General features: G+C 38.5%; 1 pseudogene; it reads left to right on the top strand.

The window, feature by feature from the left end:
• The first annotated feature begins 28459 nt into the window (after positions 1 to 28459).
• On the top strand, positions 28460 to 59588 carry LOC103351938 (microtubule-associated protein tau pseudogene; annotated as a pseudogene).
• The last annotated feature ends 12501 nt before the right edge of the window (positions 59589 to 72089 follow it).

The raw sequence follows: 72089 nt of genomic DNA, 5'->3' as shown, positions 1-72089 counted from the left end.
GATCCAAAGCCAGGAGCCAAGAGCTTCTTCCAGGTCTCCCACACAGGTGCAGGGGCCCAAGGACTTGGACCATCTTCTATTGCTTTTCCAGGCCACAGCAGTACCCATGTGGAATGCCGGCACTGAAGGTGGCAGCTTTACTGGCCACACCACAATGCTGGCCCTTGTGTTTCTTTTTTTAACTTTGTTTAAGTTAGACAAATTTCATATATTTCATATATACAGAATTAGAAACATACTGACACTCCCCCCCCAACTCCCGTCCATGCTCCATCTCACATTTTTCCTAAAGTTCATCCCCATAACATAGATTGTTATTGCGTAAACAATTAGGAAATAATGGGGACTATTGTCGCTCCCCTTCTTCGTGGAGGAATGACACTAAACCCTGACTAGGCTTCATATCCGAGTCACGGCACCATTATGTCGCTCCCCCTCTTCATGGAGGAACGACACAGGACCCTGCGCTGTTCTCTCATCTGCTCGGCCCTCCCCGGGTTTGCTGCTGGTTCTTCCCAGGTTGGCTACTGTCCCTTCCACCTCCGTGGAAGGGCGGTTCCCCCTGGCCACTTTCCCCACTTCCGCAGGGGAGCGGCACACCGCCAGCCAGCTCTCTCGGGGGCTGCACAGGTGTTCCTCAGGTGTTCCCCCTAGATGTTCCTGGTGCATGTTGTCTCTCTCCTCCTTTATAGTCCTCCTCCGCCAATCCCAACTCGGCTGCCCACACGCCGAGTACGCTGCTCTCCTCCAATCAGGAGCAGGATCAGCTCCTGGAGGTCATCACTCAAGTTGGCAAGAGGCAGCTGCGTAGAAGCTGTTTCCTCCTCTCCCAGCACCACATTGTGGGAGAGCAGATGCATAGAATAAGTCTTAATTCCAGTAACTCAGTCTAGTCCGAGTTGCTCCCCACAGACTATATTACTGTTCATTGGCAGGGACATTCTAAAGGAGAAATTATTGAAGAGTTAGTATATACAGAATAGCATGAGATTATTTTCAGTGGAACCTAAAACTATATGTTCATCTTATGTTTGGATTTATATAATAAATCAAGTTAGCTGAAAATAAATAAATAATAAATAAAGTAAAAAAATAAAAAATAAATAAAATAAATAAATAAAGCAAGTTAGCTGAAAAGTTCAGACATGAATAAAAGGATTTGCCTTTGTGAAATTTCAACCTAATATCTCTTTAAAATTTTCTCACCATAATATTTAGGACACAAATTGTTTTAAATACAAACTATTATTGCTATTATTTTTGCTATTAATAATAAACACAAGAAGGTATTTATATCCCCTAAAGTCTAGAAAAATGAAATTACTGGTTATAGGATTCTAAGAGGTATTGCTGAGTTGGAGTCAAGAACTAATGTTCATATTAGTTTAGCCCTCTTTTCCCTTGTTACAAAGTGACATCAAATCCACTACAGTCACAGATAAGCAGAGACAAGTGTACAAATCACCATGCTTAAAGAAAAATAAGGAATAAAAATTTAGTTAAATATAGCAAAGATCATTATTAAAATGTGAAGGATAGGAATAATGAATGACTTTAACCAACAGGAACTATGCAAACAAGAGAAGAGATGACATCAAACAAAAAGTTTCAACAGATTTTTAGAAAATGAAAAGTGGAAAAAAGTAGAAAATAAGAGAGATATGGAAATTATAACCCAAGTGCCTGATGAATTGGGGGGAGAGCATTAAAAGTGACTGCAGTATCCCCACAGAATCTGAAGCTCAGTTCATGGAGACTTCAGGTACTACAGAAAATAAGGAAATGGTATAGAACTAAAAAGATGAAGAACAATGTACAGAGTTGGTGGCCTCCCAAGTCCCTTGTCCAATCCGTGCAAGTGGTAACTACATGCCCTTTCCCCACAGGAGAAGAGAATTTTGGTCTCTGGCAAAACTGAACTAGGGAAGCTCAGACGCAAGGACTGTAGTTCAGGACAGGGATAAAACTTGGGGCTGAGAAGATGAAACAAAATTCTCATATTCAGCAGTGGGACTTCCACCCCTCTCCTTGCTCTGTTCCTAGACACAGCAAGGTAGATATTACTACTACGGGTGCTCAAGACCATGCAGTGGATAATCATACTTGGAGAAAGTAGGAACCTGGAGAAAAAGACATGTGACATTTGAGGTGCTGCTATGAAGAGATCAGCTCTTGTCTGATAACCATTCATGCAAACCCACCAATCAGCCAGCTTCCACATGTCATCTCTCTCACACAAAAAGTTGTTAATTAAGTTTATAATGTATTACTCTTATATTTCAAGTACTGTCAAGCAGTTCTCCAACTTGAGAGAAATTCTTCCAAAAAGAAGATACACTGTCCATGTATCTTTTGTTTTGCAAATTAAAGATAGGAATTTGTTTAAAACATACAGAGATGTATAAGAATTTGATACAAAAAGCATACATGCATTCTCAAAGGTTACCAAAGTTCAATATCCGATAAAACTTTTTCTCCACAAAATAACACTGGAAATGGTTAATGAAAAGACAGAATTAAAATTATCTTTCATTAGGGTCTGTTCATAAATATAACATGCTTTTTCAGAGTGAAAGAGGTAAACGTGGAAAGATAATAGGAAATATGAAATAGGTGCTCTAACATGGAACAATGGAAGGAGGTTATAGGACAATTGTGTGCCAGATCTAGAAGACAGAGCAGCCATCATGAATCTACCAAGAGGACCAATTTTATTCTCAAATTATTTGATTTTCAAGCCATCTGCTTCTACAAACCTTTTACCTACATTATTTACAGATTTATTTTTATAATGCCATCAAGAATTCAAGCCCTTGTTACCTATCTGTTGCTGATTAATTACTCTGGTAAGGGTACCATATCTCTCCAATGGACTATAGAAATGTTGCAGATAAAAGTAACTCAGTGATAACTACATTATATTTCCTTTTCAAAAATATTTACTTATTTGTTTGAAAGGCACATTTACAGATAGAAAAGGAGTGACAGAGAGAAAGGTCTTCTATCCAATGGCTCACTCCCCTGATAGGTGCAATGGTCAGGGCTGGGCCACAAGGAAGCCAGGAGCCAGGAGTTTCTTGCAGGTCACCCACATGGATAGCTGGGCCCAAGCACCTGGGCCATGTTTCACTGCCTTTCCCAGGCCATTAGGAGGGAATCAGCAGTGTAGAAACTAGTACACAACTAGTGCCCATATGGGATGCCACATTGCAGGCAGCAACTTTACCTGTTAAGCCACAAAGCTGGCTTTACATTATGTTTCTGATTCAATTTCATTCTGACACATGGAATTCTACCCCACTCCGAGAATGGCATCTGAAGAGTTATTTATACTCTGATTCGTGGTTTTTTTTCTAATTTCTTCTTCTATCATGGGAAAATAAGACAAATTTTTCATATGGTTATTACATTGAAATTACCATCAGAAAAGTAATATATTTAATAACTGTCAAAAGTAGTGAAAAATATGTCTAAAACATGGAGACAAGTCTATTTATGAATCCTTTCAACCTCCTAGAATCATCAAATAACAGTATAAATGTCATTATGGTTTTCATCCAGGGCACTCTGTCATTTAAAATTTTGGTAAAAAAAGAAAGCTTTATTCAGCTAGAGCTGAGAGCATCATAATGAATAAAGGTCATTTACTTTATGTTGCTTTTAATTTGTTCAGAATTGAATATCTTTGCATTTTAAGCATCAGCAAGAAAATGTGTTTCTTATCCGGGGCAAATTAAAAACAATGTGCTATTATGAAGAAATTAAATAATCACATTTTAAAATACAGAAATGGCTTCTGAATGCAAGGAAGTCATTCAGTCATTGATAAAAGATTATCCCCTTTGACCTTTTGTTCTCCCATCCTGTATTTTACAGGCAGCAGAGTTTCTATTCTTGTTGCTACTGGAAACAGAAAGGACCCACTCATCCTTTTCATCATCTTCAGCACAATTTTTGAGTCAGAGAAGTTTGCCTCATGCTCCACACAATATACACTCAAGACATCTTGAGTGTGTACTTGACAATAGCAGGAATAGAAGAGAGATTCTGCCTTAGGTACTCAGTGTACCTTTTCTTTCTCTTTGACCCTGAGAAATATCCAGAATATCTCCTCCCTCAGGCATCTAAATTCTTACAGGAACTACATGCAGCAAGCAGCCTGTCCAAGAATCTTGGATTCATCCTTTCTGAGGCAGGGCTAAGGGAACTGGTTTTAGTACCTAATTCACCACCAGTGTTTGAAAAGTTCATAGCACTTCACTGTTGGCCTAAAATGCTCCTGGGCCTGGGTAATAAGCCTTTTCAGAATAATATCATTCATGAATGTGTGTGTATGTGTACAAACATGCATGTGTGTGTGCTTTAGTCTACTTTACCAATACCTGGAGTGTCTGTTTTTTAATACTGCCTCACAGTCCTCCTTTGCAATTTAAAAATCTGGTTTTACAAGTTAGTAAAACTGAAAAAGAGTTCCTATAACACACATTATACTTTTTGATCTATCTACAGGTTTCCCCCTCATTGTTCATTTATAGATTTCTATGTATCCCCTTCCCCTTTTTTTCTTTTCTTTCTTTTCTTTTCTTTTTTTTTTTTTTTTTTTTGACAGGCAGAGTGGACAGTCAGAGAGAGAGACAGAGAGAAAGGTCTTCCTTTGCCCTTGGTTCACTCTCCAATGGCCGCTGCAGCCGGCGTACTATGGCCGGCTCACCACGCTGATCCGAAGGCAGGAGCCAGGTGCTTCTCCTGGTCTCCCATGGGCTGCAGGGCCCAAGCACTTGGGCCATCCTCCACTGCACTCCCTGGCCACAGCAGAGAGCTGGCCTGGAAGAGGGGCAACCCAGAAAGAATCTGGTGCCCCTAGCGGGATTAGAACCTGGTGTGTTGGTGCCGCAGGCGGAGGATTAGCCTATTGAGCCGTGGCGCCGTCCCCCCTTTTTTCTAAATCTAGTTTGTCCTGCTTCAACCCCTGTCCTTCTACCATGCCTCCATGCCCCACTACAAAAGTTACACTGACACCTCTTGGGATTTGGAGATTTGTCAAGCCTGAGCCCCTGCCCCATGCACATATCCAATGCAAATGAAAAGGAATTCCATGAAATACAATCCCAAGCTTCTGAAAAAAATATTTTTTTCTGATTCTTTGAGTTCCAATTCAACTACAGCCATCTCTCTCTTTTTTTGAACGATTTATTTATTTTACATTTGTCTTTCTAAATTCTTAAATTCATACTTTCTCAACTTCTTAATTCATCTTTTCATAATTTACAGGACTTCTGGTTGGAAAAATTCACAAATACCAAGTATGGGATTTCTCTTTATGTGGTTCGTAAATCCTTCTTAATTTTGATTTGCAAACTCGAGTTTTCATCTATAGCTGCTATTGTTTCCAGTTTTCCTTCCTTTCTCACCATGTAGAGGCCAAGAGGCTGTATATCTTGGATGATCTTTTCAGACTACACTGTATTGCACATTCCTCTTTCTGTCTGCTTCTCTCTCTGTGCTTCTCTTTTTTTCCCTCCCTCCCTCTCTTTCTCCTCCCTCTCCAAACAAAATGAATGAATGATTTTTTTCTCATTCTTAAACCTGTATTATTTTATCTTGGAAATTTAGCAATTAAAATCATCAAAAAAATAAGACAAACCTTGTTTTTTTTTCCCTAATATTTCATTTATGCTGTATCCCTATAAATACTGTTTGTCTTAAATTACCAGGCTAGCTATAAAGAATTTGTTTATTTGGGTATGTACGCAATAATTATAGGGCAGGGAGGAGGAGAAGAGTGTGTGTGCATCTGCCAAGCTTTGGTTTCAACTGGAACGAAAATTCCTTCTTCATACTCTTCCCTGTGTAGAAGACTTCAAGGCCAGAAAGTAAGTCAAAAAAGTCAAATTGTGACAATGCTAACCCTGGGAATAATCTGCTTTGAGAGTATTTTGGAAGATCTATAAACACAGACAAGGGCAAATCTACAATAAAATCCCCTCTTAGAGGAGTCATGGCTTAAGAAATTCAACTTTTCATAGTCAAAGAAACCAGTCTTTCCATGAGTAAAGTCAGCCTGTACTTACTCTTCTGAACAGGTTAGGCTAATAGCACAACCTATCCTCTCCCCAACCCCCTGCAAAACATGCCCCAAAGGCTGTTGTCATGTGGACAGAGCTTTAACTTACTTCAGTGTGGTCCTGGAGTGAATCACTGGGGCCCAAATGAGAAAAGAACAGGGAGAAAGATCTCAGCTCAACATAAGGAGTGAGATTTAAACCATTAAAGTTGCCCCGAAATTAAGCATGCTTCCCCAGGAGGTAGTGCTTGAACAGGAATTATGTGACCGCTTGCCACGAATGTCATCAAAATGACTTAAGGATAAACGTGGTAGGGAAGAGTCTAATATTTTTTCTGACCCCTAAAAGTTCATGATTTTGTTATTTTGTAAATGATCTCCAGCAAGTAATTTTTTATCTAAATATCTTCTTTCCTGCTATTACCAATCCACTGAGTCATTCCTATTTAACCCACTTCTCCACACAGATCTTTAGCTACTTAAGTAATGGGGTTGGTACCTGCATTAATAGGAAATACACTTGAAATTTCATGGTTAGGTCAGGTGTTCACATAGAAGGCAAATTTCCTTTTTCTACCCCCCATGAGGATTTTCCAATTTGTTTTGCCTTGCTTTGCTCCTTCATTGCTTTAGGATCTTTTTTTAAAGTTTTATTTGAAAGGCAGAGTTACAGGGAGGGAAGAAGAGACACAGAGAGATCTTCCATCCATTAATTCACTCCCGGAAATCATCTCAGCAGCCAAGGCTGGGTCACATGGAAGCCACGAGCCAGGAGCTCCAGGGTCTCCCACGTGGGTGAAGGGGCATAACCACTTGAGTCATCTGCTGCTGCTTTCCCAGACACGTTAGCAGGGAGCTGGACGGGAACTGGAACAGTACAGACATGAACTAGCATCCATTTGGAATGTCGGCATTGAAGACAGCAGCTTTACCTGATGCTCCACAATGCCAGTCCTAAGGTTTTTCTGACCTTGGTCTTTTGTTCAGCTGCTGGCTTTGCCTGGGACTGGAGTTTCTTTTTTCTTTTTCCTCCCGATTGCTGACTCATTGCTCTGACCTTTGATATACATGAGCTTTTGGACTCCAGATTTCCTATATCATTTTTAACATTTAAACAATGTGGGATCCAAAAATGAAATGCCTGAGTTTAAATCCAGGCTGCTCTGATACTTATCTATTTGAACAAAGTACTTGTCTTCTCAACATGTCAGTTCCTTCTTCTGATGGGTGGAGAAAATGAACACCCTCCTAATCAGGTTGTTATAAGGATTATATGGAGTATTTTTAGAAAGCACATATATCATTTGGGTTTGAAGGCATCAGAAGCACTCTAAGAAATGACAAATAACAAAGAACCGAGATCCCTTTGGTTTGGTACCTTACTGCTTCAACCTTACTTGCTTGCACATCATTGCTGTGCACAATGGATGTGACTCTGGCATTACTAGGGTACCCAGGATTACTATTATATTATCTGTACCTTTAACTTCTCCACAATAGATTTGAAGTGGCTTATATTAAGACAGTAATGAGAGAGAAGCCCTACACATATCTTTTCTCTTTCCCTGTGTCACTGTCATGATTAGGATTAGTGTTCTTACAAAAGATTTCACTCTATAGCTCCCTCATCCCTACTGCCTTGTGAGGAAATATGAGCAAGAAAATAGTAGTCCACAGGCAACAGAAGCAAAACTGGATGAATTGTATTTTATCAAACTAAGAAGCTCCTGCACAGCAAAGGAACAACTAACAGAGTTAAGAGACAACCTATAAAATGGGAGAAAATATTTGCTTACTATTCATCTGACAAGTGGTTAATATCCAGAAAGAAAAAGAAACTCAAACAACTCACCAGCAAAGGACATAAAATCTGATTTTAAATTGAGTAAAGTTTCTGAATACACATTTCTCAAAAGAAGTCATACAAAAGGCCAACAAGTTTAAGGAGAAAATAATGCAAATCTAAACCACAATGAGATATCAGTTAGAATGGCCACTATGAAAAGATAAAAAAATAGCAAATGCTGGAAAATATGCAGAGAAAGAGGAATTCTGATACACAGTTGGTAGTAATGTAATTAGTACAGCCTTGTGAACTAGCATGGTGTTTCATCAAAAAACTGAAAATAGAATTGAAAATGAACCTTGATGTGAATGGAATGGGAGAGGGAGCGAGAGATGGGAGGGGTGTGGGTGGGAGGGAAGTTACGGGGGAGGAAATCCATTCTAATCCATAAACTAAAAAAGAAAATAGAATTGCCATATGATCCAGGACTGTTACTACCAGAAAGATATCGAAACAAAATGGAATCATTATATCAAAGAGATAACTTCATGTCCATGTTTATTGCAAAGCTATACATAATAGACAAGATATGGAATCAGCCTTTGTGCCCAGAGATAAATGGATAGAAAAAAAGTATATGTTTCCATTTGTGAATACTTCAGTCATGTACTGGTTATACCCTAAAAGTACAACTTTGAAATTAAAATATTTTACATATGTTTACATACTATGACTTTCAGATTCCATTTGATTAACCACTGTCCTAAGTAAACTCTGATCTGCCCACAAAGTACAGTGGGACAAAATCAACTACAAAGAATAAGCAAACATGGCATCCCAATAAGGTATCTGTACAAAAGAAATGCCAATAAGGATGTACACTTCTATTTCCATATCAATTTATCTCTTCAAAACCCTGGAGAATTTTTTTCATAGAGCTCTGTGCCATTGTTAAGTCCTTTAAGCCTAACAGAACTCATGTTATAGGTACTATCCATATTCAGGAATCATGACACTCTTATGTTGGCCCATAACCACTAAGATAGACTCTGCTCTCCTCCTACCATGTCTACAAGTAATCCCCTTTGAAACACCAAATTGCTTGAAAAAATATGAAGTACATATTCTTCTCAACTTACAGTGGGGTTACATCTCAATAAATCCATCATAAGTTGAAAACACATTTAATACCCCTAACCTAGCAAGTATCTGATAGCTCAACAATACAACACACTATAGAGTATGATTAGTTCCCTTCATGGTCATGGGGATGAGTGGGATCTATGGTTGCTGCCCAGTGAACCACATGAGATATCATACCACCTGTTGCTAGCCTAGGAGTAGATCAAATCTCAGGTATACTTTCTTCTCAATATATATCACTTTTGGGCCGGTGCTGTGGTGCAGTGGGTTAACGCCCTGACCTGAAGTGCCGGCATCTCATACGGGCACCAGTTCAAGAACCAGCAGCTTGCTCCACTTCTGATCCAGCTCTCTGCTATGGCCTTGGATAGCCGTAGAAGATGGCCCAAGTTCTTGGGCCCCTGCACCCGCATGGAAGACCCGGAGGAAGCTCTTGGCTCCTGGCTACAGATTTGCACAGCTCTTACAGTTGCAGCCAATTGGGGAGTGAACCACTGGATGGAAGACCTCTCTCTCTCTCTCTCTCTCTCTCTCTGCCTCTCCTCTCTCTGTGTAATTCTGACTTTCAAATAAATAAATCTTTTAAATATATATATATGTGTATATATATATATATATATAGCACTTTTACAACAATGTAAAGTTAAAAAAAAGTCAAACTATCATGAGTTGGGGACCATCTGAACAGATTGCCTAGACCTGCAATCCTGCATAATTATAGCAAAGAGCCTAGTATACTGGGAAGAATATGGAGCAAAGCACTTTGTATCCAAGAATTTGGCATTCGCTGCTATGCTTTACCTGGTGTCCTTCAATCTGCTTCACTAAAATCAAAGCCATTACTAGCAGGATCTTTGGAATTTTTCAAAACTAAATGCAATTCATATCAGCAGTGTAACTTCTCAACAGTGGTACTTTCTTGCTAATTCTGTTTCCTGAACACAACTTGGTGCACTGGCAGCTTATCTGAAAGGTCTTTAGGCATCTTTCTTCCTGTCCTTTCTAACTTGGTTGAGATGTCTACTGATATTCTACCCTATTCGGTGCTCTGGCTCCTTCTCTACTGAATCTACCTCCCTTTTTCCTCCTCTTGGGGCCTCTCAGCAGTGGTCCTTGCCCAATTTCTCATGTTTTTGTCTTTCACCTGCCAACTCCACCCTTCCTGTTGTATCTTGAGCAATCTACCTCTGAAATAATCATGTCTGCCTCAACATCTGCCTCAGTTCACATCATTTTTTGGTTGAAAACAAACAAGCTATTCCAATTCTGCTTCATAGTCATCTGGAAAGATGAAAACAAACCCATCTTTTATGAAAATTGTAATGTAAAAATGTGGTACAGATACTTTTTGAAACAGTAATTCAGACTGCCTGGTATCTTGATCCTGTAAATACATACCAAGGAAACTGGAGAAAACAGAAATAAAATAAAATAATATAGTTAACAATTCAACTAAATCCCTCTGAACCTGAGGCCCTGCAAACATATATTATTTTACCATCAGTTTGCACAGCCAGGTGCCCCCATTCTCTGCTTCCTGTTAACTGCATTTTGCTTGTTTTTGTGAATTACCAATTTCTTTCCTTACCTGACTTATATTTCTAAAAGGCTGATTATCATTTAAATTGCATCTAAAAGCAACTGACTGTGTTCCATCAGAAGCACAGATGAAATAGGGGAGTGGGCAGGTGCTGGGACAAATCCCACTGAGTGCCTCCCTGCCTTTCTCCCATTCAGATATAATTATCAAAATGAAATCACATTAAGGCGAACATCAAAGGGACAAAGCAGACAAAAACTTGAAGTCTAAAGGTTTTTATGAAACAGGAAGGGAGTGCTTTGGCAGGGGGTAGTGGTTTAGGGGAGAAGGTTTCTGGTACAGATGTTCTATCCTTGTGTATAATCCTCACTTAAAGGGTTCTCATTATTTTCCCCATCAGCCTACATCCCACTTCTTTGTCCATGTGCTAGCTACTGCCCAGTTCCCTTATCAGAAAAGTATTCTATAATTGGGGAAACTGTTGTGAAGTAAAAGCACCCCCAAAATTATGGTGCATCCATGTAATGGAAAACCACATTAAGATCAAAAGGATAAGGTAGATCCATACACACTGTTATAAAAATATTTCCAGAAAAGGCTGCAAAAAGTAAAGAGGTCTATTCATATATATATATTTGCTTTAAAACTCCTGAGAATATATACAGTATGTGAAGGTAAAGACATTAAAAACGAAGTGAAGTTAAAGCCAGCAGGATACATGCTACTAACATTGACTACCTTTACAAAAGGAAGTTGATGGCTGTGGAGGGGAACTTTGATGTTTCATTTTGTAACTTTGAAAAATTTTAACAAAGTGTGAGGATTATTTTTGTAACATACACTAAAATTTTCAAAGGCAGTGATTTTAGGATTACAGTGAGACCTGTGTGATCCTGATAAGCCTTACCCTCTAATTCTATACTCATCTACCAACACAAAGTCAAGGTAGCTCAAGCTACAGAGAGCCAGTTAAGTTCCTCAAAGGGTCTGTTCTCCTTCACATTATCACACATGCTTTTCCTTACAGCATAGAATACCCTCTTTCCCTCACTTCCACATGATTATATTTTCTTGTCCTGCTGTTCCTGCTTAGATGTCACTTCCTTCAGAAAGATGGCCCTACGCTCCACCTTGTCCCATCTTTCTCCATTTCCCCATTCATTTTATGTGCGAGGCAGGGCTGAATCAAAGATCAGAGCAAACAAATCATCAGGTGGCCCATATAAATGCCCAATGTAAAAGGGAAATGACAAGTCCAAGGAAATATCAGAGAATAATAATTACACTTTTAGTTAGTTTTCTCCCAACTACTTTGTCTTAAGTGATACATACTGCACTCCCACAGATTTCTGTCATCACAGCACCTACCATTCAGCATTGTATAGTCTGCTTTCTTGTCAGTGTCCCTTGCTAAAATGCAAATGCTATAGAAGCATTAGAGAAGTATGTCTTCTATCTTACTCTCACTATAAATCATAACTGGCAGAGTACATTCTATATATGAGGGTGCTTCAAAAAGCGTAAGGAAAATGGAATTCAAAGATTAATTTATGGGGAGGTGTTTGGCCTAGCAGTTAAGATATCCACATCCCACATCACTGAGTTTGATATGTGGCTCTGACTCCTGACTCGTTTTCTGTAAATGTGGTCCATGAGAAGTAGCGGTGATGATTCAAGTAAATGTGTTTTTGCCACTCATGTGTGAGATCTTGATTGTGTCCCTGGGTCCTGGCTTTGGCCCTGCACCAGTCCTTGGTGTTGTATTCATTTGGCAAGTGAATCAGCAGATGAGTGTGCTCTGTCTCTTTCCCCCTCTCTATCTGTTTGTCAAATAATTTTTTTAAAAGATGAGTTTATTTTGATGCATTTTTGAAATCCATAAATATTTGTTCATAATATGCATTTCCCATGAACGTCTAGAAAATGGGATAGGCACAGATTTTAAAATATTTTGCATCCAAACAAAATTTTCTTTTAATTCCATTTTTTATGAACGTTTGGAAGTATTCTTGTATGTATGCTTGAGATAGATGTATAAATCACAAAGATCAGTGACTTACTCAAGAGAAGTAATATTGTAGCTAGCAAAAATGTTTTGCATCATTTAGTATTGTTGTTTATCCTAACCATAGGACTGAGAACAAAGAGAAGCCAAGAACTGGGAACCAACTACAGCTTTTAGTGGGTGTAAAATATTAAGGTTCCATAGAGAAGCAAAACCAAAATGGTGAATTGACGCATGGGATTTTGGAGACTAGAAGGTCCCATGATATGCTGTTTGCGAGGGGGAGAATCAGGACAGCTTGCGGTGTGGTTTAAAGGCCTGAGACACAAAGATCCAATAGTATATATCCCAGTCTAGGTGTGAAGGCCTGAAAACTAGAAGAACTGGGGCAGGAGAAGATCGATTTCTAATCTAAATAGTCAGGCAGTGTTAACCTTCTTCTGCCTTTAGGTTCTATGCAGCCCCTCAATAGATTGAATGGCATTCACATTGGGAAGGACCATCTGCTTTACTCATTCTCTTAATTTAAATGCTAATCTCTTCCATAAGCACTCTCACAAACACACATAGAAATAATGTTTAACCAGCTATCTGGGAATTCCATGGCTCAGTCTAGTTGACACACAAAATTAATTACAGTGAGGAAAATTTAAAGTGACCTTTCCCTGGTTCAATGTATCACTTGACATAGGGAAGGGTTTCTCATCCTTGACTGTATTAACATTTTGAGCTAGATAATTATTTGTTTTAAGCATTTGAAGCTGTTTTAAGCATTACAGAATATTTAGCAGTATTCTTATACTCTATTCATGTGATGCCAGCAATGCAACTTCCCATATTGTGGCACCCAAAAATGTCTCCAGACTTTGCCAAATGTTACCTAGGAGACAAGATCACCGATATAGGGGTTTTAAGGATATACTAGAATAGTGCCATGTGAAAGATGCAACACTGTCATGCTTATATGCATTACTTTTTTGAAACACATGATTTGTTCTCAATAACCAAGCTGAATTGTGTAATTATGATGACTGGATAGGTAGGGGCTTGGACTAGTAGTCTTACCTTAATGGGGTGACACAGGGGTAATGTATAGGGAGCCTTTATTAAGTATTCACAGGTTTTAAATTCAGTTCCAATTATTCTCAAGTGACTCTGAAGGTGTATGACACGTAATCATTTGTCAGTGTGCTGAAGCATGAAATTGTACCAGGTGCTCCCTGTAGCTGATATGGGGAGTGAGTTACTTAGCTAGTGAGTGAATGTAGCTGATCACCCACCACAGACATCGTCTTCTTTTTCTCTAAGTGCCTGAATCTTAACGTGGCTTTCTTGTTCTCCATTGGAAATGTGTGACATAGTAATTTCTATGAATTGACATGGGGGAGGAGTAGGTAACTTTCTTGTAAAAAGGGCTTACAAAGAATGTCAATCTGAAAGTAATGGTGATGAAGGTGAAACAGCCTTAGAGTGGGTTGTATTACTGATAGAATTTATTTTATGGGCTTCATTAAAAATTTTAGATCTGTATTTACTGGATTCTTAAAGATCCAAAGGGTCCCCTTAAAATGTTTCAGTCATACTTAAGTACAGTCTGTGGAGAAATTATATGTTATAGTGGTATTTGTGAACTTGGGGATCTGCAAAGATCTAAAGATATAACCCTCAAGACTGTCAAGAAGCTACTAAAATTTAGGGTTCTCAGATGTACTTCCTCCTCTCTATCCCCCAAATCACAGACTTAAACAAAATTGTAACCAACTGGATGACTCCTGAATGCCAAAAAGCCCTTTTCTCCTAGGTCATGATGAACTCTGTTTCCTATGTGATGTTCAGATTACATAATTCCCTTACTCTCAAGCCTGTAGTATATAACCCCTACATGATGTTGAAACTAAACAATACTCTTTAATATCTTTTATTTATTTATTTGAGAGGTAGACTTACAGTGAGAGGGAGAGACAGAGAGAAAGGTCTATCCTCGGCTGATACACTCTCCAAATGGCTGCAATGGCCGGAGCTGCACCAATCCAAAGCCAGGAGCCAGGAGCTTCTTCAGAATCTTCCATGCGGGTGCAGGGGCCCAAGCACCTGGGCTATCTTCTACTGCTTTACCAGGCCACAGCAGACAGCTGGATTGGAAGAGGAGCAGCCTGGATGAGAACCAGCACCCATATGGGATGGCGGCACTGCAGGCAGAGGATTAACCTACTGTGACACAGCGCCAGTCCCCTAACAATACTCTCAATTATCAGTGAATCTGCAGTTCTGAACGAAATGACTGTACTCTATGTCTTACAATATCTCATTTATCTGAACTTACTATTTAGTTCTTAACTTATGGCCTCCTTCCCCTAAGTGTAGGTTATTTCCCAGTACTTCCACCTGTCCTTCAGGATAGAAGAAATGAATTTTTAGATTTTTAGAAATGAACGAAATAACAATCAGTCTCACACATCTAGTGAGTAGCAGATATGGATTTAAACCCAGGTCTCTTTCATTCCACCAGCTGTCTGAGTGGTCAGAACAGTATATTCCAATCTTAAACAACTATGTTTGTCAAGGTGAAGTGGCAATTATTTTGACAGAGTGCTGGTAGGAAATGCTGAAATAAAATGGCTGCCCACTAGAACATTATCTATAGGTAGTAGGGGAGATATGTAAAAGAGGTTAAAAGAAGAAGCTTATCATGACAAACAAAAGCGGCAGTTGTCATAAGTAGATACACCAAGTGACAGCAGCTGTTATTTAAACCCAGGGATATCCAGTTCAGCTCTCATACTCCTAACCCCTTATGGGAATGGTTCTCAAACTTCATTAAGTACCACAACCACATGGAAGGCTTTTTAAAAAACATATTCTCAGGATTCACCCTCAGGGCTTCTGATTAACTGCACCGGGGCAGGGCCTAAGACTGAATTTTTAGTAAGTTTTCAGGTTTTTTGTCAATGCTCCTGGCCCGGGGATCACTGCTTTACAGGCTTCATGCTTTTGCTCATAGTTTTACTTTTTCTGGTTCATCAATGACAGTGGATCCTAACAATCTTTTAAGGTACAGATCAAATATAGCTTTCTGTATGAAGCTCTCTCTGATCTCATATCTGCTGCTCATAAGAGTGTCTTCTTGAGTCAGCAATTATGAAATATAAAAGAGAAAAGATATTTTAGTTTGCAGAGATTTTTGCCAATGAATTCTGTTCATTGCATTTGTGGTTTAATTGAAAGCACTGCTAAGTTTGGTCAGAACAATGAATATAACCCGTACTGCAAACATGATGCAGTAGGACAATTAGCAAACATTTACAGACAGGAGACTAGAAGTAAGAATAAATAAAGCGGCCGGCGCCGTGGCTCACTAGGCTAACCCTCCGCCTTGCGGCACCAGCACACCGGGTTCTAGTCCAGCTCGGGGCACCGGATTCTGTCCCTGTTGCCCCTCTTCCAGGTCATCTCTCTGCTGTGGCCAGGGAGTGCAGTGGAGGATGGCCCAAGTGCTTGGGCCCTGCACCCCATGGGAGACCAGGATAAGTACCTGTCTCCTGCCATTGGATCAGCGTGGTGCGCCAGCCACGGCGGACATTGGAGGGTGAACCAACAGCAAAAAGGAAGACCTTTCTCTCTGTTTCTCTCTCTCACTGTCCACTCTGCCTGTCAAAAAAAAAAGGAATAAATAAAGCAACTGGAAAATGGACATCAACAGTAAGATCAAAATGAGAATATGGTCACCTATTGTGCCCAAGTTCAGAAAAGAATGCATTGAGTATGAAGAGAAGAGGGAAGAATGGTGAGGAGGGAATATTTGGGAGATCTGATACCTGGTTAGGGTCGAAGCATAAATAGTAAGCAACCAAGCTGAGATTTAGACTTAATTCTATATGCCTACAAATAACATGCTTTTAATCTCTATATCACTGTTTGTCAAATGGTGTTCCACGACCCATTGTCATCAGAATCACTTAAGGAACTTATGAAAATAGTAGAATCCTACATTTTGCCATCAGATATTCTAATGCAATAGGATTAGAGAAAGGGCCTGAATGTTTCATTTTTCAAAATTCCCCTACATGAATATGATGTATATAGCGGGTGAAACACACATTCACAAATAATACCAATTTTAAGTTCACATTACACAGAGGGGAAGGCTGGAGGTGTGCACTGGAAAAATGGCTCTGGAGGAAATAAAAAAAACCAAAGCCTCAACAGGGTGAAGTCTCTAGGAAATAGATTTTAAGAATTTTAAAACCAGAACTTGGCCAGTGCCACGGCTCAATAGGCTAATCCTCCGCCTTGCGGCGCTGGCACACCGAGTTCTAGTCCCGGTCGGGGTGCCAGATTCTGTCCCGGTTGCTCCTCTTCCAGTCCAGCTTTCTGTTGTGGCCCGGGAATGCAGTGGAGGATGGCCCAAGTGCTTGGGCCCTGCACCTGCATGGGAGACCAGGAGAAGTACCTGGCTCCTGGCTTTGGATCATCGCGGTGCACCGGCCGCAGCACGCTGGCCATGGCGGCCATTGGAGGGTGAACCAACGGCAAAGGACGACCTTTCTCACTCTCCCTCACTGTCCACTCTGCCTGTCCAAAAAAAAAAAAAAAACAGAACTCTTCAAAAGAAAATTGGTTATCTAAGGGCTTAGGAGTTTATCATTACTGGAGGTATTAAAGTAGAGGCAGTAGCAGTATTTTCTGGACTGTCGAAGTTAAGTATTCTCAGAATAGATCATAATCTATTTGGATCATAATTAGTTAAAGGTGTCTTTTATCAATATAGATTAGGCTCCCCCTCAAACCTACTAAGTTAACATCCCTGAGAATGGAGCTGTGGAGTGTGCATTTTTTGAGAAGCTACCCAAGAAATTCTGATGTTTTGCGTCATGGTTCACACTTAGAGAATAGTTGACAAAGAGGTCAAATGCATATGCTTTTCACAAAATGGAATTCTCATGCAGACTTTTATTTAATTCAACAGAGATAGTGAATTCAATTAGTAAATTAAAAAAAATGGAGAAGACAAAAGCAGGTTCAGTATTTCATAGATCAGTGTTTCCCCATTGTAATTTGACACTGACAGTTTAGAAGTGGAGGCATAGCGTTTGAATTTTTATCCTCTCAAAAGATTCCAATACAGTGCAAGTGTTGAAAACCACTTACTTGCATCAGAATCATCTTAGGAAGATTATTGGAAATGTAGATTGATGACCTTTATCTAAGATCTAGTAATTCTGAATTTCTGGAAGGACAACCCAAGAATGTCCATTTTAAAATAAATTCACAAGTTATCTTTATAAGTTCAAAAGTGTCTTTGGCTTCCTGTGTATGCCTTCTCAGAGCCTAATTCTGTATTTGGCGATACAAAGTAAGTTAAATAAATTTTATTGACAAATTGCAGTTGAAATAGGCAAATTGTGTATTTTCCAAAACAAAATTATTACATGAGGCCAGCGCCATGGCTCACTAGGCTAATCCTCCGCCTGTGGTGTCGGCACCCCAAGTTCTAGTCCTGGTTAGGCCGCCAGATTCTGTCCCGGTTGCCCTTCTTCCAGGCCAGCTCTCTGCTGTGGCCCGGGAGTGCAGTAGAGGATGGCCCAAGTGCTTGGGCCCTGCACCTGCATGGGAGACCAGGAGAAGCACCTGGCTCCTGCCATCGGATCAGCGCAGCGCCGGCCATAGCAGCCATTTGAGGGGTGAACCAATGGAAGGAAGACTTTCTCTCTGTCTCTCTCTCTCTCACTGTCTAACTCTGCCTGTCAAAAAATTATTACATAAAATTTCCATTGGTTTTTATTTCAATTCCACACAAACTTTATTACAGATTAATCATTCAAGATAAATAAACCATCCACTATTATTTTCTACTTTAAAATAATCAAGACACCTTTTTAAAGGGCAGGATTAGGGATTAGGTATGTGAATAGATTTAGTTTCTCAAATTCTTGTCTAACTCAAAACTGTTTTTAGAAACAAGTTTGTGTGAAAGCAGAGGGGACAAAAGATATTGTGACATTTAAACCACAAGGAAATTCCAAATTTATCAAATTGTCTGGATATGACTGAATACATGGGTATTTTACATCTGGGTACTTTTCACACCGATTTTTATCAAATTATTGATTTATTCATCATAATATGCTAAATGCCCTATTTATATAATGGCCTATTTAACTAAATCACTTTTTAAAAATATATTTTTTTCCATGGAGTACAAATACTATAAATACTCCAAAATCATTTCTAAAGCAAGAGATTATCTAAAGACTTCGAGAGTATCATTACCATAATTATTTTCTGTTACTATTTATAATCATAGACAAATTATTTGTAACACATTTCTATGGATTTTTCAACATGTATTCAAATACTAATGAGCTTTCCAAAGAAAATGCTTACTCATGCAATTGTAACTTCAGATTTATGTTCAAAGATGCATCCAATAATCCTATTGCCAATCTCTTTCTCACTGCAACCTAAACCTTGGGAAAACAGAGCTTTCTGTAGCACTTGGGACACAGCACCTGCCTCTTGATGCCATAGAGCAGATAGCCCAAGGGGATCATTTCTACCTCAAGCCTGCCTTACCAATATAACATCCCTACCTTAGTCTTAATCTCCCCAAATAAACCATCCAAACTCTGTTGATTTACACATGTGCTCTTGTATTTGTCTCTGTAAGTGACCTTAAAAAACTGTCATTCTAACTCAGTACCATCTTTGGTTAACACTACCTACAGATAATGCTCAAGGCAAGCAATAAAGCATGGTATTGAATATTTCTGGAGCTAGATTTTCTGAGTTTGAACCCATACTCTATCACTTATTGACTGTGTATGATCTTGGGCAGGATAAACTTTCTGGGCCTTAGTGTCCTCATCTGTAAAATTCAGATGGTAATAACAGGACCATCCCATACAGTTATATTAGAAAGAGAAATATATATACCAGGTTATTGGTAAAAAACAAAAGGCAGACAGTACTAATTGAGTTTAAATTATGATGAGTTCTAATCACCCACTGGTTTCAAGGGCCTGTGGGCCCTATAAGGCCTAGGATATCATTTGGTCTGGACATTCCAAGACTGTCGCAGGCAGGATTTGAATTTCAGTATATCCATAGCAGCCTAATGTGTAAGTTGATAACTTTGTATGGTCCATGAATGATGTTGAAGATATTCAAGTGGACTTTGGCAGAAAAAAAAGAAAGTTCCACACTCCTGATTAAAGAAGTAATTGATCTCTCTGTTTTAAGACATTACATATCAGTATTTGGAGAATGATTAAGTCTTAACCAAAATAAATAATTGATGTTTACTCTCCTAGACAAACACTGGACTCCTTTATAAGTCTTAAAATATTTCCCAGCCTTATATTTTTCTCTTCCCAAATGTATATCGTAAGTACTCCCTTTTAAATAGCCTGTTTCAAGTTCACTAATTTAGAGATATGAGGTCTCCCCTCCACTCATCAGGATGAACATTGGCAATGAAAATAATTTAACAGCTTTTTGTGAATGATGAAATACACTGGGATCTTGGCTTCAGAAAACTTAACTTGCAGTATCTTCTCTGTTCTTCCATGAGAGGAACATTATCCTCTAAGAAGTTTTTGAATCACTGTTTTCAAGGAGTTCTCTAATTCCTTTTAAGTATTCATAGGAAAATTTGGGTCAAAAATATAACTTTGCCTGAGAATATTCAACTATTTTTGAATCACTGAATTACACTTTTTGTGGGTAGCAAATGATAAGGAAGCAGATATCAACATTTCTATTATTATTTCATTTAAATAATTCAGGAACAGTAAAACCACATATTATTAGTGTTTTGGAAACCCTAAAATATGTTCCTGGAAATAGTTTAGAGAGTGAGCACATAACTCATCTACTACAAATCTCAAGATCTGGAAATTGTGAAACATTTTATCTGCCTCTCTTATGCCTTTTTAAAATTTAAAAGGCTATCCTTATCTCACATTGGCAAAAGCCAAAGGTCAAAGATTGGTTTATTATGATGAAAAAAGTGTTAGTGTTACTGATAAGCCTTACATCAAATGAGGTACCCAATTTTCAGTTGTTATTGCTGTATAATAAATCATCCGAAAACTTAATGGTTTAAAACAATTGTACTCATAATGTTATTTCTCATGGTTTCTGTGGATCAGAAATTGCTGGACAATTCTGGCTGAGAGCTCACTTATAATTGTGTTCAGATGTGCTTGGAGCCAGACTTGCCAGGGTGGAAGCAGCAGCAGGGTGTAGGTTATGTACCATTTTCACTGCATGTAGCACCAAGGCTTCTCCATGTAGCCTGTCTGCATGTTATAGTTTGGGCATGCAACAATGCTGGGGAGCTCAGTTCTCTAAAAGAATTTTAAAACACAGACTGATAGTTTTTAAAGTATATATTAACATAAAGAGAACAGATTTTATGCACACCATAGAGTTCCAAAAAGACAACTGGACTACCTGAATGATCCCTGCTCTTCCTCCAATCTTCCTCCCTACCTCCCTTCACTTCATCATTGTTTGCAAAGACATAATAGTTTTAATCCACTCCATATTTGCAGGCTTAATTCACAATCAATCATAATGTTCAACAAGTAATATGTAGGAGGACCACAGTTCCACAGGAGTATAAGTAAGGGCTAAGAACGACAATCACATCCCCAAATGACCATTTCATTCCTATATATTTTTGGAATTCTATATTAACTGCCGCAGATCAGAGAAAACATATGATTTTTGCCTGTTTGCGAATGGCTTTTTTCACAAAGTAGAATAGTGTCCGTTTGCAGTCATTTTGTTGCAAAAGTCGGGATTTCATTCTTTTTTTGTGGCTAAGTAGTATTCCATAGTGTATCTATGCCACATATTCCTTATCCAGATGTTGGTTGACTGACATCTCTGTTGGTTCTATAGCTAAGCAATTATGAATTGAGCTGTAATAAACATGGCGGTACCAAAAAACTCTTTCATATGCTGATTTAATTTCATTTGGATAAATCCAGAGGAGTGGAATGGCTGAGTAATATGGTAGATTTTCTCATCAGATCGCTGAGCTATCTCCATACTGTCTTCCATAACAGTTGTACTAGCATTAGCTCTTCTTTAAAAGCCTGGTAGACTTCAGCAGTGAAGTAATCTGGTCTTGTGCTTGTCTTTGTTGGGAGGGTCTTTTTTTTTTTAACAAAATATTTATTTATTTACTTTTGACAGGCAGAGTTAGACAGTGAGAGAGAGAGAGAGAGAGAGAGAGAGACAGAAAGAAAGGTCTTCCTTCCATTGGTTCACCCCCCAAATGGCCGCTACAGCCAGCACTGCACCGATCCGAAGCCAGGAGCCAGGTGCTTCCTCCTGGTTTCCCATGCAGATGCAGGGCCCAAGCACTTGGGCCATCAGGCGGGTCTTTATTATTGATTCAATCCCTGTCTTGGTTATTGGTCTCTTTAGATTCTCTATGTTTTCCTAACTCAGTTTTGGTAGATCATATGTGTCCAGGAATCTATCCATTTCTTCTAGGTTTTCTGATTTGTTGGCCTACAGTTGTTTGTAGTAATTTCTGATGAGTCTTTTAATTTCTGTGCTATCCATTGTTACATCTCCCTTTTAATCACTGATTTTACTGACTTGGGCCTTCTCCCTGTATTTTGCTTTGTTGGGTCAATGGTGTATCAAATGTGTTTACGTCTTCAAAAAACCAGCTCTTCATTTCACTGAACTTTTGTAGTGTTTATTTCAAATTTATTTTTTCTCTAATTTTAACTATTATTTCTTTCTTCCTACTAAGTTGGATTTGATTTGATTTTGTTTTTTTAGGTCCTTGACATGCACTGAAAGCTCATTTATTTTATGCTTTTCACATTTCTTGATATAGGCTCTAATTTCTATTTCTAATTTCTATTTCACCCTCCAATGGCCATCACACTCTGGCCTGCGCACCGCGCTGATCCGATGGCAGGAGCCAGGTACTTCTCCTGGTCTCCCATGGGGTGCAGGGCCCAAGTACTTGGGCCATCCTCCACTGTACTCCCTGGCCACAGCAGAGAGCTGGCTTGAAAGAGGGGCAACTGTGACAGAATCTGGCACCCCGACCGGGACTAGAACTCGGTGTGCCAGCGCCGCAAGGCGGAGGATTAGCCTAGTGAGCCTTGGCGCCAGCCGAGAAAGGTCATCCTTTTGCTGTTGGTTCACCCGCCAATGGCTGCCGCGGCCAGCACACTGCGGCCCACACATCGTACTGATCCGAAGGCAGGAGCCAGGTGCTTATCCTGGTCTCCCATGGGGTGCAAGGCCCAAGCACTTGGGCCATCCCCCACTGCACTCCCAGGCCACAGCAGAGAGCTGGACTGGAAGAGGGGCAACTGGGACAGAATCTGGCGCCCTGACCGGGACTAGAACCTGGTGTGCCGGCGCCACAGGCGGAGGATTAGCCTAGTGAGCCGCGGCGACAGCTGATTTCATTTTTTTTAATTTGCTGAGACTTGCTTTATAGCTTAGTATATGGTCTATCCCTGAGAAATTTCCAAGAACTGAAGAAAAGAATGTATATTCTGAAACTGTGGGATTAAATGTTCTGTAGGTATTAGGTAGGTCCATTTGGTTCATAGTATATATTAGCTCTGTTGTTTCTTTGTTCATATTATGTCTAGTTGATCTGTCCATTGATGTAAGTAGGATATCAAAATCCTCCACTACTATTTTACTGAAGTCTATGTCTCCCTCAGATCCATTAATATTTCTTTTAAATAGCCAGGGACCCTGGTACTTGATGCATACACATTTTCTACAGTCAAATCTTCCTATTGAATTGACCCCTTTGTAACTACATAGTGCCACGTTTTGTCTCTTTTAGCAGTTTTTGTGTTAAAGTTATTTTGTCTGATATTAGGATGGTTACACCTTCTCATTTTTACTTTCCATTAGCAGCCTTTCACTTTCAGTCTGGTGTATCTTTGTTGGTGAGGAGCATTTCTGTAGGCAGCAAATAGATGGGTATTGTTTTTTAATCCATTCAGCATGTCTATATCTTTTAATTGGAAATATTTACGGAAAAATGGTAGTACCAAATTGTAACTTATCAGTAATAACCATGAATGTAAATAACCTAAGTTCTCCTAGCAGATAGCTTTTTATGACCTCGTCTCATAAGTCATATTGTATCACTTCTGCTTTAGTTACAAATCTATGTATATTTAATGGGAGGCAATATAGAAACCACTTGTCTAAGGGAAAACTGTCAACATTACTCTGTAAGTAGAAGATGTGGATAGGAAACTATGTGGCAGTCATCTTTGGAAATACAACCCATGATACTTACTATTTATAATTCTTTCTATATTATAGAATTATGAATCACATTTAAATAAATTTTGATGTTTTGATAAGTAATTTGTTTTTACAGAAAATACATAATTGAGTATATGTAGTTTAAAAAGTTTTCTGTACTCATGTAGGAATACAGAAAAACCTTTGAAGACTAGGAAGACAGAGCTGAAGAACCATTTTATAGTTATTTCTCCCTTATCCATGGGTTCATTTTTCAATATTTCTTCTATAGTTAAATATAGTCCAAAATATGAAATGGAAAATTACAGAGAAAGATAATTCATCTGTTTTAAATTGCATACTGTTTTTTTAACTTTTATTTAATGAACATAAATTTCCAAAGTACAGCTTATAGATTACAATGGCTTCCCCCGCATAACTTCCCTCCCACCCGCAACCCTCCCCTTTCCCACTCCCTCTCCCCTTCCATTCACATCAAGATTCATTTTCGATTCTCTTTATATACAGAAGATCAGTTTAGCATACATTAAATAAAGATTTCAACAGTTTGCTCCCACACAGAAACATAAAGTGAAAAATACTGTTTGAGTACTAGTTATAGCATTAAATCTCAATGTACAGCACACTAAGGACAGAGATCCTACATGAGGAGTAAGTGCACAGTGACTCCTGTTGCTGACTTAACAAATTGACACTCTTGTTTATGGCATCAGTAATCACCCTAGGCTCTTGTCCTGAGCTGCCAAGGCTATGGAAGCCCCCTGAGTTCACTGACTCTGATCATATTTAGACAAGGCCATGGTCAAAGTGGAAGTTCTCTCCCCCCTTCAGAGAAAGGTACCTCCTTCTTTGATGACCCATTCTTTCCACTGGGATCTCACTCGCGGAGATCTTTCATTTAGTTTTTTTTTTTTTCCCCCGGAGTGTCTTGGCTTTCCATGCCTGAAATACTCTCATGGGCTTTTCAGCTGGATCTGCATGCCTTAAGGGCTGATTCTGAGGCCAGAGTGCTGTTTAGGACATCTGCCATTCTATGGGTCTGCTGTGTATCTCATTTCCCATGTTGGATCATTCTCTCCCTTTTTTATTCTATCAGCTAGTATTTGCAGACATTATTCTTGTTTATGTGATCCCTTTGACTCTTAGTCCTATGATTATGATCAATTGTGAACAGAAATTGATCACTGGGACTAGTGAGATGGCATTGGTACATGTCACCTTGATGGGATTGAATTGGAGACTTGATCAGCCCTCACCCTGACTGTTGATGAGCAACTTGATATGTTATCCCTCTTAGTATTTTTTTTTGTTTATTGTACTTAATACTTTTGGTTGAATACTGTAATCAATACACAATTATTCTTAAGTGCTGAAACTTAACTGAAAAGTAATCGCTGTTAAATATAAGAGTGGGAATAAAAACAAAAAGTGAGGGAAGAGATGTGCAATTCGGGACATGCTCAAGCTGACTTACCTCAAACGGTAGAGTTAGAAACATACCAGGGGATTCCAATTCCAATTCAATCCTGTCGCTCCCCGTCTTCATGGAGGAACGACACAGGACCCTGCGTTGTTCTTTTGTCTGCTCGGCCCTCCCCGGGTTTGCTGCTGGTCATTCCCGGGTTGGCTGCTGGTCCTTCCCGGGTTGGCTACCATCCCTTCCACCTCCGTGGAAGGGCGGTTCCCCCTGCCACATTCCCCACTTCTGCAGGGGAGCGGCACACCGCCGGCCGGCTCTCTCGGGGGCTGCACAGGTGTTCCCCTTAGATGTTCCTCTTAGATGTTCCTGGTGCATGCTGTCTCTCTCCTCCTTTATAATCCTCCTCCACCAATCCTAACTCGGCTGCCCACACGCCGAGTACGCTGCTCTCCTCCAATCAGGAGCAGCTCCTGCAGCTGGTCAAGTTGGTGAGAGGCAGCTGGGTAGAAGCTGTTGCCTCCTCTCCCAGCGCCATATTGTGGGAGAGCAGATGCATAGAATAAGTGTTAATTCCAGTAACTCAGTCCAGTCCGGGTTGCTCCCCACAGATCCCCCTTTCTTTTTATTTTTTGGCGTTGATACGTGCCTGTCTTCGGTGTCCCGCGGCACACACTCTGCTCTACTTGCTAGAGTTGCCCACAGGTGCTTACAAGTCCTATCAATCAGGCAAACCGAATCCGGGTCCTCTCTTTGCCATGTTGTGAGGAGGTTTTTAGGCGCTGATGCGTGCCTGAGTTCGGTGCCCTGCAGCGCATGCTCTGCCAGAACTGCCTGCAGGTGCTTACAAGCCCTATTTGGCAAACCGAATCCAAGCCTTCTCATTGCCGTCTTGTGGGGAGACTTATTAGTGTTGGTTCGTGCCTATCTTCGGTGACCTGCAGCTCATACTCTGGTCGAGCTGCCTACTGGTGCTTATCGCCTTACTAATCAGGCAGACCGAATCCAAGCTCTCTCATTGCCATGTTGATGGGAGGCCTTATTTTTCTGTTTCTCTATCCGGGCATTCCTATTTCTCCTATTTTACTTCTATCTACCAGCATTCCTATTTCTCTCATTTTACTTCTAAACTTCTGTTTCTCTTATCCCTGCGGCTTCCCGGCGCCCGCCCCGAGGCTGCTTCTCGGCACCTCGCCCCGCGGCAGCTTCACGGCTCTGTGCTGCTTCCTGGCGCCTCACCCCGCCGGCGGGCTCCAGGCTCTGCGCGGCTCGGCTTCGCGCGCACACTCCGCGGTCTCCACGCCCCTTCGCGTCCGCACCACGGCCTCGTGCCAGCCCCACCTTCCCTATCTATTCACGCCCCGTGCTCTCTCTGCACGCGGCGGCCTCTGTGAGTCACACAGCGTAGATTACGTCTCCGCCACTAGCATTCAATCCAAGTTCCCCGGACTAACCTGGCGAATCCTGGTGGCCCACGTCTCTGCCTCTGGTTCCAGATCTTCGCCTCTTGCTCCCAGGGCTGACTTGAAGAATTCCAAGATGGCTTCCGTTTCCGCCTTGGCCTGCACTCGTGGCTTCATCCTCCCTAACATTTTTCTCTACCCAGTATGTTTCCCTAAGTTTTCTTCCAACAATATTCCTCCCTCATTTCTCCTGGCCTCTCCCCACAGTCCGTATCCAAGTCTAAGTTTCTTATAGGTTTCACTTTCACTTTCAACCTGCAGTCCGTATCTGAGTCTAAGTTTCTTCTTGCTTTCACTTTAAATCCTAACTTCTTTCCCACAGTCCGTATCCGAGTCTATGCCTAGGCTTTCAATAGCTTCTTCCGGCACCTTTTCCGTCCGGCTTTCCCCTAGGCTCTTCTAATCTCTCTCTCCGGTATTTTCCACTTCTTCCCGTTTCTTCCCTCCTAGGTTTCCTATCCGAGTCACGGCACCATTATGTCGCTCCCCCTCTTCGTGGAGGAACGACACTAAACCTTGCCTAGGCTTCATATCCGAGTCACGGCACCATTATGTCGCTCCCCCTCTTCATGGAGGAACGACACTAAACCCTGCCTAGGCTTCATACCCGAGTCACGGCACCATTATGTCGCTCCCCGTCTTCATGGAGGAACGACACAGGACCCTGCGTTGTTCTTTGGTCTGCTCGGCCCTCCCTGGGTTTGCTGCTGGTCCTTCCCGGGTTGGCTGCTGGTCCTTCCCGGGTTGGCTGCTGGTCCTTCCCGGGTTGGCTGCCATCCCTTCCACCTCCTTGGAAGGGCGATTCCCCCTGCCACATTCCCCACTTCTGCAGGGGAGCGGCACACCGCCGGCCGGCTCTCTCGGGGGCTGCACAGGTGTTCCCCTTAGATGTTCCTCTTAGATGTTCCTGGTGCATGTTGTCTCTCTCCTCCTTTATAATCCTCCTCCGCCAATCCTAACTCTGCTACCCACACGCCGAGTACGCTGCTCTCCTCCAATCAGGAGCAGGTCCCACAGTTTATTGGTTGAACTGAAGGCAGCTGTGTAGAAGCTGTTTCCCTTCTCAGCGCCATATTGTGGGAAAGCAGATGCATAGAATAAGTCTTAATTCCAGTAACTTAGTCTAGTCCAAGTTGCTCCCAGTTGCTCCCCACAAATCCCATCAAGGTGGCATACTGTTTTACATTGTATCCACTTGTTCCATCTCACCTAGGACACGAACCATCTCTGTATGTAATATATCCACACTGTATACACTACCTACCCATTAGTAACTTAATCATTTTCTTGGTTACCACATTAACTTTAGTGATATTGTAGTGCTTTGTGTTTTTAAAAAAACTTATTAGCGGAACTCTAAGTCATGCTACCTATGTCATTCACCTCACTTTATGTCATTGCATAGCCAATCTATCATTTCATATCATTACAAGAAAAAGAAGAGTATAATATAATATTTTAAAACAAAGGAATAGACACCATATTCACATAATGTTTATGATAAGATCATTACAATTGTTCTATTTTATTACTAGTTATGTTGTTAATCTTTTAACATACCTCATTTTTGAATTAAAATTTATCAGAGGTAGTTATATAAGGGAAAACATAGCCTACATAGAGCTTGCTACCATTATGGTTTTGGGCAGCCACTGAGGATCTTCAAGCAGATCCCACATGAATAATGAGGGACTACTGTATATAATTTTCCAAAATTGTTGGTCACAGAACTCTTTTAACATAGTACAATTATCAGCATTTCCCGAAATGATAGTACATGGACTACAGTTTGAAAAATTCTGCTATGACACTCTGGCCTCAGAATCAGCCCTTAATGCATTTGGATCTGACCGAGAGCCCATGAGAGTATTTCAGGCATAAAAAACCAAGACACTCTGGAAAAAAAAAAACTAAATGAAAGATCTCTGCAAATGAGATCCCAGTAGAAAGAACGGGTCATCAAAGAAGGAGGTACCTTTCTCTGAGGGGAGGAGAGAACTTCCACTTTGACTATGACCTTGTCTAAATAAGATCAGAGTTGGTGAACTCAAAAGGCTTCCATAGCCTTGGCAGCTCATGACAAGAGCCTAGGGAGATTACTGACTCCATAAACAAGAGCGTCAATTTGTTAAGTTAACAACGGGAGTCACTGTGCACTTACTCCTCATGTAGGATCTCTGTCCTTAATGTGTTGTCTAATGTGAAGTAATGGTATAACTAGTACTCAAACAGTATTTTTCACTTTATGTTCTGTGTGGGTGCAAACTGTTTAAATCTTTACTTAATATAGACTAAATTGATCTTCTGTATGTAAAGATAATTGAAAATGAATCTTGATGTGAATGGAATAGGAGAGGGAGTGGGAGATGGGAGGGTTGCGGGTGGGAGGGAAGTTAAGAGGGGGGGGTAAAAGCCATTGTAATCCATAAACTGTACTTTGGAAATTTATATTTATTAAATAAAAGTTAAAAACGGGAGAAAAAAAGAAAAAAATTCTGCTATGAACCAACATAGTATCAACATACCTGTTAACAGAACTCTAATAAAAAATGACAATAAATGCTATTTATTCTATGTTCCTGTTATATGTAGATAGGTGGCTTTGTTTTTGATGAGATTTATTGTTGGAAGCTATATCTGCCATTGATAAATGGGGTTTCTAATTGAATCTCTTATCTTTGGTGTTAAACATGATTTAGCACATGATATCAATTGGCATTTCCAGTGAAGGGAAAAAATGAAGATGCATTGCAAAACATATAACAAGAAATTAACTTCATATGAACATGATTCATTCTATTTCATTCTATTTTGCAAATGCTGGGCATTTCCCTGATGATCCAAATCTTTGGAAATTAGGGTTTTATAATAATTTAATCACAGAGTATAGAACACAACACTTAAGAGAAAGCAAATGAATACATCATTTAGTATTTTAGGCCAGGTTTAGCTAAAGAATAATTTCAAATATTTTAATTGATATCTGCAATGTATTTTTGTTCGATTAGAGATTTAAATGAGAGCTGAGGGGAATGGTGACCTTTAAATATCCTATTCATTTTAAGACTGCAGTGGATGATTTTAAACCAATTAATTATAAGCATTATAAGTAAATGAGTTATTAGCATTCATGAATTCTATAACAGCCAATTTGTTCCTGTTCCCAAACCCTTGAAGTGCCTATTTTATAATTTCACAGAGATGTAACCATAGGAACTAAGTGGTTGCCAACATAAACCTTCATAATTAATGAGGGTAAGTTTTCACCTTTTTGTATCATATTGGATTGTATACAGAATCCAAGTAATATAACTCAAGGACTGTAGTTTTTTTCAAAGTTAAAAAGCTGTCTTTCAACTCTCCTCCTTCTTAGGTCATTTATTTAAGAAGCATATACTGTGTACTGCATGTGCAGGTACTGTGCCAGACGGCATGATGGGTAAAACAGAAATCAAACATTCTCATTATTACCTATGGGCTTAAAATATAGGAGAGGTGCAACATTTAAGCAGTTTAGTGTACTGTCATACAGAATGTATTAAACGTCATAAGAGTTATTTTCTTATAGGAATCATTTTTGTACCATGAGTATTATGTTGTAATTTATTATGCTAGCATCTTTTAACTCAGAAAAGACCATGAGAATGTAAATAAAATACCTTTGATCTATAGTTCTGGAAATATATGCAAATCTATAAAATAAATAAAATTTTTGATAAAGAAAAGAATATAAATTATCCCTTTCATTTGCAAATAACCTAAAAGAAGAATTGCATCCCTCTCTTCCTCTCTACCTTTCTTCCTTTCTTACTATTAATCCTAATTACATTTCTCCCTTGGGATATTTATGTTTTTATAATTAGACCTATACCTATATCTATAAATCAACATCTAGCTATATACCTACTTACTGATTGGTATTTCTATATAAATGCATATGTATACACGTAAATATATGTATAATTTCCTAAATTTATACATATACATATTTCAAGGGAGAAGCATGATGCATTTATATATATTTATATATTTATAAATATATAGCATTTTTATTTACATATTTATGTAAATATTTGCATAAATAAATTTATTTAGTATACTAAGATATAAATTTATATCTTCTAAAGGAAAACATCCTATAAACGTGATAAATTTATATATTTAGTAATAACATTTTAATGTGTCTATATAGTTAGTAAATTTATATTTTAAGGAAAGAGAAAAAGTGGTAAAAGAAAGGGAATAAGTCTAGCATCTTTCCAGAGCAAGGAACGAAATGATATCCAACAGAAAAACCAGAGAATTTTTTCTTAACGACCACTATTATCCTCGAAGGATGTGCCTCTGCAATCTCCATGATTTAACTGAGTTAATCAAGTAACAAGCTGTTAATGTTGTGGTTTTAGTTGTATTAGTAATACTTGTCCATATAAAGAATTAGTGATCCTAAACACTAACTCAAATTTCTAGATCTTATAACTGACCTGGAGAGCATTTAGAGCAGAGAGTCAATACTTTGGTATAACAGACTTTAGTAATTCTTTAGTTTGGGCAGAACAGAGTAAATTCCTGTCATGGGCAGAAGTCTATTATAGTTCCTATAACTGAATTTTATATTTTCAATCTTGTTTTTCTCTGACTTTCATTCTAACATATGATATATACTCCTTGGAAAAGACAAAATGAAACCAAATGAAATACAAAGGGCACAAAAAGGAATAAAGCACAAGATTGTATATTATTTGAAACTATACACTTAAGGAAAATGCTAATTTTCTGACAAAAAGGCTAATACTATAAAACTATGGTGCTCAAATTTACTCATAGTCAACAAAAATTTAGAATTCCTAGAAATACAAAGCAAAAATACTATATCTTCATCAAATCAACTAGGGAAAAAAATTTACCCAACTCACATCAACCAACTCTTTTTTTCTCAAGTTCCAATGGTTGGATGTATGTAGCTTTTTTCCTACCACTTTGTAGATCCTATTGACTTATTTCTAAATACAAACAGAAGGGAGAATAGAGAAGGGAAAAAGGGAGTATAAAAGAGGCAAGGAATTAGCAGAATATGCAATCATTAAATAAAAAGAAAAAGACAATTCCTGTCACACACAAGCATTAAGTTGCTGAGAGCTAGAGGTAAAAAAGTGGTCCTGGAGATTTAAAGAAATTTACAATAAAGGGAAGAAAAAGTTCTATATATTATCAGCACATTATTAAATGTATTTTATCAAGTTCTGCATCGGAAATATTTTCAAACTTTGATTTTTTTTTTTTTGCTATTGAAATTGCACCTAAAAATACAACCTTTACCCTCTCATATATTAGGTTTTTCATTTGCCAAATGCCTTTAGTCTTCTCTGCAGAGACTTGTGTCAGTAATCAAGGGAAGGTGATGCCCAACTATTCTTTAATGGTCACCTCTCACAATGCTGTATTCCTTTCTGTCATCAACTTTGATATATATTCAAACAGTTACCTAATAATGTCTTGCTTGTTGATTTAATCAAAACATCAGTTTGGGGGAGATTTCTTCAAAGGGGTTTGACCTACTCATTAACTGAGACATAAACTTCTCTCTGACAAAGTCAGCAGCATTTTGTGCTCTAAGGGGTCTGTGCAGCAGTGAAATTAGTATCTAGCAAAAGCTAGAACATTTTAGTGTTCATTTATAGGTAATATTTAGAGAGAAGATAAATACAATATGCGCAGAAGGCTTTCCTGGCACTCTTTAAAGTGAGCTAGAAAACATTCTCCAATACTTGAGAATTCACCCAAGTTTATCATTTTGTCATTCAAATGACTCTGAAATGACAGAATTCACTGCTTAACAAGAGGCTATAGTGTGACATTGACCTCAGAATGACTAATGCTTACAGAAAACCACAATTTCAGGCATTATTTGACTTCTTCTCTCTTTGTCTTGAGCTTGTAATGATTTATTTTCCAGTAGGGATAAATACAAACACCAAATAGGAGTTGATATTAGGTTTTAAGGGTGGATCCTTGTATTAGTGGAAGTTGTAGTCACACCTGAACAATTTTTATTCTTAACTCAAAACACCTTCCCTAAATAACCTAAAAGGACACTAAGACAATATTCACAATGAAGAGTCTCTGCCTGGAAGAAGGAAAATCAAATGAATCTGAGCCTTAGTTAAATATCTTATGAATGATTAAAACAGACTGATTTTTTAGTAGCTTAAAACTGTATTGCAATGTCTTTATTTAAAAAAATTTCTAACTTTAGAACATTTTAGATTTGCAGAATTTTGGGGGTAGTACAGTGTTCCTGCATATCTTAAACTTAGCTCCTCTATTTTTACTTTTACATTTAGTATAGTATATATGCCACAATTCATAAACTAACACTGGTATACATTACTACTGCAATAATTAAAATTCATATTTTATTCAAATTTCTTCACTTTTTTATTAGTTTTATTTTTCTGTTCCAGGATCCAATCAAGATACCACATTAGAGAGCAGGTATCTGGCCTATGAGTTAACATGCTTGTTAAGATACCCATATCCCACCTTGGAGTACGTGGGCTCCACTCTTGACTCCAATGTCATGCTAACGCAGACCCTGGGTGACAGCAGGGATAGTATCAGTAATTGGGTCCCTATCATCCTTGGAGGAAACCTGGATTGACTTCTCAGCTCCAGGCTTTAGCTTGGCCCAATCGTGACCATCATGGGCATTTGGAGAGTGAGTCAGTGTTTGGGCTCTCTGTCTCTCCCTCTCCCTCTCTCTCCCTCTTGCTCTCTCAGTCTCTCTAAACAATATATTTTTTTGAAAAATTAAAGATGCCATGTTATATTTAGTTATGATGTCTTTACTGTGATAGTTTCTCAGGATTTCCATTCTTTGTTTTTGAAGACCTTGACACTTGCAGAGTACTGGTCAGATATTTTCTAGACTACCCTTCATCTTGGATTGGTCTAAGTTTTTTTCTAATTAGGCTAAGGTTATAGGGTTTTGGTAGGAAGAACATAGAGGTAGAGTGTCATACTCAGTACATTATATCATGGGTGCATGGTATAGACATGGTTTATCATTGATGATGATAACTTTCATCACAGTAATGAGATAGTGTTTGTCAGATTTCTTCATAGTAATGTTACTACCCCATGTCCCACCCACTTACATACCCTATTCTTAGGAACGAAGGCATTACACAGCCTCTACAATGTGCTACCTCTTTAAGGGCAGAGTACATACATAATTTGGAATTATTCTGCAAGGAATTCTTGTCTATTATTCCCAACGTGCTTCTTTTTTTAACTTTTATTTAATAAATATAAATTTGCAAAGTACAACTTTTGCATTATTGTGGCTTTTTCCCCCATAACCTCCCTCCCACCTGCAACTATCCCTTCTCCTGCCATCCCATTCACATCAAGATTCATTTTCAATTCTCTTTATATACAGATGGTCAATTTAGTATATACTCAGTAAAGATTTCAACAGTTTACACCCACATAGAAACACAAAGTATAAAATACTGTTAAAATACTAGTTATACCGTTAATTCACATAGGAAAACACATTAAGGACAAAGATCCTACATGGGAAGTAAATGCATAGTGACTCCTCTTGTTGACTTAACAAGTCACACTCTTGTTTATGGCATCAGTAATCACCCTAGGCTCTTGTCATGAGCTTCCAAGGCTATGGAAGCCTCTTGAGTTTGCCAACTCCGATCTTATTTAGACAAGGTCATAGTCAAAGTGGAAGTTCTCTCCTCCCTTCAGAGAAAGGTACCTCCTTCTTTGATGGCCCATTCTTTCTGCTGGGATCTCACTCACAGAGATCTTTCATTTAGGTCATTTTTTGCCAGAGTGTCTTGGCTTTCCGTGCCTGAAATACTCTCATGGGCTTTTTAGCCAGATCCAAATGCCTTAAGGGCTGATTCTGAGGCCAGAGTGCTGTTGAGGACATCTGCCATTCATTCTGCTGTGTATCCCGCTTCCTATGTTGGCTTGCTCTGTTTTTAATTCTATCAGTTAGTATTAGCAGACACTAGTCTTGTTTACGTGATTGATCCCTTTGACAGTTACTCCTATCATTCTGATCAATTATGAACTGAAATTGATCACTTTGACTAGTGTGATGGCATTGGTACATGCCACCTTGATGGGATTGAATTGGAATCCCCTAGCAGGTTTCTAACTCTACCATTAGGGGTAAGTCCGATTGAGCATGTGCCGAACTGTAGATCTCCTCCCTCTCTTATTCCCACTCTTATATTTAACAGGGATCACTTTACAGTTAAATGTAAACACCTAAGAATAATTGTATGTTAATTAAAGAGTTCAACCAATAGTATTAAGTAGAGCAAAAAAATACTAAAGTCAGGACAGAGGTTGCTCAAGTCATTCTTTCTCATAGTGTCCATTTTCCAATTTGCTTCTTAAGTCAATCATTTATTTACATCAACATGGATTCATGAGAATTTTTATAATTGTGTTATAATCAAACACTATTTTATGTTGTTACTCAAATTGTTCTAGCTTTGATCATTGGGAACTCTGACAGCTGGCTTCTCTACACCTTTGACATACCTGCCATCACTGTGTTTTTGTTTTGCTTTGTCCGAAAATTGCCTTTCAGGAAGTAGAAGTTGCTCCAGAACTAGTAGGTATATATCCCTTTCCCTAGTTTCCCTAGTCCTAGACCTGTCATTTCTAGTATGATAGTATTATGTTCAGTTATGTAAGAGACTGCCAAACTACCTTCCAAAGTGACTATCACATTTTGCATTCTCACCAGCAGTGCATGAGAGTCTCTGTTGTTTTGAATACTTGCCAGCAATTGGTATTATCAGATCTTGTTTTCTTTTGTTTTTGCCATTTTAACAGATGTACACAAACTCTCTTTGACTTTATTTTACTTGGCAGATGGTTTTGTATTGCTTTTTTTTTTCTATACTACTGATCTGAACACATTTATGAGAAGAAAAATTCCCAAATATTATTTGGCAATTATTCTATAAAGAGCACAGTAAGAATGATTTCACACAAAGTAGGCCTTATTAAAATCTGTTCAGATCACCGCATCTCTCTTTGATGTTTCCTTCAGAGGGACATGGATGGTTCAGGTGAGTAAAGAGAATCTTGATAGGCTGTAAGTTTTTTTTTCCCTGAAATTATTAAGTTTCACTGTATAAAACTGGAAACCATCATACTTAGTGAAACAAGCCAGTTCCAAAAAGACAGGTTAGTGATAACTCATAGAGTACCTAAAATATAATGTATTAGAGTGAAATTGACATTTTCAGATTTGATGATTGTTTATAGCTCTTGTATCTACTGTTGAGGAACAATGTTGTTTTCTTCATACTATTTGTTGAATGTTGAAAGTAGGGTTAATCTTATGAGTATAAATAAACGGAAAATAGACCTTTGTATGAATTAAGAGTTGGAATAAGAGAGGGAAGAGGAAGAAGGGTGGGAATGTTGGCAGGAGGTTGGGTAGGGTGGAAAGCATCACTATGTTCCTAAATCTGCATATATGAAATATCTAAAATTTATATACCTTAAATAATTTTTTTAAATTAGCTCGTTATCTCAGATGTGAATGAAAGTCAATGAATTATAATATCCATGATATCATAACTCAAATGGCCTATCTTGTTTATAATAAATTCTAAATAAAAAAAACACTTAGCAAACAAAGAGTTAATAAGCCACTTCTGAATATGCTTTTAGTTCCTATCCTTTACCTCTTAGTCAGATGCTGAGTCCTCACAGCGGCTGGGAATCTAAGAAAGCCCAAGTGTAAAAGGTGTGGAATGAGAAGAGATGAAAGACCCCCCCCCCCTCTCTCTGCCTCTCCTTCTCTTTCTTTGTAACTCTGAATTCCAAATAAATAAATCTTAAAAAATGGCACATTTTATTGGGGGTATTGTATTGGTCCCATCTTTCTACTGAATGTACCAAAGAGAGTAAAATAAGGGAAATTAAAGTGAAACATTTTAACTCATCTTAGAAGAGGGAAGTTAGTAGGTATAGGACAGAATAATATACTTCATATTCCCCTCTCTACCTTCACCAAGCAATGGTGACTTCCTATACCTGGTTTTTGTGTTTCCATGATTTCTCTCTCCAAACTGTTTTTATCCTATAAGTAGTTCTGATGAAGTTACATAATTTTCCTGCTCAAATACTGTTACAGTGATTTCATGAGCAAAGTCAACCTTTATATATTACCTGAAAAACTCACTACAATATAGCCTTTTCTCCTTTATCTCTTTCTCATTAACAAGCACAAACCCAAAAGGAATCAGAATGGAAAAAATCACTTGAAATACATATGATACCTAACACATCCAAACCTTCATGTACCATGTTATTCTCATTTCATGAGCTTTGCATTTCTTCTGTAATCTTCAAATATTTGTTTCCACATATTTTTCCCAATCTAGTTTACATGCTATTTATTTTATGAGGTGTTCTTTGACCATCACAACTAGAAACAACCTATATCGTCAATTTCTCACTCTTATGCTGTTTATTTATTTTATTTTTTTATTTATTTGACAGAGTTAGACAGTGAGAGAGAGAGAGAGAGAGAGAGAGAGAGGTCTTCCTTCCATTGGTTCACTCCCCAGATGGCCACAATGGCCAGAGCTGCACCGATCTGAAACCAGGAACCAGGTGCTTCCTCCTGGTCCCACGCTGGTGCAGGGGCCCAAGCACCCGGGCCATCCTTCACTGCCTTCCTGGACCACAGCAGAGAACTGGACTGGAAGAGGAGCAACCGGAACTAGAACCGGCTCCCATATGGGATGCCGGGGCCTCAGGTGGAGGATTAACCTACTGTGCCACGGCGCCGGCCTCTCATGCTGTTAATTTTTTTTCTCTAAGAACTTTACTTCCTATTCTATATTAGAGTTTGATAAATATAACGCTGATTCTTAAACATTTCCTGAGCTTAATAAGTTAGCTTTTATCTTTCTTATCTCCCTTGTCGCCAGTTTCATGTACCTACCTGCTCATTCTGGAGTCAGGAAACAGGAAAATTGGACTGATAATTGACTACTGCATAATAATTTAGGTCCCCTAAACTCTCTTCTTGGGCCTGTCTCAATCACCAAATAATTTAAGGTTTACTGATTTTCATCCTAAATTGGGAAACAGCATTAACATTTTTCCTATTCCCCGCATCTTAGTGAGTAAGGCTGATTGTTTCTGTATCTTATATCCCCAAATAAAGTTTCCAGAATAACCTTAAGTAGCACCATGTACAATGAAAAAGAAATATTGTCTGAACAAAGAAACACTTCTTTCTTCCTGTGTATCACCCACTAAAAAGTGTTCTCAAACTTCCCAATCAATTCAATAGAAATCAAGGCCTTAAATTAAAATCATTTTGCTTCAAAGATAAAATTTCATAAACTAACCAGTAAAAAAGGAGGATGCCATTTTTCCTTGATTTAGTAAACTTAATATGCCTCTCTATGAGCACTGGGCTGACTTTGAGGCTAGAAATCCAAAGTTTCACCCCTATGGACTGCTGTATCAGAATTATTGAGGGGACTTTTCTCAAAGGAGAGGCATGACAATATATCTGTGCATGAGATTTTATTGCTGACTTATTTACAGTTACCCCTCTGGCTTCCCTTGAATAAAATATTTTGATGATTATATATGGAACACTAAATGAATTTTGCCCAAATGAAATGACTTGGAATTATTTTGCTCCTGAAATCTGGGCTGAACCTCATATTTGAACTCTCCTTGCCTATACAACCTATCTTTCTGAATCTCATGCTACCTTCAAAGACTTTTAACCCCCTTTCCGAACAATATTCTGGTCCAGTAATCTAGGATAGAATCCAGGAGAATGTATTTTAACAACCTTTCAAAGTGCTTCTGACACATAACCAAGTTTAGTAATGATTGATCTAATAGAACATTCTCATTTGACAGATAAGGAAATTAGCAACTGAAGATAGTGTTCAAAGCTAAACTCCTTGCTGTAAGTACAATGCTCTTTTCACCTTATAGAGATTCCATTATCATTATAAAAGTACTGTGCTGTTATTCAAAATAATTAATAACCAGTAAGGAACAGTAATCAGTCAGCAGGGATACCTAACCAACTGGAACAGATTTCTAACCAATCCAAATAAATGACAGCCATGAAAATCTGGCATGGTTGTATCTGTGCTTAACTGGCTGAACATTAGCTTTAAATATTTTTCAATACAACTAAATTTGAGCTAATCAATTCAGATGGTAAAGAAATAGATATCAGCTCTAAATAAAGATCTTTCTAGCAATAAGATACATTCAATACCTAGATGTACTATCTTGGTAAGTAATGAAATTTTCATCACTAAAATTATTCAGACTGTATGAGTACTTGACAGGTGTCAGGAATGCTACAGAAAGGATATTTATACTGACTCAGATATTGGGATAGAAAGCTTCTAGTGTCTCTTTAAATCAGAAGTTTCTGCAAAATAATATGCAGCTTCTAGTTAAGATAATAAATTTCATATGTTCAAATCTCACAATTATTATAAAATATTGTTCTGGCAGTCTTAGCCAGAGCCACTAGGCAAGAAAAAAAATCAAAGGGATACAAATTGGAAATGAGTAAGTCAAACTGTCCCCTGTTTGTAGATGATATGATCCTATATATAGGGGAACCAAAAGACTCCACTAAGAGACTACGGGAACTCATAAGATACTTTGGCAAAGCTGCAGGATATAAAATCAATATGCAAAAATCAATCACATTCATATACACTAAAAATGCTGTGGTTGAGAAAGAACCGGTAAAATCAGTATCATTCATAATAGCTACAAAAATTAATTATGTTTATAACAGATCAATTCTCAGTAGCTAAACTACGGAATCAGCCATGACGTCCATCAGCTGATGACTGGATAAAGAAAATGTGGTAATCAGATATGATAGAATATTATTCAGTCATTAAAAAAGAACAAAATCCTATCTTGCAACAAGTGGATGCAACTGGAAACCCTTATGCTTAGTGAAATAAGCCAGAGCCAAAAAGAAAAAAATATATTTTCTCTGATTAGTGGTAGCTAATATATGAAGTAAAAAAAAAACTTAATGGATATGAATTTAATTTACATATTGGGATTTGATTATCATTTATAACCGTTGTCTATATCCCTACTGAACAGTGGTCTCTCTACTTTTCTTTGTTGAATTCTTTATTTAATACAGCATTAAGGCTGTGATTATAAATTAAATATTTTATCAAAAATTAAAAAAAGAAAAATGATGAAAAGATGAGGGAAGCAAGGAGGGAAGTATCATATTCTTTTTTTTAACTTTTATTTAATAATATAAATTTCCAAAGTACAGCTTATGGATTACAATGGCTTCCCCCCCAAAATGTCCCTCCCACCCACAACCCTCCCCTTTCCCACTCCCTCTCCCCTTCCATTCACATCATGATTCATTTTCGATTCTCTTTATATACAGAAGATCAGTTTAGCATATATTAAGTAAAGATTTCAACAGTTTGCTCCCACACAGAAACATAAAGTGAAAAATACTGTTTGAGTACTAGTTATAGCATTAAATCTCAATGTACAGCACACTAAGGACAAAGATCCTACATGAGGAGTAAGTGCACAGTGACTCCTGTTGCTGACTTAACAAATTGACACTCTTGTTTATGGCATCAGTAATCACCCTAGGCTCTTGTCATGAGCTGCCAAGGCTATGGAAGCACCCTGAGTTCACCGACTCTGATCATATTTAGACGAGGCCATGGTCAAAGTGGAAGTTCTCTCCTCCCTTCAGAGAAAGGCACCTCCTTCTTTGATGACCTGTTCTTTCCACTGGGATCTCACTCACATAGATCTTTCATTTAGTATTTTTTTTTTCCCCCAGAGTGTCTTGGCTTTCCATGCCTGAAATACTCTCATGGGCATTTCAGCCGGATCTGCATGCCTTAAGGGCTGATTCTGAGGCCAGAGTGCTGTTTAGGACATCTGCCACTCTATGAGTCTGCTGTGTATCTCACTTCCCATGTTGGATCGTTCTCTCCCTTTTTGATTCTATCAGCTAGTATTTGCAGACACTATTCTTGTTTATGTGATCCCTTTGACTCTTAGTCCTATCATTACGATCAATTGTGAACAGAAATTGATCACTGGGACTAGTGAGATGGCATTGGTACATGCCACCTTGATGGGATTGAATTGGAATCCCCTGGTATGTTTCTAACTCTACCGTTTGAGGTAAGTCAGCTTGAGCATGTCCCGAATTGCACATCTCTTCCCTCTCTTATTCCCACTCTTATATTTAACAGTGATCACTTGATCAGCCGTCACCCTGACTGTTGATGAGCAACTTAATATGTTATCCCTCTTAGTATTTTTGTTTGTTTGTTCTACTTAATACTTTTGGTTGAATACTGTAATCAATACACAATTATTCTTAAGTGCTGAAACTTAACTGAAAAGTGATCACTGTTAAATATAAGAGTGGAAGTATCATAATCTAAGAAGTTTATCTATGAACTACATAAAATTTATTCTCTTTATATTAACAACAAATAAATAAATAATTGTTCTGCTAGGTGCTTCAAGCTCCTGTGACCACAGCTGTGGCATATGCCTTACTTCCTTTGACAATTTTTAATTCTTTGCTGAAATCATGACAATTGTGTTATCAAACAGGACTCAATCATGTCTTCCTGTTGAATTCAATTAAAAAAGCCAGTGATTACAGGATATATATCCATAGGAAATGAAATCATTCTGTTGCAGAGACATCTGCAATATCACGTGTTTTGCAGCATCTTCCTCAAATGGCCAAGAAATGGAATTAGCCTAAGTGTCTATCAAGTGATGAATGGAAAACAAAATGTTATAAATATACACAATTGAATAGTATTCAGCCATAAAAAGGCTGAATACCTGTCCTTTGTGACAACAGCAATAGAACTCGTACGTCATTATGTCAAGTGAAATAACCCAGGACAGAGTGACAAGTATTATAAATTCTCACTCATAAGCAGAATCTAAAAACATTGATCTCATAGCAGTTGATAGCAGAATGGTGGTTATGAGAGACTGGGGAAAGTATGGGAGGGAATGTTGAGGAAAAATTGATTAATAGGTAGTAAGTTATGGTTAAGAGAAAAAAGTTCTGGTGCTCTATTGCACAGTAGAGTGACCACAGAAAATGATAATTTACTACATTTCTTTAAAAAGCTAGGCAGAAAGATTTTGATTTTTTTACAAGAAAGAAATTTTTGAAGAAATACATATGTTTACCTTGATTTGAGTATTACATATAGTGTTTATATACATCAAAAACAAAATATGGTACATCATAAATTTATATATATATATATATAGTTTTCATGTATCTGTTAAAAATTTTAAAAGAAAAAGTAAAAAAGTAAATAAAACTAGTGAAAACCAATGGGATCAAAGAAGAATGACAAGAACCTATGACTAGTAGATAAACACTGAAACATGAGTAATTGTGGGGAGCAAACCGGACTAGACTGAGTTACTGGAATTAAGACTTATTCTATGCATCTGCTCTCCCACAATATGGCGCTGGGAGAGAAGTAAACAGCTTCCGCACAGCTGCCTCCAGTTCAACCAATAAACTGTAGGACTTGCTCCTGATTGGAGGAGAGCAGCGTACTCGGCGTGTGGGCAGCCGAGTTAGGATTGGCGGAGGAGGACTATAAAGGAGGAGAGAGACGGCATGCACCAGAAACATCTAAGGGTAACATCTAGCTGAAGGAACACCTGTGCAGCCCCCGAGAAGAGCCGGCCGGCGGTGTGCCGCTCCCCTGCGGAAGTGGGGAATGTGGCCAGGGGGAACTGCCCTTCCACGGAGGTGGAAGGGATAGTAGCCAACCCGGGAAGAACCAGCAGCAAACCCGGGGAGGGCCGAGCAGACAGAAAGAACAGCGCAGGGTCCTGTGTCGTTCCTCCACGAAGAGGGGGAGTGACATAATGGTGCCGTGACTCGGATAGGAAACCTAGCTCGGATAGGAAACCCAGGACGGATAGGAAACTTAGGAGGGAAAGAACGGGAAGAACTGGGAAAATATCGGAGAGAGAGACTAGCAAACAGCCTAGGGAAAATATCGGAGAGAGAGACTAGCAAATAGCCTAGGGAAAAGCCGGACGAAAAAGGTGCCGGAAGAAGCTATTGAAAGCCTAGGCATAGACTCGGATACAGACTACGGGGGGAAGCTGGGAGAAATCTCTAAGGTCGAAAGCGAAAGTGAAAGCTAGAACAAACAGACTCGGACGCGGACTGTGGGGAGAGGCCAGGAGAAATGAGGGAGGAATATTGTTGGAAGAAAACTTAGGGAAACATACCGGGTAGAGAAAAGTGTTAGGGAAATTGAAGCCGCGGGGGGCAGGCCGAGGCTGAAACGAAAGCCACTTTGGGATTCTCAAGTTAGCCCGGGAATAGGGGGCGAAAGGTTGAAACCAGAAGCTGAAACGTAAGCCAGATTGGGATCCGTCTGATTAGCCCGGGGAGCAAAGGACGGGAAGCCAGATCGTGGGGCGGAGACGTAAGCTGGGTTGAATTCGCCAGGCTAGCCCGGGGAACTTAGATTGAATGCTAGTGGCGGACACGTAAGCTACGCTGTGTGACTCGTGGAAGCCGCCGCGTGCAGAGAGAGCACGGGGCGTGAATAGATAGGGAACGGGGCTGGCGCGAGGCCGTGGTTCAGACGCGAAAGGGTTAAGTGCGAAACCGCGGAGTGTGCGCGTAAAGCCGAGCCGCGCAGAGCCGCGAAGCCTCGCAGATGAGAGAGGTGCGGGCTGAAGCGGCTCAGAGCCGGAAAGCTGCCGAGAAGCAGCCTCGGGGCGAGGCGCCGGGAAGCCGCGCGGAGCCGTGAAGCTGCCGGCAGGGCGAGGCGCCGGGAAGCTGCAGGGATAAGAGAAACAGAAGTTTAGAAGTAAAAGAGAAATAGGAATGCTGGAAGATGGAAGTAAAATGGGAGAAGTAGGAATGCCCGGAGATAGAGAAATAGAGAAATAGAAAGGCCTCCCCTCAACATGGCAGTGAGAGAGCTTGGATTCGGTCTGCCCGATTAAGTGAGGCGATGAGCACCTGCGGCGGCTAGCAGCTTATGCGCCGCAGGTCACCGAAGATAGGCACGAACCAACACTAATAAGTCTCCCCCACAATACGGCAATGAGAAGGCTTAGATTCGGTCTGCCTGATTAAGGCGGTAAGCGCCAGCAGGCGGCTCAACCAGAGTATGAGCCGCAGGTCACCGAACACAGGCACGCATCAGCGCCTAAAAACCTCCTCACAACATGGCGAAGAGAGGACCCGGATTCGGTTTGCCTGATTGATAGGACTTTTAAGAACCTGTGGCAACTCTAGCAAGTAGAGCAGAGTGTGTGCCGTGGGACACCGAAGACAGGCGCGCATCAACGCCAAAAATAAAAAGAAAGGGGGATCTGTGGGGAGCAAACCGGACTAGACTGAGTTACTGGAATTAAGACTTATTCTATGCATCTGCTCTCCCACAATATGGCGCTGGGAGAGAAGTAAACAGCTTCCGCACAGCTGCCTCCAGTTCAACCAATAAACTGTAGGACTTGCTCCTGATTGGAGGAGAGCAGCGTACTCGGCGTGTGGGCAGCCGAGTTAGGATTGGCGGAGGAGGACTATAAAGGAGGAGAGAGACGGCATGCACCAGAAACATCTAAGGGTAACATCTAGCTGAAGGAACACCTGTGCAGCCCCCGAGAAGAGCCGGCCGGCGGTGTGCCGCTCCCCTGCGGAAGTGGGGAATGTGGCCAGGGGGAACTGCCCTTCCACGGAGGTGGAAGGGATAGTAGCCAACCCGGGAAGAACCAGCAGCAAACCCGGGGAGGGCCGAGCAGACAGAAAGAACAGCGCAGGGTCCTGTGTCGTTCCTCCACGAAGAGGGGGAGCGACAAGTAATCAAAACTTACAATTTTATTTAGGCCCTTTAATTGCTTGTTTGTCCAAAGCTACTTTCTGTCTCTTTCTTCAGTCTCATCTACTTGTGTATAAATTTGCTCCTTAAATATTATTTCCAATTTTGATTCACTCACAAGTGGTAATAATGATGTAGCCAAAGAGAGATTTTTCTAGAATCATATTTTCCTTTAAAAAGTACACTGGTTTTCCAGTTAAATATATGGAAAAAAATTCAACACATTTTCATTTTCATATCAAATTACTCAAATATCTCTATTTTTAAATCACAAGCTAAAATTATAGGCCTTTAGACAACAAAAAATGATTTTCATATGCATGTAACAGACTTCTAAAGTTAATATCATGCAATGAACATTTGGTATAAAACATGGAATATAAAGAGGTATGGGCAAAGAAGCAAAGGACCAAGATTTTAGTCTTGGCTCTAACACTAATCTCAATGTGATCTGGGCAAACCATGTAACCTCTAAGTGGTTATTTCCTAATGCGAACATTTATATGTTAGACCAGCTGTTCTTTATCGTCCTATAATGCAGCTGTTCTTTATCGTCCTATAATGCAGTTTTCTAAAAGCAAAAAGAAAATTGTATGATAGATAAGAAATGGAAATTTAGTATTAGTTTCCTTTTTTTAACTTTTAAGTTATACAGCTATATATTTATAAAAATCAAATCTAAATAGAGCACTCAACTTTTTCCTTGGAAAAAAAATCCTATTAGAACTTTTAATAGTCATGTTAGTCTTTTGCAGGCACTGGTATTTTTATATCCTCTGTCAGAGTATTTTCTTGTAGTCATTTCAGATTAAATTCAACAGCCACTTAATTTCTAAATATGGAAGTTTCATTAAGCATAAAGTTGTCTTATATTAGCATAAGTTTATTAGAGCATTCAACAACCTTTGTAAAATCTGCTTAGTTTCAAAACTGAATGCTATACTTTAAGAGATAGAATTTTTCCTCCTAACTTTATTGGCTTAATAATAAGGAATTCAAGCTTTGGAGTCAGACAAACTGGGGTATATATCTGTGCCCCACAAAATTATTATTTTCATATACTCAAAAAACTTTACATATTTTAAAGATTTTATTTATTTATTTGAGAGGCAGAGTAACAGAAAGAGAGAGAGAGAGAGAGAGAGAGAGAGAGAGAGAGGTCTTCCATCCACTGGTTCACTTCCCAAATGGCCACGATGCCTAGAACTGAGCTGATCCGAAGTCAGGAGCCAGGAGCCTCTTCTGAGTCTCCCACTTTGGTGCAGGGGCCCAACCAGTTGGGCTATCTTCCACTGCTTTCCCAACCCATAATCAGAGATCTGGATCAGAAGAGGAGTAGCCAGGACATGAACCAGTGCCAATATGGGATGCTGCCGCCACAGGTGGAAGTCTAACCTACTATGCCACAGCTGTGGCTCCTTACTTTACATATTTAATAATGGTTTCTTCATCCATAAAACAATAATAATATTAGTATATACTTATTACATTTCAGAGGATCAAATACCATAATGTATGTAAAGTCACTTTTCCTTTTCTCTCCCTCTCTCTCCCTCTCTCTCTCTTCCTTTCTCCCTTCCTTCCATCTTTTCAGTTTTTCAGAACATTTTTAATTAACATTGCAGTCAAGGACTTAATGCTACATTAAATAAAGAGATCAATGTCTGAAAAGTAAAAAAGACCATAGTTCACTGGTAATATATGCCAGGGTAAAAACAATATTAAATGGAAAAATGACCATTTTACCCATATACAATAAATTTTAAAATAATTACAGATCATTAAAACTATAGTAGTGTAGCATTCTTACTATTGGTTTGACAAAGATACAAAACAAATTTGACAAAACTATATTTGCAGCAATACTTATACACACAGGCATTCTTTTCTTTTAAGTTTTATGTTCTTTTTTCCTTTTAGCTCCCATATTTAAGGGAGAACATGAGGTGTTTGTGTTTCTGTGTACGGCTTATTTCACTCAACATTATGTCCTACAGTTGCACACATTTTTAAGCAAATGGTAGAATTTCATTTTTTATATCTGAATAATATTCAACTCTGTGTGTGTGTGTGTGACATTTTCTTATCTATTCATCTGATGATGGACATCTTGGTTAATTCCATATTTTGGCTATTGTGAACAGTACTGCTATAAACATGATGGAGCAGAAATCTCTTTGATATACCACGTTCATGTCTTTTGGGTATATACATAGTACTGGGATTTCTGAATCATATGGCAAGTCTATTTCCAGTTTTTTGAAGAACTCCCATACTGTATTCCACAGTGAATGCATTAACTTACATTTCCACCAGCAGTGTATAAGCATCCCCCCCCCCGCTTTTTTTTTACAGGCTGAGTGGACAGTGAGAGAGAGACAGAGAGAAAGGTTTCCTTTGCCGTTGGTTCACCCTCCAATGGCCACTGCGGCCAGTGCGCTGCGGCCGGCGCACCACGCTGATCCGATGGCAGGAGCCAGGTACTTATCCTGGTCTCCCACGAGGTGCAGGGCCCAAGTACTTGGGCCATCCTCCACTGCACTCCCGGGCCATAGCAGAGAGCTGGCCTGGAAGAGGGGCAACCGGGACAGAATCCAGCACCCCGACCGGGACTAGAACCCGGTGTGCCGGTGCCGCAAGGTGGAGGATTAGCCTAGTGAGCCGCGGCGCCAGCAAGCATTCCCTTTTATTCACATCCTCACTAGCATTCATTACTGTCTTTTGGGTAATGGCCATTCTGACAGTGGTAAAGTAGTATCTCTGCGGTTTTGATTTACATTTTCCTGACAGCTAGTGATGCTGAACATTTCTTCATAAATTTGTTGGATATTTGTATCTGTTTGAGAACTGTCTGTTGAGGCCCTTGCCCATTTCTTAACTGGATTGCTTTTTTGTTGTTGTCGAGTTTTTTGAGTGCAGATATGTTCTGGATATTAACCGTTTGTAAGATAGGTAGCTTGCAAATATTTTTCCCATTCTGTTGGATGTCTCTTCACTCTGTTGATCACTTCCTTTGCTGTGCAGAAATTCGGAGTTTGATATAATCATATTTGTTTAGTTTTGCATTTGTTGCCTGTGTTTCAGGATCCATGAAGCCATCCCCTAGAAGAATATCTTGGAATGTTGTCCCTACACTTTCGTCCAGCAACTTCATAGTCTTCATAATTTTCATGTAGAGATGTTTCACTTTTTTGCTTAAATTTATTCCTAAATATTTGACTATTTTTGTGGCTAATGTGAATGAGATTTCTTTCTTAATTTCTCTTTCATAGTCTCAGGGCTTCTATTTAGGTCGCTTATCCATCTTGAGTTGATTTCTGCATGTGGTAAGAGGTTAGGGATCTAATTTTCTTCTTCTACATAAAAACATCCAGTTTTGCCAGCATCAATTGCTGAAATGATTAATGTATGGTCTGGCCACTTTTGTCAATGCAGTTGGATGCATGTACATCATGTACATAGATTGATTTCTGGGTTCTCTATTCAGTGAGTTTGCCATTAGTATTTTTAAAAAGCTACTGTTTTTTGAATATTTATTTTGTAAACTCAAATTCATTGAATTGGTTTATCAATTCTAACACCTCTTTGTTGGGGTGTTTAGGCTTTTCTCTGCACAACATTATGTAATTTGCAAACATGGATATGTTTAATATCTCTTTTCAAATTTTGATGGTCTTTATTTCCTTCTCCCCCGTAATTGCTCTTGCAGATACTTCTAGTACTATATTGAATGTGAGTGAAGGAAGTGGACATCTTGTTTTGTTCAAGATCTGAGAAGAAATGTTTTCAAATTTTTCCTCATTCAGTATGATATTGGTTGTTGGTTTGTCATATAGAACCCTTATAATTTTGAGGCATGTCCCTTCTATAGCTAATTTGTGGAGGGTTTTTATCATTAATGAGTGTTGAATCTTGTCAAATGCTTTCTGTGCATGATTTGTGATGACCATATGGTTTCGGTTCTTCATTCTGTTGATGTGACTTATGATATTTATTGATTTGCAAATGTTGAAATGTTGAACCACCCTTGTATCTCTGAAGTAAATCCCACTTGATTGTGATATATGATCATTCTCATGTGGTTTTGGAGTCAGTATGCTAGTATTTTGTTGAGATCTTTGTATCTATGTTCATCAAGGTCTGTAGTTTTTTTTTCATGTTTTGTCTTTGTTCAGTTTTGGGATCAGAGTGATGATGACCTCATAAAAAGTTTGGCAGAGTTCCGTCCTGCTCAATATTTTGGAATAGATTGAGAAATATTTGAGTTAGTTCCTCTTTAAATGTTTTGTAGAGTTCAGTTGTAAAGCCATGAAGCCCTGGAATTTTCCTTGATGGAATATTTTTAATTACTGCTTCAGTCTCACTACTTTTCATGGGTCTGTTTAGGCTGTCTATATCTTCTTGAGTTAATTGTGGTTGATTATATGTGTTCATGAGTTTATCTTTTTTTTAAAGGAAAGGTTTTTATTGTCTCCACCACAAAGAAATGATGTATGTTTGAGGAGATACATATGTTTACCCGGAATTGCACATTACACGATGTATACATGTATCAAAACATCACATGGAATCCCATACATATGTAGAGCACAAATGCATCAGTTAAACACAAATAAACAAAAAACATTCCAAATGAATTTTAAAAATCCACTCCATGCTTAGCCTTTACTTTGCCCCACAATATTTACCTATTTTATAAATCTGCTTTTAAGAATGATTTCTTTTTTTTAACTTTTATTTAATAATATAAATTTCCAAAGTACAGCTTATGGATTACAATGGCTTGCCCCCATAATGTCCCTCCCACCCGCAACCCTCCCCTTTCCCACTCCCTCTCCCCTTCCATTCACATCAAGATTCATTTTAAATTCTCTTTATATACAGAAGATCAGTTTAGCATATATTAAGTAAAGATTTCAACAGTTTGCTCCCACACAGAAACATAAAGTGAAAAATACTGTTTGAGTACTAGTTATAGCATTAAATCTCAATGTACAGCACATTAAGGACAGTGATCCTCCATGAGGAGTAAGTGCACAGTGACTCCTGTTGTTGACTTAACAAATTGACACTCTTGTTTATGGCATCAGTAATCACCCTAGGCTCTTGTCATGAGTTGCCAAGGCTATGGAAGCCTTTTGAGTTCACTGACTCTGATCATATGTAGACAAGATCATAGTCAAAGTGGAAGTTCTCTCCTCCCTTCAGAGAAAGGTACCTCCTTCTTTGATGACCTGTTCTTTCCATTGGGATCTCACTCACGGAGATCTTTCATTTAAGTCATTTTTTTTTTTTTTTTTGCCAGAGTGTCTTGGCTTTCCATACCTGAAATGCTCTCATGGGCTTTTTAACAGAATCCAAATGCCTTAAGGGCTGATTCTGAGGCCAGAGTGCTGTTTAGGACATCTGCCATTCTATGGGTCTGCTGTGTATCTCGCTTCCTATGTTGGATCGTTCTCTCCCTTTTTTATTCTATCAGTTAGTATTTGCAGACACCAGTCTTGTTTATGTGATCCCTTTGACTCTTAGTCCTATCATTATGATCAATTGTGAACAGAAATTGATCACTTGGACTAGTGAGATGGCATTTGTACATGCCACCTTGATGGGATTGAATTGGAATCCCCTGGTATGTTTCTAACTCTACCATTTGGGGCTAGTCAGCTTGAGCATGTCCCAAACTGTACATCTCTTTCCTCTCTTATTCTCACTCTTATATTTAACAGGGGTCACATTTCAATTTAATTTTAACACTTAAGAATAACTGTGTATTAATTACAGAATTAAACCAGTAGTATTAAGTATAACAGACAAAAAAATATTAAGAGGGATAATGTATTAAGTTGTTCATCAACAGTCAGGGTGAGGGCTGATCAAGTCACCATTTCTCATAGTGTCCATTTCACTTCAACAGGTTTCCTTTTGGTGTTCAGTCAGTTGTCACCGATCAGGGAGAACATATGGTATTTGTCCCTTTGGGATTGGCTTATTTCACTCAGCATGATGTGTTCCAGATTCCTCCATTTTGTTGCAAATGACTGGATTTCGTTGTTTCTTACTGCGGTATAGTATTCTAAAGAGTACATATCCCATAATTTCTTTATCCAGTCTACCGTTGATGGGCATTTAGGTTGGTTCCAGGTCTTAGCTATTGTGAATTGAGCTGCAATAAACATTAGGCTGCAGACCGCTTTTTTGTTTGCCAATTTAAATTCCTTTGGGTAAATCCCAAGGAGTGGGATGGCTGGGTCGAAGGGTAGGGTTATCTTCAGGTTTCTGAGGAATCTCCAGACTGACTTCCATAGTGGCTTGACCAGATTGCATTCCCACCAACAGTGGGTTAGTGTCCCTTTTTCCCCACATCCTCTCCAGCATCTGTTGTTGGTAGATTTCTGAATGTAAGCCATTCTCACCGGGGTGAGGTGGAACCTCTTTGTGGTTTTGATTTGCATTTCCCTGATTGCTAGTGATCTTGAACATTTTCTCATGTGCCTGTTGGCCATTTGGATTTCCTCTTTTGAAAAATGTCTACTGAGGTCCTTGGCCCATCTCTTAAGTGGGTTGTTTGTTTTGTTGTTGTGGAGTTTCTTGATCTCTTTGTAGATTCTGGTTATTAATCCTTTATCTGTAGGATAGTTTGCAAATATTTTTTCCCATTCTGTCGGTTGCCTCTTCACTTTCCTGAGTGTTTGTTTTGCAGTACAGAAACTTCTCAATTTGATGCAATCCCAAATGTTAATTTTGGCTTTGACTGCCTGTGCTTCTGGGGTCTTTTCTAGAAAGTCTTTGCCTGTGCCTGTATCTTGCAGGGTTTCTCCAATGTTCTCTAATAATTGATGGTGTCGGTTGTAGATTTAGCTCTTTATTCCACAATGAGTGGATTTTTGTGTAAAGTGCAAGGTAGGGGTCTTGCTTCGTGCTTCTGCACGTGGAAATCCAGTTTCCCATCACCATTTATTGAATAGACTGTCCTTTCTCCAGGAATTGGTTTTATATACTTTTCAAATATAAGTTGGCTGTAGATGTTTGGATTGATTTCTGGTGTTTCACACAGGCAATGCCATGGCTGAGAAAGAACTGCTAAGATCAATCCCATTCACAATAGCTACAAAAACAATCAAATACCTTGGAATAAACTTAAGCAAGGACGTTAAAGATCTCTACGATGAGAGTTACAAAATCTTAAAGAAAGAAATAGAAGAGGATACCAAAAGATGGAAAAATCTTCCATGCTCATGGATTGGAAGAATCAACATCATCAAAATGTCCATTCTCTCAAAAGCAATTTACAGATTCAATGTGATACCAATCAAGATACCAAAGACATTCTTCTCAGATCTAGAAAAAATGATGCTGAAATTCATATGGAGATGCAGGAAACCTGGAATAGCTAATGCAATTTTGTACAACAAATACAAAGCTGGAGGCATCACAATACCAGATTTCAGGACATACTACAGGGCAGTTGTAATCAAAACAGCATGGTACTGGTACAGAAACAGATGGATAGACCAATGGAAAAGAATGAATTCAAAGCAAGGTAACCAGAAGCCCACAAAAAGATGAACAAAATGTGAAGAAAGCAGAATTCACCTTCCAAGGCACAACTACCTTTGTGTTCCACTCACTTCTCTTTTGAGTGAGAACATTGGGCTCTCATTTACTACACACTTGAAAAGTCATGTTTATTCTTACACAAACTTGTTTTCACACTTCCACTAACTTATTTGGCTATATGTAAAACATTTAGGGGTATTTAGGGTTGGGTTAGAATACATCACAATTTTCCCCAATAAGATTAATGTAAGCAGTTATCTATTTCTTTGAGGTTTTCCAGTTTATTAGCATATAGTTTTTCATCGTAGTTTTTTAAGCTCTATTGTATTCCAGTGGTATTATTTGTAGTGTCTGCTTTCTGTTTTTTAATTTTATTCATTTGAATTTTTTTTTCTATTTTCTTGTTAGTCTGGCTAAAGTTTTTTTCTGTTTTGTTTATCTGGTTTACAAAAATGGCCTGTTGTTTTGTTGATCTTTCATATAGTTTTTCATTTTAATTTCATTTATTTCTGTTCTTATTGTTGTAATTTGTCTCCTCCTACTTATTTTTGGTTTGGTTTGTTCTTGTTTTTCTATATCCTTGAGACATATCATTGGATCATTTATTTGAGACATGTCTCTTTTTTAATGTAAGCACTTAATGCCGTAAACTGCACTCTTAATACTGCTTTTGATGTATCCCACAAATTTTGATATCTTATGTTTTCATTTTCATTCATTACAGGCAAGTTTTGGTTTCCTTTTTAATTTCTTCAATGACCCATTGATCATTCAATAGCGTGTAGTTTAATTTCCATGTATTTATAAGTGTTCTATTCTTCATATTGATTTCTAGTTTTATTCTTTTGTGGTCTGAAAAGATTTATGGTATCATTTCAGTATTTTTATATTTATGGAGACTTGTTTTATGGCACAATATATGGTCAATCCTAGAAAATGTGATATGTGTTGAAGAAAAAAATGTATATTCCCTAGCTGTTGGGTAAAATGTCCTGTAGTTCTGTTATATTCACTTACTCAATATTATGTTTTAACTCTGATATACCTTTATTGATTTTCTGACTGGATGATTTTTCTTTTTTTTTCATTTGCCTTTTTTTAATTTATTTTCATTTTTAATTTTAGCTCCCACATATAAGGGGAAAATGAATTATTTGCCTTTCTATGTCCAGCTTACTTCATTCAACATGACATCCTCCAGTTGTGTCCATTTTACTGCGAATGGTAGAATTTCATTCTTTTTATAGCTGAATAATATTCCATTGTATTTTCTTTAACAAATCATCTGATGATGGACACTTTGATTGATTGATTTTTCCATTGTCGACAGTGGGGTGGAGGCACACCCAGTTATTGTATTAGAGTCTGTCTCTGCTTTTACATTCTAATAGTTTTTTTCTATATATCTTTAATTGGTCGTTTGTTGGGTGCATATATATATATATATATATATGATATATCTTCTTGGTAATCAAGTCTTTAATCAAAATGTAATGTCCTTCTTTGTCTTTCTATAATTTAAAACAGTTTAAATTCTGTGTTATCTGATATGAATATAACTACTTCTGCTTGATTTTTGCTTCCATTTGCATGATATATCTTTCTCCAGCCCTTCACTTTCAGTCTAAGTGTATCTTTATTTGTGAAATGAGTTTCTTGTTGGCAGCATTTAATGGGATCTTGGATTTTTATCCATTCAACTAACTTAAGTTTTTTGGGTATTGAATTCAATCCATTTGCATTGATGTTGTTTTGCTAACTGGATGCTCTGTTAGTGAATCTGGTGTTTTCATGACATTTACTTCTAATGTAGGTCACCCTTCAGAATTTCTCCTCAGGAGTGTCTGGTGGTGGTGAATTCTCCGTTTTTACTTAACTGTAAAATACCTTATTTATCCTTCATTTCTAATTGATAGCTTCGCTGGACATAATATTCTTGGTTGGAAGTTTTTTCCTTTTAACATCTTGCATATACCATCCTACTCTTTTTTGGCCTCTAGGGTTTCTGTTGAGAGGTTGGATGTTAGCCTAATTGGTTTTACATTTAAAATGTAACTTGATGTTTTTCCTTTGCTCTCTTTAGGATTCTAACCTTGTCCTTAACTTTTGAGTATGTGATGCAAAATATCTTGGAGAAGATTTATTTTGGTTGACTCTGCTTGGAGTCTCTTACGATTCCTGTATCTAGATGTTCATGTCTCTTTCAAGACCAGAGAGGAGGATGTATATACAACCTGGGCTGCTGGAAACAGCAGCTACAGTGAAATATGATTTGAAAAAAGCATTTGAGGATTCCAAGATGGCTGAATAGAAAAAAAGACATGCTGATTTTGATCAGGGAAAGTAGCAGAAGAAAAGCATACAAAGTGTATTCCTAGGGGAGAGTTGGGTGTCCTGGTGTCAATGACAATTTAGGAGACCATATACAACAGTGAGAGGAGAAGAAATGAAGCTTTATTTGAATAAGAAACAGATAAGCTCCCCGCTAAAGGGAGGGGCTGGTGGAAAACAGATCCCAGTGCTGAGATCTTGCAGTCTGGGTATATTTGTATGTCATTTCACCAGTTATCTTCCAATATCGTTGGTAGAGGTTGTATATAATATAAAAGCAACCTCTTGAAGTAGTATTCAGTTTCTCTTGGTAAAATAACTCAGTCTCTAAGACAGCTTTCCCCTATTCCCTTATTTCTAGGCATCAGTGTAGTTGTGCGGCTTATGTGGCCTCATGGAGAAGCAATATAGTCTGACCTTTGGGTGTCTGGTCCTCTTCCCACGTTGTTGTGCTGTCATTCAGAGCTATAGATATGGTTAATATAATCCATGACACTTGCTTCTCACTTGACTTGGTCAGAGCTGGTACCATTCTAGACTAAAGCTGTCACCTCCACTGCCACTGACTGCTTAAGTCCTCCCTCTAACCATATTCTCCACTGAGCCACCCAGCCATGTGGTCCAACTCCAACCTATACTGCTGAATCACTTTTTCATGTCTTGGAGGGCCCACAGGGAGCACCACTGGTTCTCAAAAAAATTTCTAAACCACACATGAATAAGATAATTCAGGAAAGTGAAATATCTGGTGTTCAATTTGCACAGATTAACTGATATGACAGTATCAGGCTAACACAGGGAGAAGACAGGGACAGACTGAGAGGATATTGCTCTCCAGAGTCCTTAGTGTGGAATGAGGGTCAGAACCCCATCTGCCTTCAGTGTTATCTTCACTCCTTTAATACAATAGTAGTGACTCACAATTTGGCTGCCATTTATTGAATAAATAACATCATTTTCCAAGTCAAAGTCCTCTGGATTCAGAAAAATTTAAACCTTTCCTTTTTCCTCATGTATGTATATTCCTTTTTTCCAAATCTGATCTGGCCTCACCATTAATGATATTAAGTAGGAAGAAAAAGAATTTACAAGAATTTCAAGGCTATGATTTGCACATATTTTAAAGCACAAAGATGAATAGCCTTCTTTCTTGCATTATTTTATATACATTTTGATTTTCATCTACATCATCACTCTGTGAAGATACTTGAGAGTGTTCTGGGTCAACTATGGTGGCAATACTGTACTAGGGAAGAAAAAATGGGGGACACATTATTAGTGTTCAATATAGAGTATTTTTAAGGGCAGGAAGTCCAGTAGCAGGGAATATCTTTCTCCCTTTCTGAAAGAAAGGTGAGATGCAGCTAGTATTATTCAGTTCATCTTCCCTACTCTATTCACTGCTTCAGATACTTGCAAGTTTTTGGTGAACATTTAATTTTCCCAATCTGCAAGGATAAAATTAAGTTTTACTTAGATGCACCTCCACTGTGGCATTCACTCATTTTTAAAGAATAAAGAAATAGGAGGGGAGAAAAATTATATAGTATATACATTTTATCCTTCATTTCCCACATATCCCTCTCCCAGTTTCCCCTATTTTTTTATTTGAGAGGGAGAGTTACAGACAGTGAGAAAGACAGACAGAGAGAAAGGTCTTCCTTCCATTGGTTCACACCCCCCCCCACCCCGCAAATGGCCACTACAGCCAGAACTGTGCCGATCCGAAGCCAGGAGCCAGATGTTTCCTCCCAGTCTCCTATGCGGGTGCAGGGGCCCAAGCACCTGGGCCATCTTCTACTGCTTTCCCAGGCCATAGCAGAGAGCTGGATTGAAATAGGAGCAACCAGGACTAGAACTGGCACCCATATGGGATGCTGGTACCGCAGGCAGAGGATTAAGCAAGTGAGCCATGGCGCTGGCCCCTTCCCCTATTGTTAACATCTTATATAATTATAGTACCTGTCATCACTGAGAAACTAACATTGATACATTTCTATAAACTAACCTTTATTCAAATTACACAAGTTTTTCTACTTCTATCCTTTTTCAGTCCCAGGATGCAACCTACAATATTTTTGGTCATCATGTATTCTCGATATTCTCTAGCCTGAGCCAGTTTCCCAGTCTTCTCCTTTTTTTATATTGAGTTTTGTGTTTTAATGTTTTTTTTTGTTTGTTTGTTTGTTTGGGTGCTGGTACTGTGGCATAGTAGGTTAAGCCTCTGCCTGTGGTGTCAGAATCCCATATGGGCCTCAATTCAAATCCTGGCTGCTCCTGTCCTGGTTGCTCCTCTTCTAATCCAGCTTCCTGCTGCTGGCCTGGGAAAACAGTAGAAGATGGCCCAAGTGCACCGGTGTGGAAGACCCTGAAAAAGCTCCTGGCTACTGGCGCCTGGCTTCAGATTGGCCCAGCTCCAGCCATTGCAGCCATCTGTGGAGTAAACCAGTGGATGGAAGACCTCCCCCTCCCCCCATCTCTCCCTTTCTCTGTCTGTAATTCTGCCACTCAAGTGAATAAATAAATCCTTAAAATGTTTTTAATTTTAAATTAGTTTTTAATATTCAGTACAGTTTGTAGATACAATTCTAAAAATATAATGATATTCCCTTTCTCCGTACTTCTCCCTCTCTCTCCCACCACTGTCCTTCCCTCTCCCTTTATTTTTAAATTATTTTTGAGATAACATATTTTAAATATATATATATATCACCACAAAAATCTTAAAGTTTTATCAAACAAGTTTAACAAGTAAAAAGCAAAAAGACCCTAGTTTGATGGGAATATAGACAATGGATATAAACAATATTTAAATGTAAAAATGACCATTTTACCCAAATACACTAAATTTTAAAGTAATCACAGATCATTAAAACTATAGTAGCATAACATGCTTAACCATTAGTTTGGCAAAAGTATAAAGCAAAGTTCTGTGTTTAAGGAGCACTGGTCAGGTATCTTTGAGAATGTTCCACTGTTGGAGTTTCTCTAGTATTTTTATTATTGGACTGGGGTAATAAGATTTTGGTAAGGATACCACAGAAATCAAGTGTCCTTTTTATATCAGGGAGTATATGGCAACTACATGATTTATCACTGGTGGCATTAATCTTGATTATCTGATTAGGGTGGATCTGTATTAATTTTTTATGGCTGACATAAAAGTTGCTAAAACTCAGTGGTTGATAACGATGCAAATTTATCATCACACAGTTCTGAAGTTCAGGTCTCATGAGATAAAATCAAGGTATTGACAGGGCTGCATTTCTTTCTCTTACTTTTAATGAATTATTTATTTGTAAGGCAGTTACAGAGATGAAGGGGAAGAGATCAGATGAGAGGAGAAAGCGAGAGAGCAAGAGAGAGAGAGAGATCTTCCATCCACTCATTCACTCCCCAAATGGCTGTAGGTACCTGAAGTTGGGCTAGGCTGAAGCCAGGAGCCTGGAATTCCATCTGGGTCTACCACATGAGTGACAGGGGTCAAAGACTTGAGCCATCACTTACTGCATTCCCAGGCACATTGGAAAGGAGTCAGATGGAACGTGGAACAGCTGGGACTTGAACCAGAGTTCATATTGGATGCAGGCGTTGCCGGCAGACACAATGTCGGCCCCAAGGGCTCCATTTCTTTATGTGATGTGTCTGAGAGAACCAATTCCATTGCCTTTCCTAATTTCTAGAGGCCATTTGTATTTATGTCTCATTGCTTCCTCACTCCATCGTCAAAACAACCTTGGGTCTGAAACTCACGTCATATCAATCACTACTGCTTCCAATCAGGTCTCTCTCTGACTATGTCCTCTTTTGCCTTCCTCTACTCTATTTAAGGACTCTTGTGATTATATTAGACTAAGTCAGATAATCTGGGATGATTTTCCTATTATAAGAACATACAAATATCAATGTTGATTCCTTCTGAAACATTAATTCCCGGTTTTCCAAGTAACATACATTTTTCAGACACTGTGCATTCAGACATGGACATATTGAGTGGGTGGGCATTAATTCTGTCTTGCAATATTTCTATACCGTAAAGGTATTGTTTTTTTCTTTCTGTACTCTTTCTTTTGGAAACAAATAAAGTCTACACACAAAGGGGGAGAGTGAGAAGTTCTACTTCCTAAACACACACACACACATACACACACACAATTTGGAATTGTTTTATAAGAAAGATTTGTCTCTTCTCTCCCATTTATTTCTTCATTCAATCATTTATTTCTAACTCTATTACTCATGGATATTTAGTTTATACTTTGGGTAATAATGCAAACCTACATATTTATTCTGTTGCTCAGAAGATCATTTCCGTCATTTTTCTTTTTCAATTACAAAAAAAATGCACAATTTTTAATTTAAAAAATTCTTGGTGTGTGGCATGAGGTATTTTTGTCCTCAGGTGAATCTGGAAAATCTGGGGACCACATTGGCTACAGCAGCCCCAAATCCCTGGGTACCCCCAGCAGCCGCTCCTGCACCCAGTCTCTGCCCACTCCACCCACCAGGGATCTTAAGAAGGTGCAGCGGTCTGCTCTCCACCCAAGTCCCTGTCCTCCACCAAGAGCTGCCTGCAAATAGCATCTGTAACCATGCCAGTTCTGAAGAACATCAAATCCAAGAATGGCTCCACTGAAATCCTGAAGCACCAGCTGGACAGCAGGAATGTGCAAATAGTCTACACACCCGTGAATCTGAGCATGCTGAACTCTAAATGTGGTTCATTGGGCAACTTCGATCATAAACCAGGATGTGACCAAGTGGAGATAAAATCTGAGGACCAGGTCCCTGGATAATATCACCAATGTCTCTAGCAGAGGAAATATAAATATCAAAATCCCACAAGCTGACCTTCCATGAGAATGCCAAACCCAAGACAGACCACGGAGCAGAAATTTTGTACAAGTCGCCCATGGTGTCTGGGAAAAAGTCTCCACAGTACCTCATCAACCTGTCCTTCACCGACAGCATCAACACGGTGGACTTGTCCCCAGCTCGCCACACTGGCTGATAAAGTGTCCCCCTCCATGGTCCAACAGTGTTTGTGATCAGGCCTCCAGGGCCATTACACTCATGTAAAGAAGAGACAGTGACAGTGTGGGGAAAAGCGTGATGATCTGGCCCTCCCTGGTTGCCACTCACAGATGGGTTCATCGGTTCATCACCTGACCTGCTTTTGTCACTGGTCTTGGGCCCAGGTCTTCAAAACTAGTGATGAGAGTGAGGGCAAATTTCCAAACTAATGGGAGCTCATAATAAAACAGTTTGAAAACACACACACACATACACAAACACACAAATTCTTATAGAAATGTATAGAGTAAAACTTCAAAGTCTTTGAGCTAAATCCTATTCTCCAGAGATAACAATTTTCATCAGTTTCTACATATATTTTACACATTTTCTATAGATACATAATCACTTGGATATACTCTATGCAGACACATAGAAAAAGACAGCATTATTTCCCATTTTCTTTATACAGGATTGTACTTAAAAGGGTTACACAACTTTCTTTTCTTGCATAACAATAAACCTCAGAGACTACTGTATGTCAGGACATTAACATGCACCCACCTCATCTATTTTAACGGCTGCATAGTATCCTTCTGGCATTTAAGTACCTTATTTACTTACTCTTCTCCTGATGCACTCTTTTTTTTTTTATTTTTTTGACAGGCAGAGTGGACAGTGAGAGAGAGAGACAGAGAGAAAGGTCTTCCTTTTGCCGTTGGTTCACCCTCCAATGGCCGCCGCAGCCGGCGCGCTGCGGCCGGCGCACCACGCTGATCCGATGGCAGGAGCCAGGAGCCAGGTGCTTTTCCTGGTCTCCCATGGGGTGCAGGGCCCAAGCACCTGGGCCATCCTCCACTGCACTCCCGGGCCACAGCAGAGGGCTGGCCTGGAAGAGGGGCAACCGGGACAGAATCCGGCGCCCTGACCGGGACTAGAACCCGGTGTGTCGGCGCCACTAGGCAGAGGATTAGCCTAGTGAGCCGCGGCGCCGGCCGCACTCTTAGATTATCTCCAGGTTTTCCCTTTTGCAAGGAAAGCTACAAGCAACTTTTTTGTGTATTTTGCATGATATGCTATTATTTCTATGGATTATGCTATTATTTCTATGGGATTAAAAGCTTTCAAGCCCTTTCCATCTCTGATTATTTTCTACTTCACTGTTTATAGAAAGATACAACCTGAGCTATTGCTAAAGCATAATTTTTAGAGTTAAAACATGACTCAGACACAAATTAGAAAATTAAGATATGTCAAATATTTTATATAATTCTTTAATTAATGAAAGAAGCAGTAAGATATTGAGACCAGTTCAAACAAGAACTTGAAATATATATATATATATACATATACATGTATTTGCATGTATAAATATACGTGTATATATACATACAAGTCAAGAATATTTAAATGATTTTTGTAATTACAAAACTGCTTAATATTCTATAAGGCAATAAAATGCAATGTTAGAGATCATTATTTCTACAGTACAGCGATAAGCTGTATCATGAGCAGATAAAATTCATTTGCATATCTATGAACAGAAGTCATTTTCACTGTAGTCAGTTTTCCACATGTAACAGTTAACCCCACAAAGCTTTAAAATAACAAGTTAATTGAAGGTGCTTACAATTATGGAATTATATAAAGCTGAGAGAGTCCAATGAGTAACTCCCAGACCTATTTCTGAAATGACACTGTGTAATCTCTTTTGCCCATTTTCAAGTACTGGGCAATTATTCCTAACATTGGAATTGGATATTGAGCTACAGAGACTCCATAATTATACTTGTAAACATGAACCATGACTCAATTACTCCTCATCACAAGAAGAGAAATTTTAACCCTAATTAGTTTTCATAAAATTAACAATGCTGCCTTTTCTCTCAATCCTGCTTTCACCATATATATTTAAGTTTATAGGTATAGGGGAATAATAGCTTTTTTAAAGATGCATTTATTTATTTAAGAGGCAGAGTTATAGAAAGAAAGGTCTTCCGTCCACTTGTTCACTCCCCAAATGGCTGCAATGGCCATAGCTGGGCTTATCTGAAGCCAGGAGCCAGCAGTTTCCTTCGGGTCCCCCATGAAGGTGCAGGTGTGCAAGCACTTGGGCTCTATTGCTTTCTCAGGCCTTTAGCAGGGAACTGGATCAGAAGTGGAGCAGCCGGGACTTGAACTGGCACCTATATGGGATTCTGGCATTGCAGGGGGAAGTTTAACCTGCTACACTGAAATGCCAGCCCCAGTGGTTATTTTTTTTAATTATTTTCTTGCTATTAGGCATTCTATCACTACACAGAAAAATAGTGCTTTTATTAGAGCTTCCCATAATATGGTTAGCATAGAGAGAAGTTAGTTGATACTTTTCTCCTATCTTAGTTCTTTGTTCTGTGAAACTAACTTGAACAGAATATTTGCATGAACTATGGCACATAGGAAATGAGCTACAAACTTGGTTATAGTAGTCACCCACCATGGAAAAAACCCTCACCTATAACATTGCTAACATTAAAAATATTTTAACATAAATTAACAAGAATTTAAAAGAGATATAAAGTTAAAATACCTCTGATGACTCCATAAATACATTAAAACCCAAAAGTATATGATGTCATTAACTTCTATTAATGACTCAATTAAGTCTATAAAGCCAGGCAACTGTTTACTGATGAAAATGCAGAGGACTAACAAAACTATGTCACTTGTCCTTGGCCACACAATCTCTCAGTAGAATTGGGATTGCAATCTCAATTTCTTGACTACCACTCTAGTGCTTTTTATTGCATATGACTTGGAAATTATACTTTAAAGATTATATCCTGGAGACAGATCATTCAGCACACTACATACATCATGTGACCAAGCTTCTTTACAGTTTCTAATCTATTAAATATTTATTGAATATCTAATATGAGCAGGGCACTGTATTAACACTGGGAGTGAATTCAGAAATATAGAAAATGATTATTTCTTCAAGAAACTTGCAAATCTAGGTGTGTATATAATAGTCACTAATTTAACAAATGCTTATTGAGTACCAAGCATGCACTATTCTGTTCTAGGCAGTAGAAGTATATCAACGATATTGACACAGAGTATGAAGGTCTAGATCATTTATGTGTCTGGAGGTGCTATAAGGTTATACATATAAGTGAGCGAGGCCTGGTGGAGATATCTAGGACAATGATAATAAAAGAATGCAAGTTTTATTTCAAGGGGGAAAAAGATACTCTATCTTCTTGTCGTCATGTGGGAAGGCAGACTTGGAGTCACCAGTACAGATTTCCAAAAAAGCAGGAATCTGGATTTTTATGTGAAACACTGGAATCTAAGTTTACTTTTAATAAAATGCTGAATGAGCCAAACAAAACACATCTGCACCCCAAATTCAGTACATTTGCTGCCGACTTGTGGCAATAGGAGCCCTCTTGGAGGAACATTGTAAAAATGAAGCATATCTAGATACAGACAACCAGAGTAATAAAAGAAATATAAACCAAAAGGGAAATATATAAGAGAACTTCAAAAATATCATAGAAAAATTGAATTAAAATATAAGATAATGTAGTGGGGCTGGCCATATGGCGTGGTATGCTAGGCATCCACCTGTGGTGCTGGCATCCCACGCTCTGGTTTATGTCGCAGCTGCTCCACTTCCTGTCCAGCTCTCTGCTATGGCCTGGGAAAGCAATGGAGGATGGCTTGGGTGCTTGGGCCCCTGGGCACAGGTGGGAGACCCGGAAGAAGCTCCTGGCTACTGGCTTCGGATCAGCTCATCTTCAGCCATTGCAGCCATTTGGGGAGGGAACCAGAGGACAGAAGACCTTTCTCTCTGTCTCTCCCTCTGTCTGTAACTCTACCTTGCAAATAAATAAATAAATCACTTTTTAAAAAAGCTAATGTGGTAATGGGCATTTGGCACAGTAGTTAAGGTGCCTCTTGGAACATCTACATTCCATACCAGTGTCCCTGGGTTTGATTTTCAGCAATGCTTCCAATTCTAGCTGCCTGCTAATCAACACCTTGGGAGGAAGCAAGTAATGGCTCAAGTAGTTGAGTTCCTGCCATCCATATGGGAGACCTGGGTTGACTTCTCATTTCCCAGATCAGGCTTGCCTAGACCTACCTGTCTAGGCATTTGGGGAATCAACCAGCACATGGGAAATTTCTGCCTCTGCCTCTCTTTTTCTCTCCCTTGAAATAAAAAAAAATTTCAATGTGTATTTGCCATAAACTTTTTGAAGTTCATATATATATGCATACACACACATACATATATATACATGCATACATATCCATTTCTGTGCATGTGCATGTAAATATGTATCCAGAATGAGCCACCCCTTGCTTAAAAATCCTCCAAAGGATTTTTAGGAAAGTTCACTTAGAATAAAATTCAATAAAATTCAATTTTATTCATTCATTTATTGAAGTAACATAATTTAATTTTCCATTAGATTAAAAGGTTTAATGGCTCCACTAAAGAGTTCAACAAATAGAAAGTAAAAACTCCATGGTCCACTAGGAAAATAGGCAAGGGCTCTCAACAATACTCAAGTGAAAATATTCAGGTTCAACTTCACTTATATAAGTTTTAAAACAAAATCAACATTAATGTTATAGTACTATCTAATTCTATATTAGGTATATATCTCAAATACATGAACTCATTTTATCTAAGAGATACCTGTACCACCATGCTTATAGCAGCAGTGTTCAGAACAGCCAATATATGGAATTAACCAAGGTGTCCATGATCAGATGAATGGATAAAAAAATGTGAGATATATGCACAATGGAACATTATAAAGTTATTGAAATTAATGAAATTCTATTATTTACCTCAAAATGGATACAACTGGAGGACATCATGTTGAATGAAATAAGCAAGACACAGAAAGACAAATACTTCATGTCATTTCTTATACACGGGAGCTATAATTTAAAGAGGATAGAAAGAGAGAGGGAGAGGGAGAGGGAGGGGGGAGGGAGGAGAGAGGAGAGAGAGAGACGTACATGCAGGCCCATGTCTAACAGTTCTGTTGCAAATACTGTGTTCTGGCAAATTTATTTTTAAAATTCAATTATTTGTATCATGACCTACAAGGATCTAATACTCTGGTTTCCTTCTACTTCTATGCTCTCATGTGACACTATGCTCTCAATCACCGTACTCTACCTAAAATGGCTTAATTTCCATTCTTCATATTTGCCGGACATTTAGCTCCTTCTGCTTGAAACACTCTTCCCCATGTTTCTTTGGTTGGTTGGTTGGTTGGTTGGTTGATTTAATAACTGACTTGCTTTTATTTGCCTCAGGTCTTAGCTTAAAGGTTATTATTTCAGAGAGATGATACCTGAACGCCATACCTCAAGTAGTTTTATCCCCTTTTTCTCTGTTATTTTTCTTCCTTGTATCAAGGAATGAAAATATTATGTCTAATTTGGTCATCATCAAATTTGCAGCACATTGTACAATATCTGGTACAAATGAGATATTCAATAAATACTTTTTGAATTAAGAGATGACTTGTGAATAAATATGGCAAAATCAATTTTTTTACACATCTGAAGGGATATTACAAGTAAGGTAGAACACCTCATGATATATGACTCCATAAATGATATATTGGTACTATCCTAGGGAAAAATATATGTGCAGAGCAAGGCTAAGCAAAGTAGTAGTTAAAGGAAAGCATTTGGTGGACTCATGATCTTATTACTCATACACATTCATATCATAAATTTTCTTTCATAAGTAGGAATAGATTTTTTTCCAAATGCAGACATAAGAAAAAAAGATAATTTGATCATGTCTATCAGGCCTTGTGAGAATAAGCATTAATTACTCTAGTACAGTATACATTTTTGTTAAAAGCATTTTATTAGTCATAACATATTTGGAGCTAGTTATGTCTGTTAAACACTTTACCAGTCCCCATGCTCAAGGAAATGCTGACAGTTATGCAATTGATCTATATCCCTGACATCTCAGTCTCTTCTTCATGTGGTAGCCAGAGTGAGCTAGCCAGTGGACATATAAACACTCTACTAAAGACAGGGAATAAGAGAATAGCTCCACTTCTCAATACTAATAGCAAAATAGAGAAAGAAAAGCTCAGAAGCTTATGCATGTTGCTGGAGAAAGTGGAAAAGGTTAGAAGGGTACAAGAAGATAGTGTCAACTATCAGTACATAATAGGTTCTAAAAATCAGTGCAGGAGTAAAGGTAAGTATTTAGTATCTACATTCCCAAAATGACTAACAACCAGCAAGCACCCAAATAGATTCAGTTTGTGGACTAAAATTGTGCATGTGTGACAGAAAGACTAGCAGGGCATAATATTTGGGGAGGTATTTGAGTAATTTAATACAGCCTAATTTTGTCTTCAACACCATTTCATTTGAGGTACTTCCAGGGGCAGACAGTGAAATAAATGATCTAACATTTGTATTATATAACATAGACGCTAGATGCTTTAATACAATAGCTAGTTTTGCCCTTTATTCATGTATTTTATTTATTTTATTAGAGCCGCCACAGACCTAATACATACGGTAAAATCTTAATTAGTAAAATGAGGAAAAAGTGTAAGCTAGAGAAATTCAATGGAACAAAAAGTGGAATTGAGCTTTGAGCTTTAACTCTTTCAAACATTGAGCCTTCACAAAAACTAATATATAATTTCCCTTCTTTAATGCTATATTTCTATAATTTTACTCTGAGATGGCCCAAATGTACATAAAGAGAATGAAAAATAACAAAGGTAAATAATGTGCAGGGATAAAGAATTAGATCATCTGGAGTGGCCCACAGAATTGACCAATAAAAGACTAATAAAAAAACTTCTGCATATTGTCCCTATTGAAACTTAAGGATGAAACAGAGTTCCAGTTGCCATATTATAGCAGTGACCACACATGGTTAGTTTGTTTATTATTACTTGGAGTTAATCCAGCATTTGAGATTAATTAGCTACAGAATTATGCTTAAAAGGCTGAGATTGTGGGCTGGATTGCTGCTTCATCCATACAGCCCATTCATTCATATATGAAGCTTTGAATGGGTGTCTGAGCATAGCAAAATGGGCATGGACTTAGAATTTGAAGTCTTGGATTAGAGTTGAAGCTCTGACCGTCATTATAAGTGAATTGACACTAGACAAGCGACTTAAACATTCTGAGCTTCCTAAAATGGGAATGGTCACAGTTTTTCTGCCTAACAGGGCTACTGTGAGATAATGAATGTAAAAGATTTTGTGAACTGTTAAATGCCACTCAAGTGCCACCAGTACACATCAAATAGCTCTTACAGAGAAAAATTCTCCATTTTCACAGAGTCTATTACACTGGATCTTAGGCCAGCACATATTTTGAAGACTGGACTGAAAGAGATAAGACGAAGGCAGGAAACAAAAAGAGAAAAAGAAAAGCTCATGGAGTGCTCAAAAATTACATTTTTATTCAATCTTTGAAGAAGCCTAAAGTCCAAAAGACCAAGTGTCTCCTGCAAGGACAACTCTTCCATCTGTGTTTCTGATTCATATTCATTTCCATTTCTAGTACCATGTTCTATCATTCACTCCATTCCCCCATAACCTCCACCTTGCCTCTTCTATTGGCTCCTTTCCTCAGTCTCATTAGCATGCTTCCACAGGAACTCCCCATTACCCTTGGAACAAAGCTCACATTTTATGATATCAAAGAGCCTTCTATGACCCATTTATTCTTCTGCTTGGTTGTGTTATCATTTTTTTAAAGATTTATTTATTTATTTATTTAGAGAGGTAAAGTTACAGAGAGAGAGAGGGAGAGAGAGAGAGATGTCTTCCATCTGCTGGTTCATCCCCCAATGGTCGCAATGGTCGGGTATGGGCCCATCTGAAGTCAGGAGCCAGGAACTTCTTCCAGGTCTCCCACATGGGTGCAGGGGGCCAAGCACTTGAGCCATCCTCTGTTGCTTTCCCAGGCACATTAACAGGAAGCTAGATCAGAAGTGGAGCCGCTGGACTGGAACCTGCGCATATATGGGATGCCAGCACTGCAAGTGGCAGCTTTATCTGTTATACCACAGCACCATCCCCGGGTTGTCAGTCTTAGTTACTCTCCACCCTTCTGAATTTTTTTACAGTTGTCTTCACACATGATACTTTTTCTTAGTTCTGTTGCCTCATGATACCCATTGTACTTAATATCACCATGTTCACTTGTTTCAACCCTGCTTTTCAAACCCAGCTCCTGTCTCTTCTTCCAAGTCACTTTCTGCTTGCCTCATTACCAAGTTAGGCACCCTTCCCCTGCAACACACTGCATTTATCATTTTAAGTACCATATTGTATTACAACAATAACTTTTTGCTTATGTGTCTTTATCACCCTCAAGTGTGTAGGTTCCTCAAAAAGTGCAATTTACTAGTCCTTTGTACTTCCAGGTCACGACAAAGGTCACTAGTCCTTTGTACTTGCAGGTCATGACTATTTTACTGGAAAGATGACATTACCTAAAACCAGAAAAGTTGTGTGAAGTATAAATAACTCTCAGTCAATGTCATATCAGAGTGTATGAATTAAAAAATGTCTTTTTAATTTACAACTGAAATAAGCTGTTCCAAGTAAATGGGAATTTCAATTGAGGTGGGAACCCATAAGTAGGCAATTTGAGGACATGGATCAATTGAGGTCTTGGGAAGACCTAGACAAAGTGTTACAATGGGAAACAATGATCAGAACCAGGGAAAATAATCAAGGTACTTCAACTCTGTATATGAGCATATTCAAGAAGAAATTTGGCCCAACAGAGCACAAAGATGTAAGATAGAAAAACCAAACAATCTTTGGAGCCCAATCAGACAGATAGGATGCTAAAAACTATTTCCCATTACCTCCTGGCTATAGATTGTCCAGCTTAGGTTTAGAAATACCAACATTGCTATGAGCATCTATAAAGGCAGAACAGTGCAATAAGGTAAATAACATAATCCTCCTATGAGTACCTTGCTCCTTCGGATAGTGTATTCCAAGAAGATTGTGTTCTATAGTTCACAGCAGCCCTTAACTACCATTAGGAAGCAACTCTCCAGTCCTTAAAGTGAGTCAATGGCATCAATTTTGTACATTAGACATACTTTCCTTTAATATGGCAAGAGGCAAAGTATAGACGTGTTTATTTGGCTATTAGTTGACCAGATATTCAATTCTGAAGCTTGACATAGACAGCTGCTGTAGCAGCTCAGGACATGCTTCCCAAACTAAAATATATAGAATGTCATTGAGCACTATAATTACCAAATTTACCAAAAATTACAATATGATCTGTTTCAACCTTATTGTTTGTTATGGGTCTGTTTTAGATTTTCCATATATCCTTCATTTTACCTTAGTAAGTCATATGTATCCAGGTATTTATATACATTTCTTCAAAGTTTTCCAATTTCTTAGCATATAGATTTTCATAGTCATTTCTTACGATCCTTTGTATTTCAGCAGTGTCAGTTGTAATAGCTCTTTTTCAATCTCTAATTTTATTTGAATTTTTTCTTTTTCTTGTTATTCTGATAAAGTGCCTATTTTGGTCATCTTCTAATATAGCTTTTTCTTTCATTGATCTTTTGCATTTTTATTCTTTTCTTTTAGTTTTCTCTAAAATTTATTATTTCTCACTTCCGGTTTTGTTTAGTTTGTTTTTGTTTTACAATATTCTCAAAATACATCATTAGATAGTTTGAGACTTTCTATTTTAATGTAATCACTAAATCTTATAAATTTCCCTCTTAATACTCTTTTGATGTCTGTATCCCATAGGATTTGATGTGATGTATTTTCATTCTCATTTATCACAAGTTTTTGCTTTCCTTTAGAATTTCTTCAGTGAATCATTGGTCACTCAGTCACATGTTGCTTAATTTCCATGTATTGTAAATGCACTATGTTTCTTCTTGTTGATTTCATGTTTTTTTCCTTTATGGTCTGATAAGATATATGGTATGAATTTAATCTTTTTAAATTTACTGAGACTGGATTTGTGGACCAATATATGGTTTATCCTAGAGAATGTTCCATGTGCTGATAAGATTGTGTGCTCTGTAGCAATTTAGAGTAATGTTCTGTAAATGTCTGTTAGGTCCATTTACTCAATAGTATGTGTTAAAACTGATGTATCTCTGAGGATGTTTTATGTCTGGATTATCTGTTCATTGATGACAGTGGGGTGTTGAAGTCCTCCATTATTATTGTATTGGAGTCTACCTCCCCCATTAGGTCTAACAGTATTTGCTATATATATTCTAGGTGGTCTTTTGTTGGATTCATATATATTTGAGTGCTATATTATTTTTTATTTTTAATTTATTTTTAAGGAATTAAAATTTCATAAGTATAACTTTAGGAATATAGTTTTTCTTCCCACCATAGCCACCCTTCCACAATACTCCCACCCCTCCACCTCCTCCCTCTCCCCTTTCCAGTCCCATTCTCCATTAAGATTCATTTTCAATTAACTTTGTACATAGAAGATCAATTCTATACTAAGTAAAGATTTCAATAATTTGCACACACACACAAACACACAAACTGAGAACTAGTTTTACAGTTAACCCTCATAATATAACTCATTGAGGACAGAGGCCCTGCATGGGGAGTTAGTGCACAGTGACTCCTGTTGTTACTTTAACAATTAACAATTAATATGACGTCAGTGACGACCCAAGGCTCTTGACATGAGCTGCCTAGGCTCTGGAAACCTTTTAGTAAAAGGTGAAAGATCTACACAATCTGAAGAGAACCCAGAGTATTTGGAAGCCTTTTGAATCCACAAATTCCATCAGCATTTATACAAGAACATAAGCAAAGTGAAAGTTTTCCCCCTCCTTCAGAGAAAAATACATCCTTATTTGATGGCTACTTCTTTCCACTGGGGTCTCACAGAGATCCTTCACATAGAACATTTTTAGCCACAGAGTCTTGACTTTCCATGTCTGAAATGCTCTCACAGGCTTTTCAGCCAGATTAGGAATTCTTAAGGGCTGATTCTGAGGTCAGAGTGTTATTTAAAGTGATTATCATTCAATGAGTTCACTGTGTGGACTGCTTCCCATGTTGGAACATTCTCTTTTTAATTCTATTATTACCAGGCACTTGATCCTATTTATATGATCACTTTAACACTTAATCTTATCTATTTGTTCATTTTAACAATTAATATGATCATTTTAACAATTAAGATGACAATTTTACCACCTGTTGATGAACAACTTAATATGTTATCCCTCTTAGTATTTTTTTTGTTTGTTCTACTTAATACTTTTGGTTGAATACTGTAATCAATACACAATTATTCTTAAGTGCTGAAACTTAACTGAAAAGTGATCGCTGTTAAATATAAGAGTGGGAATAAGAGAGGGAAGAGATGTGCAATTCGGGACATGCTCAAGCTGACTTACCTCAAACGGTAGAGTTAGAAACATACCAGGGGATTCCAATTGAATCCCATCAAAGTGGCATGTACCAATGCCATCTCACTAGTCCAAGTGATCAATTTCTGTTCACAATTGATCATAATCATAGGACTAAGAGTCAAAGGGATCACATAAACAAGAATAATGTCTGCAAATATAACCGATAGAATAAAAAAGGGAGAGAACGATCCAACATAGGAAGCGAGATACACAGCAGACCCATAGAATGGCAGATGTCCTAAACAGCACTCTGGCCTCAGAATCAGCCCTTAAGGCATGCAGATCCAGCTGAAAAGCCCATGAGAGTATTTCAGGCATGGAAAGCCAAGACACTCTGGGAAAAAAAAAAAAAAAACTAAATGAAAGATATCCGCGAGTGAGATCCCAGTGGAAAGAACAGGTCATCAAAGAAGGAGGTACCTTTCTCTGAAGGGAGCAGAGAACTTCCACTTTGACCATGGCCTTGTCTAAATATGATCAGAGTCGGTGAACTCAGGGGGCTTCCATAGCCTTGGCAACTCATGACAAGAGCCTAGGGTGATTACTGATGCCATAAACAAGAGTGTCAATTTGTTAAGTCAACAACAGGAGTCACTGTGCACTTATTCCTCATCTAGGATCTCTGTCCTTAGTGTGCTGTACATTGAGATTTAATGCTATAACTAGTACTCACACAGTATTTTTCACTTTATGTTTCTGTGTGGGAGCAAACTGTTGAAATCTTTACTTAATGTATGCTAAACTGATCTTCTGTATATAAAGAGAATCGAAAATGAATCTTGATGTGAATGGAAGGGGAGAGGGAGTGGGAAAGGGGAGGGTTGTGGGTGGGCGGGACATTTTGGGGGGGAAGTCATTGTAATCCATAAGCTGTACTTTGGAAATTTATATTCATTAAACAAAAGTTTAAAAAAAATTGTACCCTTACAAGTAAGTCATTGGAATGTATGCAAAATCATACAGCTTTACAGTTACAAACTTCCTCCTCCTTGTCTTATTTGCACTCTTATTTTTTACTTTATCTATATTCAATTAACTTTATACACAAATGATTAACTCTATGTTAAATGAAGAGTTCAAC

Source organism: Oryctolagus cuniculus, chromosome X (genome assembly GCF_051225735.1).
Source record: "Oryctolagus cuniculus isolate XC-2025 breed Fujian yellow rabbit chromosome X, ASM5122573v1, whole genome shotgun sequence".
NCBI classification, from domain to species: Eukaryota; Metazoa; Chordata; class Mammalia; order Lagomorpha; family Leporidae; genus Oryctolagus; species Oryctolagus cuniculus.
Note: the sequence above shows the minus strand (reverse complement) of the source record. Positions and strands in the feature narration are given on the sequence as shown.